Source organism: Chiloscyllium plagiosum, unplaced genomic scaffold, assembly GCF_037043375.1.
Source record: "Chiloscyllium plagiosum isolate Xiang-an unplaced genomic scaffold, Cpla_swu_hap1 HiC_scaffold_35, whole genome shotgun sequence".
NCBI classification, from domain to species: Eukaryota; Metazoa; Chordata; class Chondrichthyes; order Orectolobiformes; family Hemiscylliidae; genus Chiloscyllium; species Chiloscyllium plagiosum.
This window is the reverse complement of record NW_028270173.1, coordinates 68,495,976-68,568,064: the sequence shown is the minus strand read 5'-3', so window position 1 is coordinate 68,568,064 and position 72,089 is coordinate 68,495,976. Positions and strand designations below refer to the sequence as shown.

General features: G+C 43.7%; 1 long non-coding RNA gene across 6 annotated transcripts; it reads right to left on the bottom strand.

The window, feature by feature from the left end:
• Window positions 1-26,694: 26,694 nt before the first annotated feature.
• Window positions 26,695-61,828, bottom strand: LOC122541286 (uncharacterized). Of its 6 annotated transcripts, none has more exons than XR_015753148.1 (5): window positions 61,633-61,828; window positions 53,010-53,181; window positions 48,766-48,941; window positions 39,630-39,681; window positions 26,695-28,628 (listed from the first exon to the last, which is right to left on the bottom strand). It is a non-coding gene; the product is annotated as an uncharacterized LOC122541286 (long non-coding RNA). The 6 variants fall into 6 exon arrangements; XR_015753149.1 differs by having other exon boundaries at window positions 48,766-48,850; XR_015753150.1 differs by lacking the exon at window positions 39,630-39,681 and having other exon boundaries at window positions 48,766-48,850.
• Window positions 61,829-72,089: the final 10,261 nt, after the last annotated feature.

The following is a 72,089-nucleotide window of genomic DNA, read 5'->3' as shown; positions in this document are numbered from 1 at the left end:
TTTTTGCAATCACCTACCGTGGGGAACAAGGGAACAACATTTGCTATCCTCCAATCTTCTTGCACTATTCTTGTAGACAATGGCAACATAAAGATCAAAGCCAAAGGCTCTGCAGTCTCCTCCGTGGCTTCCCAGAGAATACTAGGATAATCCCATCTAGCCCAGTGGACTTATCCATTTTCACACATTCCGGAATTGCTAATAGCTCCTCTTCATGAACCTCAATCCTACCGGTCTATTCGCTTGTATGTTGGTATTCTCCATGGCAACATTGGTTTTTTTTTCCAGTATGAATACTGATGAAAAATATACATTTAGAGCATCTCCACATCCCCAGGCTCCACACGCAACTTCGCACTCCTGTCCTTGACTGGTCCGAATTGCACGCTAGACATTCTTTTATTCCTGACATGCCATTAGAAAGCTTTACAGTTCTCCTTATTTCCACCTGCCTTCTTCTATCTACGTGTCCTCCCCTGGCTCTTCTCATCTCCCTCTTTCTATCCTTCCTGGCTAACTTGTAACTCTCAAGCACCCGAACTGACCTTTCACATCTCATCCACACATTAGCCTCCTTCTTTCTCTTGACAAGCGATTTAACTTCTTTAGTAAATAACACCTCCCTCCCTTGTCCACTTCCTCCCTCCCTGCCTGACAGGTATGCACTTATCAAGGTCACGTAATAGCTGTTCCTTGAACAAGCTCCATATTTCAATTGTGGCCTTCCCCTGCAGCTTCCTTCCTCATCTTATGCATCCTAATGTTTGCCTAGTCGTATCATAATTGCCTTTCCCCGGCTATAATTGCTGCCGTCTGGTGCATATCTATCCCTTCCCATTGCTAAATTGCATGTAACCAAATTGTGATCACTATCACTAAAGTGCTCAGCTACCTCCAAGTCTAACACCTGGCCTTGTTCAGAATAGATTATTAAATCCAATGTGGCCTCACCTCTTGTGGCCGATCTACATAATGCCCTCCATTCTTGAGGCAATAGCGAACGACACGACATCAGCCTTTGAACAACTAGGTGCAGATGTCACAGCCATTTGCACAGTTACCCTTCCAACCAGAGTAGCCCTAGATTATCTATACGCTGATAAAGGGGGCAGATGGACCATTATTAGCTCCAATTGCTGCACCAATATTCCTGATCCCAGCGAGAACATTACAAACCTCACCAATCACATTCGAAGGGCAGCCTCCAATCCTGGTGACACCAGCTCCCGTTTGGTTCTGTGGGGTTGGATGAATAGTCAGTCGGATCCTTTGGCTGCGCCCTCCTACCAAGGCTTTATCGTCCTTGTTGTTACTTTGATTACTTTACCGGTTCTTATTACCACCCTTAGCAATGCTGTATGTGTATCAGCTCACTGCTGTTACCCTCCATCCCATAATCCACCCAGTTGGCCAAAATCACTGTTGATCATACCTCCTTCAATGGAACCCCTACCATGAGGCAGAATTCCCGAGTGAGATTGTCACTGAGTTTGAAACCACCGACTCTGAGGGGAACCCATCTGATTCTGAACAACCACCACCACCGCATAACACCACCGCACCCTCCCCCACCCTCCTGTTTTTGCTGAGACTCCGAACCGACTCTTTTGATCCCATGTAAACAAAGGGAGGGATTGTGGAAGTAATCTTGTGGCACTCGAAGCCATATTCATTTCGACTTCAAACTTAGAGTCATAGAGTCACCCAGATGTACAGCATGGAAACAGACCCTTCAGTCCAACTTGTCCATGCTGACCAGGTATCCTCATCCCATTTGCTAACACTGGGCCCATATCCCTCTAAACCCTTCCTATTCATATACCATCCAGATACCTTTTAAATGTTGCATATGTCCCAGCCTCCACCATTTTCTCTGGCAGATCATTTCATACACGCACCACCCTCTGCACGAAAAAATTGACCGAAGGTTTCTTTTATGTCTTTCCCTTCTCACCCTAAACGTATGCCCTCTACTTCTGGTCCCCTACCCCAGGGAAAAGATTTTGTCTATTTATCCTATTCAAACTCCTTATGATTTTATAAACTTCTGTCAGGTCACCCTTCAGCCTCCGATGCTCCAGGGAAAACAGCTCCAGTCTATTCAGCCTCTCTATACAGTTCACGATTTCCAACCCTGGCAACATCCTTGTAAATCTTTTCTGTACTATTTCAAGTTTCACATCATCTTTCCATTAGGCAAGAGACCAGAATTGCAGCAATATTCCCAAAGTGGCCTAACCAATGTCCTGTACAGCCACAACTTGACCCCACAATTCCTATCCTGAATATTCTGAGCAATGAACGAAAGTATACCAAACACCTTTTTCACTATCCTATCTACTTGTGATTCCACTTTCAAGGAGCTATAAACCTGCACTCCAAGATTTTTTTGTTCAAAAACACTCCCTAGGACCTAATCATTCAGTGTATAAGTTGTGCTAAGATTTGCTTTCCCAAAACGCAGCACCTCACATTTATCTAAATTAAACTCCATCTGCCACTCCTTAGCTCATTGATCCATCTGATCAAGATCCTGTCGTAATCTGAGGGAACCTTCTTCGCTGTCCACTACACTTACTAACTATATCTCTTATGCTCACACCCAATTCATTTATATAAATGATGAAAAGTAGTGGACCCAGCACCAATCCTTGTGGCATTGCACTTGTCACAGGCCTCCAGTCTGAAAAACAAAACTCTCCACAACCACCCTCTGTCTTCTACCTTTGAACCAGTTCTATATCCAAATGGCTAGCTTTCCCTGTATTCCATGAGATCTAACCTTGTTCACCAATGTCCCATGGGGTACTTTGTCAAACGTCTTTAGGAAGTCCAAATAGATCTTGTCCACTGCTCTGCCCTCATCAATCCTCTTTGTTTCTTCTTCAAAAACTCAATCAAGTTTGTGAGACATAAGTTCCCACCCACAAAGCCATGCTGACTATCCCTAATCAGTCCTTGCCTTTCCAAATATGTGTAAATCCTGCCACTCAGGATTCCCTCCAACAATGTGTCCACCACTGATATCAGGCTCACGGATCTATGGTTTCCTGCCTTTTCCTTACCACCTTTCTTAAACAGTGGCACCACGTTAGCCAACTCCAGTCTTCTGGCACCTCACTTGTGGCTGCTGATGATACAAATATCTCAGCAGGAGGTCCAGCAATCGCTTCTCCAGCTTCAAACAGAGTTCTAGGGTACATCTGATCAAGTCCTGGGTATTTATCCACCTTGATGTGTTTCAAGACGTCCAACACTTCCTCCTTTGTAATATGGACACTTTTTAAGATGACACAGTCTATTTCCCAACATTCTATATCCTCCATGTCGTTCTCCACAGTAAATATTGATGCAAAATATTCATTTAGTATCTCCCCATCTTCTGCTACTACACAAAGGCTGCCTTGCTGATCTTTGAGAGGCCTTATTCTCTCCCTAGTTGCCCATTTGTCGTTATTGCATTTGTGCAAACCCTTTAGATTCTCCTTAATTCTATTTGCAAAGCTATCTCATGTCCATTTTTCTCTCCGGATTTCCCTCTTAAGTATACTCCTACTGATTTTATAGTATTCTAAGAATTCACTCGATCTCTCCTGTGTATGCAGGACATATGCTTCCTTCTTTTTCTTAACCAAACCCTGGATTTCTCGAGTCATCCAGCATTCCACACACTGCTAGCCTTTCCTTTCACTCTAACAGGAATATACTGTCTCTGCACTGTCATTATCTCATTAAGTCACCCCTTAACCTGTGAACATCTGCCCCCAAACAGCCTTAGAAAATTATTGCATAATACAAGTAAAATTGGCGATCCACCATTTTAGAACTTCAAGTTCTATCCTTTCACATCACTATTTTAAAACTAATAGAATTATGGTAGCTGGCCCCAAAGTGTTCCTCCATTGACACCTCAGTCACCTGCTCTGCCTCATTTCCCAAGAGTAGATCAAATTTTGCACCTTCTCTAGTAGGTACATCCTCACACTGAATCAGAAAGTTTTCTTGTACATACTGAACAAATTTCGCTCCTTTCCAAACCCTTAACACTATGGCAGTCTCATACTGTTTGGAAAGTTAAAATCCCCGACCATAACCAAACTATTATTCTATTGGATAACCGAAATCTCCTTACAAATGTGTTTCTCAATTTTGCTCTGACTATTAGGGGGACTATAATACAATCCCAGTAAGGTGATCATCCTTTTCTTATTTCTCAGTTCCACGCAAGCAACATCTCTGGATGTAGTTCTGGGAATATCTGCCATCAGTACAGCTGTAATACTATCCCTTACCAAAAATTCCACTCCGCCTCTTCTCTTGCCTCACTTTCCGTCATTCTTATAGCCTTTGTGTCATGGAACATTAAGCTGCCAGTCCTGTCCATCCTTGAGCCATGTTTCTGTAATTGCTATGATATCTCGCTCCTGTGTTCCTAACCATGCCCTGAAATCATCTGCCTTCCCTGTTAGGCCGCATGCATTGAAATAAATGCAGTTTAATTTATTAGTCCAACTTTGTTCTCTGCTTTGTCCCTGCCTGCCCTGACTGTTTGGGGCTCGCTTCCTTTCTCAACTGTAACAATCTCAGACTATTTCTTCAGTATCTACATGGTCCCACCCCCATCAACCTTACAAGGTTAAATCCTCCCAAGCAGCTGTGGGAAACCTCCCTGTCAGTATATTAGTCCCCTTCCAATTCAGGTGCAATCCATCCTTCTTGTGCAGGACACTTCTACTCAGAAGACATTCCAATAATCTAAAAACTTGAATCTTTCTCCCATGCACCAGCTCCTCAGCCACACATTAACCTGCTCTACACTCCAATTCCTATCATCATTAGCTTGTAGCAATAGAAGTATTCCAGATATTACTACCCTCGAGGACCTCCTTCTTAAATTCCTGGCTAACTTTGGATATTCCCCCTTCAGAATCTCATCATTTTCCCATCCTATGTCATTTGTTCCAATGTATACAATGACCCTCTCCCCATGAGAACATTCTGCACCCTCTCTGAAACATCCTTGACCCTCGCACCAGGGAGACAACACACCATTCTAATATTTTGCTGCTGGCCACACAAACATCTGTCGGTACGTCTTCCTCGAGAGTCTCCTAACACAATCGATCTCTTGTGTTAAGGACCACGACGTACCCCTCATTACATTAGAGCCTGTCTCAATACCAGAAACTGGGTCGTGCCACGGCCGCCTAAGAATCCATTCCTCCAAACATTTTCCAAAACAACATTATTGTTTGAGATGGGGAGAGCCACAGAAGTCTTCTGCACTACCTGCCTACCTCTCTTTTCTTTCCTGAAGTTAACCCATCTCTCTGGCTATATCTGAGACATCCCCCCTTCATATAACTACCATCCATTACACCCCCATTCTCCTGTAAAGTCCTCATTATTTTTAACTGCTGCTTCAACTAATGTATTCGATCTGATAGGATTTATAACCAAAGATATTCATTAACAATTTAATTCTCAGTAAAAATATAAAATCTCTTAAAACTCCCACTTCTACAGACCCAGAAAATATCACCGCCTTATTGTTCTACAAAACACTGCTCCAGGCTAAATTCATACTTATGGCTTATATTTTAAAGTTTAACCAAGAGTCAGATCTCAATAAAACACATAATCAAGAACTCACTGTACTCACTCTTGTAGATCTACAGCAAGTCTATACTTAAAACTATTCATTTATCTGTTTCTGTGCTGTGACCTCTCTCATGCAGGTTCCTCTGAGATCAGTTGTGAATTTCACTGTTTGTTAAGTTTCCCTGGACTCATTCTGATGTCCAGCGATACATGAATTCAAACGGCAAAGGCAGTAGGTGGCTTTAAAAAAAACATGACTCAGAGAAATTTATAACGAACAGTATGATAATGATTATGTGTGACTGTCTGACCCAACCTTGGAAAGAAAGACATTAAGTTTTTTTACCCCTAGGAAAGCAAGCCTTATTGAAAGTTAAGCTTTCTGCATCAAACATAAAACGTTTTATTTATGGAATCTCGTTAACTACACATTATTTGCGCAAACCTAAAACAATAGACCTTTAAATGTAAATATTTGACAAGACCGCCCATGATCCAATGAAAGTGCAAGTAGGCCATCTGGTGGCTGTTCTGTAGTATTGTGCCAGCTGAAATACTGTATAAACCCTTGTAGCTGATTGTATTTCGGAGCAGTTCATTGACTGCGTCCCATGATATAGATATCGTGAATAAATTTAGCCAATACTGAAGGTTTGTTTCCGAGATTTTCTTCAACAGTCATCAAGTAAAAGTTTTTCTTTCTCCTTCCTCATTGTTTGATGTACTTATCTGACAACAATATTTGATTTGTATAGGTCACCCAGACTGGCCTGTATCTCAACTTTCTCCAGTCTGCTTCAGTTAATGAATATTTTGCTTGTCTATGCTGAGTGCGAGATGCTGAACTCCATCTGCTGTTTTTTTGTTTACTCACCTAAACTATATGTCCCTGATGGAGACTCTTACTGTTCGACTCATTAATTTCCTTCTTGACTCTGCATTAGTGTGAGTACAGTTTGTGAATATGAACGTAACAGCACTGATCTCTCGTTACAGTTTAATGACCTGCAAATGACCGATTTTCCTCAACCTGTTTCTCATCATGACTTAATTCTCGGTCTAAACTAGTACTTCACCCCATCACCATGTGCTGTGAGAACGGGCTATAACATTATTTCTGGAATATTATAAACTGTTATTTAGAAATTCAAATACATTACATCTGCTGGCCACCCTTTATCCATCCTGCTTGATTATTCTCCCCTCGGTTATGGACTGATTGGTCATCATGTTTTGCTTTTCATAAAACACTGCTGGCTTTGCTTCATTTCTAAATAGCTTGCAACAACCTCCTTAAAAAGGCAATGCAGCAATGTTTTCCCTGATGATAACTGTTAGACTGATACAGACATTATTTCCTTTTTCAGTTTTCCATTCCTGGGCTGATGAGGAGAGTCCTTCTTGGTAATCTCAGACAGTGAGAGGGATTGAACCTCAGTCAGTGACAGGGATTGAACCCACGCTGTTGGCATCACTGTGCATCATAAACCAGCTGACCAGCTAATCAACCCTCTCTCAGAAGGTTCAGGTCAGAACAAAATCAGAAGCGGGCAGTCCTATCCATCTGGGAAATAGAGGTGAAGCTGTGCAATTCAGAGGGCTGAACTACTGTTCAGGATTAAAACAGCGATGCTGCTGAATGAAAAAAACGTTGTTATGATGCTAGCTCCTGGCAGGCAAAACAGTGAATGGTTTTACTGGACTCAGGGTAAACACCATGTCGAATATTTCACCCTGAGAAATGAGCAGGCGTACAGCTTGAAATTATGTATTTCCAGAACGTTTAATTTTCATAAGTGCAATCCTCAACCACATCAGAATAGGCTGTTCTGAGTGAGAAACCATGCTGATATTTACCCAGTTTGGGAAGAATGTTTTGGTTTAACTTCTTTTAAATCAATGTCAACATCAAATGGAAAGGAGATTTCATCATCTTCTTCATCTCTTCCCTGAATTTGGTTTCTGTAGATACATAAATTCATCGGTTTGTACAGGAACTCAAATACATGAGAATGTATCCAGACTCAGTGGCAATATATGTTGGAGCTGTGTCCCCCCTCGGTAATACGCTGTTGTGGTGAGTTTGCTGGTTAAAAAGGTAATGAACTGCTGTTAGCCACAATAGGACAATGTTGCCTGAAACACTGAACACTAACACAATGGATTTCCTTGTGCTTTTCACCTATGGGTCGATTCTATTCTCATTGCTGAGACCCTGTAGTCCCCCACGGACTTTACTGGTCACTAAAATAAGCTGGACTGTAATATCAAACAGAAAAGCAGCCATGAAACTAAAATACTTTTCAGCCAAGAGTAGGTCTCATCTGCAGGCGATGTATAAAAGGCCAGTGTGGAGCGACGGACTCAGGCAACGTTGGAAATTATTTGACTGGAGTCATATGCAAAGAAATCAGGTCAGACAGCGTGGTTGAAATCATAGTGGCAGTTCTCACTGTGCAGTAGTTTGATTTAAACTTCTGACAACAGATCATTACAAAATGGGCAATTGTAAAGAAGACGGTAAACCACACAGACATGTCCAATGTAGCAGGATTAATGAGAGAATGAACTTACAAACAGCAGTATGGGATAGAAATCAATGTGGAACGTGATAACTCAAAATGTGATAGACAATGACATTGAAAAATATCATCAGGAAATGTGCCGTTGCCATGTCATTCATGTAAGCCAAGATACATTCAGAAAGTCCACAATTTCCACTGGAGGGAATGACAATGATCAGGACGTTTTGCTGTAAGAGGGAGAGAGAAGAGATTAGAAGGATGTCTTCCATAAAGAAATATTACAGGAAATGCTTGGGTCATAGTCGGAGGTGATTTTGCATCAAGTTTTCCAAAGATTTGTTTTTATAATGTAGATGAATGGACTGAAAATTTGTTGCAGAATTGCTGTTGTGGAATCATACTAATTAAAACAAATCTTCAATAAATTATTCTTTAATATTATTATTTAGTCCAAGAATGACAGTGTAATATAATGGTACTGATGATTGTTTTGTCCCTCACAGTGCAATGTGTAATGTCATCAGCAATGATGGTAACACTTACCTAAGATTATACCTGGTTGGCCCCTACTCAACTTCTTGGCTATGCATGAAGTCCAGCATTAATGTTAAGTTGACTCTAATAGAGCACAGAAAGTACTCTAAGATGGTGTAAAGGATAAATTGTCTTCATGATGCAGAAGAATGGTGGTGCATGCACATGCATACACTCGCGTGCACACACACTTGTACACACAGGCAAGCGCATGTGTAGACACTTGTGCACGCACACACACACAGTTTTGAAGGAACTTTGACAGCAAAAGATTATTTGGATTTCTGCAATCCCTGTGTGTCAGATTAACACAGGAAATTCATTCAGCCGGGTAAGGCTCAAGATTCCCCTCACAGATAATGGAAACTGTTAATGTGGACGTTTCCAACCAGGAATCTAACAAAGCCGAATGGAGAGAATCAATAAGGATATTTGCAGTGAATTTAGAGAATGCTTCCATCCTGTTTGGTATACTGGGAAGGTGATATCACAGAATCATTGATTAATACCGTACAGGAGACGCCATTCTAACCATCAAATGTCTGCCACCAAAACCACACGCATGCCTACACTAATCCCACTTTCTAAAACGAGGCCGAGAGCCTTGAATATACCCTGTGACCATCCAGGTGCTTTTTAAAGATTGGGAAGTTTCCCATCTCAATTATCCTCTCACGCAGTGAATTCCAGGTTCCCAGTACTCTCTGTTGGGAAACTAATCCTCAAATTCACTTTTAAAATTTCTGCCTTTTACTTTAAAAGTGTGCCCTTGTTATTGACCCTGCAGTCAAGATATTTGACCATTTGGTAGAACAGATGAAATGGTGTGAACGTGTAACAGTGTGTCTCTGCACAAGGGTGTGTGGCAGTGTGTAAGAGCATGTGACTATATCTGTGTGAGTGGCTGAGTGTGCAAGGACATGAATGTGCATGGTGTGTGTGCGGCCATGCCTGCAGTGCACAGTGTGATTTAATGAAAATTTCTGAATAAGAGGGAGTGGGTGTGACTGTGAGGCAGTTTGCTGCAACATGTGACAGACTGAGTGCGGGAAATGATGTTTGAGAGAGTTTATGGGTGTGTCAGAGTTGGTGACCATGTGTGAAACAGTGAGAGCAGTGGGTGTTTGGTATTGAGTGTGAGAGACTGTGAGAGTGTGTGTGAGTGTACAGGGGTCTGTATGTTTTGTGAATTATTATTAGGGCAGGGATATATTGGGGTTTGTAAACAGTTACACTATGGGGTCATCGACACTCAGACTTTGCACTCAGATGGACAGATGCAGGCACCCACATGGGCCCCAGCTATGCCTGCCTCTTCGTCAGGTATGTGGAACAGTCCATCTTCCGCAGCTACACTGGCACCACCGATAACTGTATCGGCGCTACCTCATGCTCCCACGAGGAGGTTGAACAGTTCATCCACTTTACTAACACCTTCCACCCCGACCTCAAATTTACCTGGACCGTCTCAGACTGCTCCTTCCCCTTCCTAGACCTCTCCATTTCTATCTCGTGCGAACGACTCAACACGGACATTTAATATAAACCGACCGACTCCCACAGCTACTTGGATTACACCTCCTCCCACCCTGCCCTCTGTAAAAACGCCATCCCATAATCCCAATTCCTTCGCCTCCACCGCATCTGCTCCCAGGAGGACCAATTCCTATACTGAACAACCCAGATGGCCTCCTTCTTCAAAGACCGCAATTTCCCCTCGGACGTGCTTGACGATGCTATCCACCGCAACTCCTCCGCCCTTGAACCCCGCCCCTCCAATCACCACCAGGACAGAACCCCACTGGTCCTCACCTACCATCCCGCCAACCTCCAGATACATCATACCACCAAGGATATATTTTCCTCCCCTCCCCTATCAGCGTTCCGGAAAGACTACTCCATCCGCGACTCCCTCGTCAGATCCACACCCCCCACCCCCAACCAACCTCCACTCCCGGCACCTTCCCCTGCAACTGCAAGAAATGCAAAACTTGCAGCCACACCTCCCCTCTCACTTCCCTCCAAGGCCCCATGGGATCCTTCTATATCTGTCACAAATTCACCTGCACCTCCACACACATCATTTACTGCATCCGTTGCACCCGATGTGGCCTCCTATACATTGGGGTGACAGGCTGCCTACTTGCGGAATGTTTCAGAGAACACCTCTGGGACACCCGCACCAACCAACCTAACCGCCCCGTGGCTGAATACTTTAACTCGCCCTCCCACTCCGCCAATGACCTGCAGGTCCTTGGCCTCCTCCGTCCCCAGACCATGGCACCATGATGCCTGGAAAAAGAGCGCCTCATCTTCCGCCTGGGAACCCTCCAACCACAAGGGATGAATACAGATTTCTCCAGCTGATTTTAAAACGATGCCCCCAGTCTGAACTCACCCACAAGGAGAAAAATCCATTGCCCATCAACCATGTCAAGATCATTATAGCCATTATGTACTTTGATCAGGTCACCCCTAACTCGTCTGAACTCTAGCAGAAACACGCCCAGTCTGTCCACCTATCCCCAAAGCACACGTCACTCATTCAAAGTGTTAATCGAGTAAGATCATGAGAGGCATGGATAAAGTTGATAGCCAACCGCTTTCCCCCAAGGTAGGGAAGTCTAAAACTAAAGGGCATGGAGAAGTTGGGCCTAAGGGCCTGTTTCCATGCTATCAACCTCCATGACTCTCTGACTCTGTGAGGAGCCGATGGCTCAACCTAATTGCATTGCCAATCAGTGGGCCCAGTGTCACCAAATCCCCTGCAGCATCAAGCCTATGCCTCAACCGACCATGGGACGGGCTGAAAATGATCACGGCATGAGTCAGCTCCATACATTCGCCTCATCGTCTGCTTTGGTGGGAACCAAACCCAGTTTCCTCACAGGACCCTCTGCCCTTCAAAGGCCAGCACAGCAACATCCACATGGCCACATGGTGAGGGAGAGATGGAGGGAGCTCTACACTTCCCTAACCCTGTGCTGTACCTGTCTTGGGAGAGCTGAAACTGGCTGATAATATGTGGGACACATTGTTAGGGTCATGTACAGGGAGCTCTACACTGCATCTGTGTTGTTCCTGGCCTTGGAGAGCTTGAGGCTGAAACTGGCTGGGAACATGTGGGACACACTGTGAGGGTCATGTACAGGGAGCTCTACAATGTATCTGACCCTGTGAGTCCCTGCAATGGGAGTGCACAATACTGACATTGGGTACAAAGTGGGAGAGGCTGAATAAGCTGGAGCGACAGAGGCTGAAGGGTGACCTTATGGAGGTTTAGAACACCATGGCGGGAATGGGGAGGGTGAATAGCCAAGGTCTTCTCCCCAGGATAGGATAGCAGAAAAACTAGAGGTGAAACAGGATTTAGATGACGGGGAAAGATTGCAAAGGGAGCTTGTGAGATCCTCTCTTCTGGAATAACGTTTAATAAAACACTTTATTGAATGCCTTCTGAAAACCCAATTATCCAACATTCACTAATTCCCCTTTATCAACTCTGCTTTTTATGTCCTTAAAGAGCTGGATCAAAGTTGTCGAACATGATTTTGAAAATGTTAATCTTTTCTCAATGTTCAGCTCTGCCTTCCTCAAGAATGAATTCTCACATCAGCAACAGATTTAGGTGAACTGGCCTACAGTTTCCTGTTTTCCTGGAGCCATTCTGGATTCGAGTCAATTCTGGAATATTTTAGCCAATGCCTGGACTGTCTCTGCAGCCACTCCTTTTAAACCCTTCAATACAGATGATCAGACCCTGGTGAGATGTCTGTCTTTCATCCAATTAGTTGACCAAATACTTTGTCCCTCGTGACAGAGACTTAACAGATCTTTCCTCTCCTTAGCACCTTCCTTAACTATAATAGAGGCACTGTGTCATACAGCATGGAAAGATGCTTCTGTCCAACCAGTCCATGCTGAACATCATCCCAAACTAAACTAATCACACCTGTCTGCTCCTGGCTCATATTCCTCCAAACCTTTCCAAGTCATCTGCTAACCTAAGTGTCTTTTAAACATTTGCATCCACAACTTCCTCAGGAATTTCATTCCACAGACACAGTACCCTCTGTAGAAAAATAAATACTCTTAAGTTTTTTTTAAGCTTTCATCTTAAAAGTATGTCCCCTAGCTTTGTAATCCCTCATCATTGGAAAACGACATCTACCAGTAACTCATCTATCTCCCTCATGGCTCCATAAAGTCACCTCTCAATCGCCTACGTTCCTGTGAAAAAAGTCTCTGCTGATCCAATATTTCTAACTCAGAGATTTCATACCCTGCAACATCCTGGTAAGTCCCTTGTGAACACTCTCTGACTCGATAATATCCTTCCGATAGCAAAGCGATGAGAACTGGACACAGTACTCGAGAGGTCTCCTCACCAATGTCCTGTACAACATCAACATGACTTGCCAACCCATATACTCAGAGGACTGAGCAGCAAAAGCAAGCCTACTAAATGACTTTTTAACAACCCTCTTCGGTATGTTTATCACTTCCTTCAGGGTGAAGACTGATGCAAATTATCGTTTGTTTTATTTGTCATTTCCCTGTCTCTCATTATTAAATCCTCATTTCCGACCTTCAAACAGCCCATAATTCCTAAGTTATTGTACTATTTATAAAAAAAACTGTTCAAAACTCTTGCTATATGTTTTTACCGAATTCTTTTCATAATTAATTTCTTCTTCTTTATCAGCTTTTCAGCCTTCTTGTACTGGTTCCTTGTTTTAAAAAGACGTTTCCAATCCTCTTACCAATCATGGGTTTTTACTGCATTATGTGCTTTTATTTGGGATTGGATATTATTTCATTTACCACAGGAGGCTTATCCTTGTCATTGAATGTTCCTTTTTGACTGAAATCAAGTTTTACTGAGCACTATGAAATATTTGCAAAAATGCCTGCCCCTGCTGCTCCACCGTCTTCTCTCTTCCTAATATCCCAGCATGCTTTAGACAGCTCTTATTGTGATTCGTCTTGTCATTGCCTTCATTAAAGTTGCGGACAACTCTGATTCCTGATGAAGGGCTTATGCCCGCTCAGATACTGCCTGACCTGCTGTGCTTTTCCAGCACCACACCCTTCAACGCGGGTTTGAGACCCAACTTGCTCAACAACAAACATTATTTTAAAATTCTTATGTAATGGAGATTTGTAGAGATTTATAAAACCACGAGGGCAAGGGGCTGGTTTCCGGTGAATAGGTCAGGTATTTATCCTAAGGTGCGGGAGTCCAGAACTAGAGGGCATAGGTCTTGGGTGAGAGAAAAAAGATATAAAAGGGACATAAGGGCCAACTTTTTCATATAGAGTATGGTGCGTGTATGGAATGATCTGCCAGAGGAAGTGATGGAGGATGGTAAAATTGCAGCATTTAAAAGGCATCTAGAAGGGTATATGAATAGGAAGCATTTAGAGGGATATGGGCCAAGTACTGGCAAGTGGTAAAAGATTGGGTTGGGACATCTGGTTGGCATGAGCAAGTTGTACTGAAAGGTCTGTTTCCGGACTGGACATCTCTATGATTCTGTGGCTGTATATGGAACTGAGATGTTTTTTCCAAAACAGGGTGGTGAATGGTTTGATGTGTAATTGTTAACTGGTGGTTTTCCATCTATCTGATGTGCTTGCATTCTAAACTACCATGCCATGGTTTGGAAGCTGCTCTGTAAGGAACCTTGGTGAGTTTCTGCAGTGCATCTGGACATTGGACACACTGATGCTACTGAATGTAGGTGATGGAGGCAGGGAATATTTGTTGCTGTGGTGCTGAACAAGCTGCACTGCAAGTTTATTCTCCCTAAATATGGAGACGACAACCGATCCAGATGTGGTCTCAATGTTTTTTGGCAAAATTATTTTTGTTAAGTCCATTTAATAAAAATGCAGAAAACTGTGGATCTGCTCAGTGGGTCAGAGAGAATAGATACAGACAAACAGACAAACACTTCAAGCTAATAACGTTTCATCCCAACTGAAGGAAGTAGGAAATGCAACAGTATTTCAACCAAAAGTTTGGGAGGGTGGCATTGTGTTCAAAAGTGAAAGTCCGTGAGGGTGTAGTGCACGAGGCAGAATGTGTTACGATGCAAATGTTTATGACTGACTGCATAGTCAAGATGCAACAAGGGGAAATAATAAAGGAATATATTTTAAATAACGGCAAAAAATGAATGTAAGAGTGAAATAATATCGAAGCTGGAGCTCTGGTCTAACATAATCTATTTTACACGTTGATACACGAAACTGACCTCTTTCGAAGTGGAGGTTTTGTTCCTTGATCTTTGCTGTTGTTGAGACAATTTAATCCTTGGAGTCTGTTCTGTTGCTCACTCATGATGGGATTTATTGGCAGCCCTCTCCATATGCTCCAATTCTAGTCATCGTCATCACTCTTCACATCCACATTTATCTAAACGCTAATCATCTCAGCTTGAAAATAAAACAATGGATCAAGCAGGATTGGCCATGTATAGAAGTAAGAGCGAAAGGTCCAGCATTATGTGTGTGCAGAATAGTTCCTTATTTTCAATGTTGGAGTCTCTGGATTTAACGTACTTGTGCGTATTAGCCCTAAATCCATAAACAGACTCTTCGACTAGTTTTATCTGTTCCACAAAACATTGAGAAAAAAATTAATTAAATCCCTTCATAAACCACAGGAAACAGTTCACTGAAGAGGCAGTAGCATTTTATCACAGAGACTGAGCTCTCGTTTAATTACTGGTTTCACAGATGTGTCTGACTGTCAGAATGTTGATGAGAATTAAAGTGAATGGAAGGAATGATGTTAAATCGTTTTCAAAATATTTAAAACTGTCCCGCCGAATGTTATAGCAATAACAGAACCGTGGAGGATTATTTCTGATCTTTCCAGGTTTATATCGAAAGTATTTGGGAATGTTATTTAAATAAAAGAAAATGCAGATTATTGCGAGAATCCTCATGGCAGTTTTCTCTGTGAAATACTGAGATTTCATCTGATGAAAGCAAATGGGAACAAATCGATCAAAAGAGAAACCGGCAGTGAATCAGAAAGAACAATTAACATCAAGTAGCACAGTAGCATAGAGTCAGCACAGAAACAGATCCTTCGGTCCAGGTCGTCTATGCCAATCAGATAACCTAACCTAATCTAATCCCATTTGCCAGTACTAGTCCCATATCCCTCGAAACACTTCCTATTCATATAACCATTCAGATGCATTTTAAACGCAGTAATTTTACCTGCCTCCACCATTTCCTCTGGCAGCTCATTTCATAAATGCATAACCCTCTGCATGAAAACGTTGCCCCTAACATCCTTTCTATATCTTTCCCCTCTCACTCTGAAAATTTGCCCTCTAATTCTGGACTCCCATAACTGAGGGAAAGGACGGGAAGATGTGCACGAAACTCTGTGGACAATAATAAGACTGAAATTGATCAAGTATAACAAAATAAACAATGAACAATAGATCAGATGCTGTCATGGCCACCAGATAGCCAGTGCTGCATGTAGAAAGACCACACTTGCCCTGATCTATGATTAGAATCTCCACGAGACTAATTGTAAGAGAGAAAGGGAAAAAAAACGACTTAGCGTTACTGATCAAACGTTCTCTATGCCTGACCCCAGACTATAAGTCATGACACAAAGATAATTTGTGTTCCATGTCATCTGAAGTTTAATGGAACTGAACTATAGCGGGCAACCTCTCCTTAAATGAATCATCTGTACTTTTAAAAGACAGAGGGATGAACATGAGCAGCAGATTGCTCACAGAAACACGGTCATGTAATCAATGTTTTCTTGGTGAGGTTGGCAGAAATTGATTTTACCTTCTTTGTGGGTTACTCTGATTGGCTGGATTTTCCCTTCAGGCATGGTGGCACAGTGGTTAGCACTGCTGCTGCAAAGCCCCTTCGGCCCAACAAGTCCACACCGACCCTCCGAAGCGTAACCCACCCGGACTCATTCCACAACATTTACCCCTTCACCTAACACTATATGGCCAATTTAGGATGGTCAATTCACCTAACCTGCCTATTTTTGGGCTATGGGAGGAAACCGGAAACACACGCAGACACTGGGAGAATGTGCAAACTCCACACGGTCAGTTGCCTGAGGTGGGAATTGAACCCAAGTCTCTGGCGCTGTGAGGCAGCAGTGCTAACCACTGTACCACCGTGGGGAAGATTCTATTGGCTGTGTCCAATCCAGTTCGACGCTGTTGTAACTCCTCCAGCAGGGGCTGGGGAACGGTGTCATACTTCTCCAGATATTCCCCCAGAGTCTGCCAGAGTTCCTCACTCACATTGAATACGTCCCTTTTATGTTTCTTAATGAGCTGGACTTGGCCTGTGATAGCAGGCATGTGGGCCCTAATGCTGAGTGTGCTGTTGGTGGTATGTTGAGCTGTGCCATACTGATAAGGGCAAGTGAGGTTGCGAGGCCATACTGCCCTTCCCCTGTTGGCTATCTGGGTTTATGTCGGTGTCCAGATTACAAGCTTCTCCAGTTCAATTCCGGATGGTGTTTGTCCTGCAGCCACACAGGGCATGTTCACTAAAGTAAACTGGGTACAGGCATGGTGCCACAGTGTTGTTTTGTTAATTTTCATCTAAAGTGGCCCCTATGAGCCTTCCATCTTTCTCTACTATGTACGATAGGGCATCGTAATATAATATCCATAGGTCCTCGTGAATAGTGCTTATGTTTTCTACTTCGAACACCTGAGTTGGGGAGAGCACCAATCTGGCAGTTGTGTTCCTGCTCAATGTCCCATCACAGGTTCCAATTTGTGGTGGATGGCATCATGTAAAGCTTTCCCAATTGGCTAGTCTGTTTTATGGTCCGGGGTAGCTTCTGGACGCACTGGTTGGGGTATCTCTGCAGTTGGTTTCAGGCCATTCCGTATTTCATACAGATCGAACTTCCCTCCTGTGAGTTTCTCGGGGCATTTCTGCGTGAGTCCCAATTCCTTTTCTGAGCCGCTTGCTCAACATCCTATCTCTGGACACCCATTGCTTGACAATCTCCACCAAATCAGGCTAACCGTGAAGGTTTGTAGCTCAGTGCCGGTCACTGTAGCTGTGGCTGTGTTGGCCGAGCTGTGAAGTTGGTTTGCAGACATTTCGTCCCCTGTCTTGGTGACATCTTCAGTGCTTTAGAGCCTCCAGTGAAGCGCTGCTGTACTGTGTCTTCTGGAGTTTATTTGGTTTCATTCCTGTTGCTTCCAATTGCTGGTTCAGATAGCTAGTTGTAGTACTGGAACCAGCAAATGAAGATGTAGGAACAGAACAAAATAAACTCCAGAAGACACAGCACAGCAGCGTTTGACAGGAGGCTCCAAAGCACTGAAGATGTCACCTCGAGAGGGGACGAATCGTCTGCAAATCAACTTCCCAGCTCAGCCATCATACCCACAACTGCCACAATCCCCCAATCACCCGTTATTTCAATTTTCAGGTAACAATCACCTGACCTTCAATTTGTGTTTTTATATACTGCCCACTGATTGGTGCATCCAAACATTATACTCCTATTGGAGTGTACCCGTAATGCGCCATCGTCACATTCGCCTACATCCACTGGGCCCAACTATAAATATCCTGGAGATATCCAGTGGGCCAGACCATAAATATCCTGGGAACATCCAGTGGGCGCAACCATAAATATCCTGCGGACATCGAGTGGGTCAAGCCATAAATATCCCCAGGATATTCAATGGGCCAAACCATAGATATCCTGAGGACATCCAGTGAGCCAAGCAATAAATATGCTGAGGACATCCAGTGGGCCAAGCCATAAATATCCTGGGGACATCCAGTGGGCCCAGCAATAAATATCCTGAGGACATCCAGTGGGCCAAGCCATAAATATCCCCAGGATATTCAATGGGCCAAACCATAGATATCCTGAGGACATCTAATGAGCCAAACCATAAATATCCGAGGGACATCCAGTGGGCCAAGCCATAAATATCTGGGAACATCCAGTGGGCCACGCCATAAATATCCTGTGGACATCCAGTGGGCCAAACCATAAATATCCTGGGGACATCCAATGGGCCAAGCCATAAATATCCTGGGGACATCCAGTGGGTCAAGCCATGAAAATCCTGAAGACATCCAGTGGGCCAAGCCATAAATATCCTGGGGACATCCAATGGGGTCAACCATAAATATCCTTGGGACATGTCGCAAGGATTGTTGTTGTGTCCTGCACCTGGTTCCCAATGATGACAATGATCACAATGAGGTATATCATGAGTGCGTTTCGTGCAGTCATGGCGCTCCTAGGGAGAGACCAATGTTGCTTCTGTTGTTATCCTTGTTTAATCGCTGAATAGTTTTGATATAGTACTCTATCGTATACACAATAACCCTCCCCCAAATTTTGTTTTTAAGGAAACAAAAACAAGCTGAAAACTTGTAATGTGAACCCCAGGTGTAATGTTCAGTCGGGTTTTCAGAGCCAGGTCGGCTCTAATTTTGGTTTCTAGTGGTCGGCTTGAGGACTGTTTCAATGATCCGAGCATGCTGTGGTTCGCGAAGTATGAAACAGGGTGGTCCTCACAGTCCCAAGGAACCGGGTTCAATTCCAGCCTTGGGCAACGTTCTGTGTGGACTTTGTACATTCTCCCTGTGTTGACACCTCTTCCAAATCAGGATGTGAGGTGCTTGCATGTCTGGTGCACACCTTGATGGTCCCGTTTATCCTGGGGATGACATTAGGTTGTCACATTCAAACCGAAATCTGGGTGGGTATTTTAGGGTCTGCGGCAACCAGGTTGTTTGCAGACTCTCTGTGAGTAGCTACAGTGTTAAAAAGTGCAAAGTCTGATGAAGGGCTTACACTCCTCGGATGCTGCCTGACCTGCTGTGCTTTCAGTGTCACACGTTTTGATTCTAACTCTCCAGCATCTGCAGTTCTCACATTCTCCTGTTGGTAGCTGCAGCCTGTCTGCACTCCACATCATGTGGGTCAGTTATTTTGTTCAAGGCTAGTTCCCATTTCCCAGTATGCTTTAATCATTGTCGATCCTTTGTAACTCCATGATAAGCTCATTATTTTCCATCATAATATCGTTATTTTCCTTTATAAATTCATTATTTTGAGTGGGCCGTCCGGCCACAATATGGAATACATCTCAAGCACAGTTACATGATTCAAAGTGATTGAAGTAATAAAATAATAACTAATACATTGATATACCAAGATTTGTGTTTGTGTATCAGTCTGCGAATGTACATTGGCTTACATCAATCATCTTGTGTGATTCTTTGACACCCCTATAAATTTCAGAGTTATGTTTTGGTCTTAAATCTACTGGTATAACTTTATTTTTGTTGAACTTACCCGCTAGTAATTTCCCTTTGCTCCCTTTCGGAGTTTATATTTAATTAATATTTTCTGTTGGGCTTTCTATAGTTTTAGGATTTTTTGTCATGGTAAGAATCTTTCTTTTACTGTTCCTTGCCCTATATGCTTAGTGACACCAATAGGGCTCCCGATCTGGAAATATGACGATTTATGTTGGCTAATGTCTGCACTGTGCCTCTGGGAGCTCACTTCTAAAATCCTCCATCTGATTTGTCCTTATTTTCTCTTCAAGATCCAACTCAAATTCACCAGGTAATCTCTGAGATTCATCATATTTGGCTGCGACAAAATTTGAGGTTTGACCATTGTTGTCTTTGTCTTGATCCATATTTACACTCAACATAACAGTGTTAATGTCGCTGGCTGAAAAACACTCCATCCGGAATAAGGTGGATGAACTTGCAGCATGGCTTGTTACCTGGGACTTCGATGTTGTGGCCATTTCGTAGACATGGATAGAGCAGGGGCAGGAATAATTGTTGCAGGTTCTGGGATTTAAATGTTTCAGTAAGAACAGGGTAGGTGGTGAAAGATGGGGAAGCATTGTTAGTCATCAGCAGAAAGGACGTTTGATGACTCATCTACTGGGGTAGTATGAGCTGAGGTTCGAAACAGTAAAGGAGAGTTTCTGTAGGGAGTTTCCGATAAGCCTTCGAAAGTTCCAGAGATGTAGTGGGAAGGATAGCAAAGATAATTCTGGATAAGAGCGAGAGCAACAGGGTAATTGATATGGAGAACTTCAACTTCCCAAATATTGACTGGAAATACGATAGTTAGGGTACTCTAAATGGGTCAGTTTTTGTCCAATGAGTGCATGTGTGATTTCCTGACACAGCATGCAGACAGACAAAGAAGGGGTGAGGCCACATTGGATTTGTACTGGGTAATGATCCGGCCAGGTATTAGATTTGCAGGTTGATGAGCACTTAAGTGACAGTGACTAATATTCAATTACGTTTACTTTAGCGATGGAAAGGGATAGGTATATGCTGCAGCGCAAGAATTATGGCTGGGAGAAAGGCAATTATGATGTGATCAGGCAAGATTTAGGTTGCTTAGGATGGAGAAGGAATCTGCAGGAGATGGGCACAACTGAAATGTAGAGCTTATTCAAGGAATATCTACTGTAGGTCCTTGATAAGTATGGACCTGTCAGGCAGGGAGGAGGTGGATGCGCCAGGGAGCCGTGGTTTACAAAAGAAGTTGAAGCTCTTGTCAAGAGGAGGAAGGAGGCTTATGCTAGGATGAGACGTGAAGACTCAGTTGGGCACTTGAGAGTTATGTTAGTCAGAAAAGACTGAAAGAACACGTTATGAAGAGCCAGGACGGGACATGATGAGTCGACAGCAGGTAGGATCAAGGAAAACCTGAAAGCTTTTTAGAGGGATATCAGTAAGATTAGGGCCAATCAAGGACAGTAGTGGGAAGTTGTGCGTGGAGTTTGAGGAAATAAGCGAGAAGCTAAATGAATATATTTTGTCAGTATTCACATTGGAAAAAGACAATGATGTCAAGGGGAATGCTGAGATACAGGCTCCTAGACTAGGTGTGATTGAAGTTCACAAGGAGGATGTGTTAGCAATTCTGGAAAGTGTGAACAGGTAAGCCTCTTGGTCCAGATGGGACTAATCCTAGGATTCTCTGGGAAGCCAGAGAGGAGATTGCAGAGCCTTTGGCTTTGATCTTTATTTCATTATTGTTTACAGGTTTGGTGCCAGATAGCAAATGTTGTCCCCTTGTTCAAGAAGGGGAGTAGGTACAGCTCTGGTAATAAACACACCAGTGGGCCTTACTTTTGTCGTGGATACAGTGTTGGAAAGGATTATAAGAAAGAGTTTTTATAAGCATGTGGAGAGGAACAACTTGATTAAGGACAGTCAGCATTGTTTTGTGAAGGGTAAGTCCTGCCTCACAAACCTTACTGAGTTATTTGAGAAGGTGACCAAACGGATGGATGGGGTGAAGCGGTTGATGTAGTGTATATGGATTTCATTAAGGCATTTGATAAAGTTCCCCACAGTATGCTATTAGAAATACAGAGGCTTGGCATTCTGGGTGATTTAGTGGTTTGGATCAGACATTGGCGAGCTGAAAGTAGACAGAGGGTGGTGGTTGATGGGAAACTATCATCCTGCAGTTTAGTTACTAGTGGTGTACCGCAAGGATCAGTTTTAGAGCCACTGCTGTTTGTCATCTTTATAAATGAACTGGATGAGAGCGTAGAAGGATGGGTCAGTAAATTTGCAGATGACACTACAGTCGGTGGAGTTGTGGACAGTGCAGAAGGATGTTGCTAGTGACAGAGGAACATAGATAAGCTGCAGAGTTTGGCTGAGAGGAGGAAAATGGAGTTTAATGTGGAAAAATTGGAGGCGATTCACTTTGAAAGGGGGAACAGGAATGCAGTTTACTGGGCTAGTGGTAAGATTCGTGGTAGTGTAGATGAACAGAGAGATATTGATATCCATGGACATAGATCCCTGAAAATTGCCACCCAGTTAGATAGGGTTGTTAAGAAGGTGTACAGTGTTTTAGATTCTATTGGTAAGGGGATTGAGTCTCAGACCCAAGACATCATGTTGCAGCTGTACAAAACTCTGGTGCGGCCGCACTTGGATGATTTTATAGAGTTCTGGTCGCTGTATTATAGGAAGGACATAGAAACCTTGGAAATGGTACAGAGGCGATATACCTGCATGCTGTCTGATATGGAAGGAAGGTCTCATGGGGACAGGCTGAGGGATTTGAGGCTGTTTGCATTCGTGAGACACATGTAAGCTGATCAGAGGATTAGATAGGGTGGACAGTGAAAGCCTTTTTCCTCGAATGGTGATCATTAGCACAAGGGGACATAGCTTTAAGTTGAGGGGTGAATGATATAAGACAGATGTCTGACGTAGTCTCTTTACTCAGAGAGTATTAAGGGCGTGGAACGCCCTGAGTGCAATACTAGTAGACTCGCCTAACTTTAAGGGTACTTAAATGGTCATTGGTTAAAACATATGGATGAAAATGGAATAGTACAGGTTAGATGGGCTTCAGTCTTGTTTCACAGGTTGGCAGGACATCGAGTGCCGAAGGGCCTCTACTGTACTGTAATTTTCCATGTTCTGATACTTGAGGGTCATAAATCATGTGGATCACAAATTTGATAGAACTGGATGCTGTCTGGTATGGAAGGAAGGACGGGCACAAATAAGTGTGGGAAAAGGTTAGCGTACAATTTTGTTGGGGGGGGGGAGCCATAAACTTGATGAGTGGCAACAGTTTGAATGGGGGGGAGGCAGGGCATTTCTAGGCTGGGGTGGCAGGGGGGGAGGGTGTGAAGAGTGCGCAATGTGGGAGTAAAAGGGCAGAGAGAGCAAAGAGAGACAGAAGACAATGATAAAAGGAAAGAGTGAGCGAGAAATTGAGAGGTTTCCAATAAGAAAAAGAACAGCAAAAGAGAGCAAAGAGGAGAGAATAGCAGAAAGGGATAGAAACACATACACACAGAAGGAGAGAGACAAAGGGAGAGACTGCCAGTGAGGGGGATAGGGGAGAACAAGAGGGAGTGAGAGAGAAAGATAGAGAGAGAAATGACACACGATAATAGTTCAGAAGTATCTGAATATGAGTCAATTCAATCGCTGGATTCCTGGCTGATTTCGAAGCCAATTTGATATTTCTGTTCCAAATACGAAATACAGGTTTAAATGTTCTAGTTTATCATTGAGTGTAATATTATTTTTTTCTCGCTTTCATCTGTCGAAAAGGGGGATGCAGACACTTGAAGTTGGGTCTGACAACGACATTAACTTGAATCCATTGTGAACAATGAAACATCCAGTTTGCTTCTGATCGAGATGATTTCTTTAATAAAGAACTCTCTCTGTATAAAATAGTCTTAAATGACTTTGGAACGTGTTTATGTGAAAAATTGGAATTCAGAAACAAGGGTTTCGGAAACACATTCACCTTCCCAACACCCCCACCCCCCCCCCCCCCCCACCCCACCTCACCTCAGTAAGCATAGGAAAAATAGGAAAAGCAGTGGAAAGGAAAAATGTAAAAAGCTACAAAAAGCCTCAATCCCAGCCTCTCTTCAACAGGTTTATATATGATGCGAGAAGGAGTTGTAGATTTGGGGAGCTTTGAAGTGGTCAAATCCTGATATCTGGAGGAGATGTAACCAAGGAGACGAGGAAAGGAATTACAGGGACTCTGACCCAAACCTTTCATTCCTCTCGGTCCACAGGGGAGGTGCCAGACGACTGGAGGGCAGCTGATGCCTTTCCATTTCTCAAGAAGGATGGTAGAGATAGACGAACAATACACAGCAACGAGTGTCACATCATTGATAGGGAACGTTTTGGAGAAATTTCAGAAGGACAGAATTAATCATCATTTGGAGAGGCAAGGTTTGATCATGTACAGTCAGCACAGATTTATCAGAGGGGGTCATGCCTCATAAATCTGGTAGTGTTTTATGAGGGGGTCAGCAGTTCTGTAGGTGAGGGTAGGAAAATTAACGTTTATGTGGATTCCAGCAAAGCCTTTGACAAGGCTCTACATGGGAGATTGACAACAAAAAATAAAAGCACATGACATCAAGAGTTACTTGGCATGTCTACTCCAAAATTGGCTCAGTCAGGAGAGGCAGAGGGGGTTGCTAGAAGGTAGTTTGTGTAATTGGAGGCTGTTCATGAAATTGGGGGCCGTTTGTGTAATTGGGCAAGTTTGTGTGGTTGTGGGCTGTTTGTGTGATTGTGGGATGGTTGTGTAATTGGAGGCTGGTGTCCAGTAGAATACCATAGGGATCAGTGCTGGGTCCTTTACTGATTATAAGTTTGGTAAATGATATCAATGAGTGCATGTTCGTGTGTGTCAATGTGTGTGTGTGAGGCAGGTTGGGGATGCTAAGTATATTTACTGGTGTCACAAATAGTGTCCTCGTGGTAGGACATGAGGAAAATGGTCCTTGGTTCGAGATAGAAGTAGACAGATTGGTCAGATCAGCGGCAGATGAAGTATAACCCTGATAAATGTGAGGTGATGCACTTTGTCAGAGTTAACAAGACAAGGCAGGAGTCCGTGAATGGCAGGAAGCTCAAACCCAGCAGTTGTTTCCGCTCAGTCGAAGGGTCAATAACAAGTATCAGCTTCAGCCTCTGTATCAGATTGCTCACTGACAGACAAGATTTCCAAATGACTTGTAAAATTGAATTAACAAGAAATGCAACGCTATAACAGTGTGCAGTACAATAGCTCTCAAAACGCTCTACAATATGAGGTATTGAATGGCTGAACAGCCTCAGTAAAATAAAGGTTATCACTGAAAAAAAAATCAAAAGATAGTTTGATGTTGATGTGAAATAATGTAAATATTGTTATTTGAAAACAAGTTGCAATCCATATTTGAAACCTAATAGGATTAGACTCATTCAGTCATTGGGGTATTCAAGCATCTCAATCATTAAAATAAACCTGTTGACATAACCGTTTGTTCAAAATGATTAAAAATAATTGAAGGATTAGTCACAGTTTCCCAGTAGAGATACGAGCAGACAATATAAATAAAGTTTCTTGAACTGTCAGATATCCAATTCCGGGAGAATTCTCCAATTCCGGCAGATTTACAGCAGCAGGAAGGGAGAGGTTATTTGACAAAATGCATCTTCTAAGGGAAAGCATTGAAAAAGTGTACGACACCATCCTCGCCATTGTTGGTATTCCTGGTAAGTCCCGTAACAGCTTAACTTGGATAAAGCTCTGCACTTAATCATAATTATTTCCAATGTATGACAGATTTTTTTTTTCCATTTAGCAAGTCAAATCCCGATAGGCATATGATCTTGCCCTCATTTACTGAGTTTAAATGAATAGTTTGTCGGTTAGGAGGTTCCTCAATAATGTGCACCGTTGTCTGTTTCTCTATACTGTGCAGTATGGGTTTGCCCTAAGGTCACATTGATGGGGTTTGTCTAAGCACCGGCTCTGGCTGGTCTAGAAAATGTTTATCAAGACCACTCTCTCTCTCTCTGTGGGAGATCAAAGCCTGTTATTGGTCAGGTTGGTTTTGAAACAACCCACCTCTGAGTGATACCTGGTGTTTCCCATTCCTTGATGTGAAGGGATTGTGTTGGTGGGTCATGATCAGGCAGCTCGCTCCAAATGGGAACCCAGAGACAACGGGTCGGCAATTGATGGGATGAATAGGCTCTTATGGAGTGATAAGTGAGGGTCATCACAAATACTGCCAACCATCTTGTGTGTTTTTATCGGTCAGTGGATGTGTTGGGATATGATAATTGTGAGGACAGATCACTGGGAGAACTGTTGAGCACAGGGCTCCAATTATTAGGCGTAATGTTGAATTATTTGATTGTGAAAGAGGTGTATGTACTGTGTCATTTAAAAAAAGATACACAGTGCTTTGTTGCAGGATCTAATAGGACAAACACTGAGATCTGGAGTGTTGTGGCAGCAGCTCTCCCACAGAGGATCAAACAACTTTATCCAACAGGATATTTCCCATCTTGCCCTTTGTTGATGTTATCCTTTGATATTCCCCGAACAATAATGGTTTATGTGAAGGTGCTCCCACATGCCTTCATTTGGGATTATTTTGTCTTTGGCTATCCATTTAGATATGTATTTATTACTCTCTGATGCCTAACTGTGGTACAATTCAAGTCTTCTCCATGGAGAGTTTTGGGTAAAATATGGGGATGCCTAGCCCCAGCATGTGCTCTGACTCTGGGAGGGTGATCTCCATTCACAAGGAAAGGGTCCAGAAGAAGAGCTTGGGAATGTGAGCCTGAACATCAGACAGAAAGCCTTGCTTAATCCAAAATACAGAGTCTGATTTCTAAACCAAAAAGTTGCATTGAACAATGCTGCATGGATTCAGCTTTTATTTCGTTGGGAGCTGTGGTATACAGTCTTGGACAGGTGGGTGTTGAAGTTCGTATAGTTGCGGTGGGAATCCAACTGGTTGTATGGTGATTGGATTCACTGGCTTCTCTGTACCCAGCTATTGGATTCACTCCTGAATATCTTCATAGTTCAGAATGTCAGGATTTACAATGCTGCACGATATAGGGATTATCTCGATGATTTGTTCGTCCATTCTTGTACACTGTGGAGTGATTCGATGGTCTTTTATATTGTGTGGATATGTAGTGCCCTAAGTAATCTGAGTTATGGAGACTCTGAAATCGAATACAGAAATACTGCAATCAGTGTCCATGTCCGGTGTCTGCCGTTCTTGGTTTTGTAGATCCCAGATGTCTTTGTTTGGATACTGTCGTCTTATGGGAAGTCTGAGTAACCTATAAAACAGGTAAAATCATCCACTACTGTTCCCCTCCCAAAACAATTGAGAACATGACTATGCTTCTGTGAGAAATCCTTTGCTCATGATCTTTACTATGTCTTCGAAGAGTGCAAATGATTTATTTCAGAGATATTTTGTTGCTGTGGTTCAGATTTTCTGAACTTCATATGGATGGAACAACAATTATGTCTGTGCCATTACTTACAACCACAGCTCAGGCACGGAGAATGTTTGATCAGTATCTTCAACTTTTCCTTTTTCCCTCTTACAGTTAGCCTCGTGGTGATTATAATCTTAGCACGGGACAAATGTGGTCTTTCTACATGCAGCACTTGTTATCTGGTGGCCATGGCAGCATCTGATCTAATCTTCGTTGTTTTTTACATCCTACTTCGCCGATTTCCTTACTATTATTATCCACCATGTTTCCTGGATATCACTCCTGTCTGTAGTGTTATCTATGCCCTCGTTCGCTTGACCATTGATTGTTCTGTCTGGTTCACTGCTGCTTTTACTTTTGATCGATTTGTTGCCATTTGTTTTCATCAGATGAAATGTCAGTATTGTACTGAGAAAACTGCAATCAGGGTTCTATTAACAATCTGCATTGTATTTTCTTTAAAGAACATTCCCAACTACTTTCGATTTAGACCTGGAAAGGTCAGCAATGATATTCCATGGTACTGTGATACCAGCGATAGTTATTATTCTGACCGCCGTTGGGCAAGTTTTAAATATTTTGAACAATTTTTAACACCATTTTTCCCGTTCATTTTTATTCTCTTTCTCAACATTCTGACTGTCGGACACATCTTCGAGGCCATTAATGTGCGTATGGCACTGAGGGGTCAGAGAAAAATCGAAGCTGACCCAGAAGTAGAGAGCAGAAAGAAATCTGTGATTTTACTCTTTGCCATATCTGTCAGTTTCATGCTTCTCTGGCTTGTGTATATTTTAGACTTCTTTAATGTCAGTTATTCTTTGGATTCTGCTGCTTCGAGTGTCTTTGTACAGATAGGATATATGCTGCGGAACTTAAGTTGCTGCACAAATGCAGTTATTTACGTCGTGACGCAGAAGAACTTCAGAGACCATTTAAAATATGCAGTGAAATATCCAGTTATTCAAATAATTCATTTGATGAATAAATCCAAGTAACTGAGAGCCAATATTAGCTGCAGCAGATCATGTAACGAGGAGTCCCCGTGAAGAATGCACTGAAAGGAGAATGAGGAGCAACACTCTTTTTCTAAGGAGCAAGGACAGACTATATCTGTGGAACAAAATGAAAGAGACTTGAGGGGAAAAGCCAGTATAAAGCAACAGTTAGGAGAAAGCCGAACAACAAAAGCAAAATCAAAAGGGCAAAAGATACAATCATTCCAAGAAATCAGTTCTCAGTGAGTGAACCCGGTGCGAACATAAATGCCCTGGAGGAAAGTTTAGTGCAGGCCAGAGTGGGAAAAGCAGCGACAGGATTCTGTCCCTTCTTCATCACTGAATTCTTTGATCCACACATCTGGGTAAAGTTTTAAAAAGTAAGTTTCTCTTACAAAGAATAAATAATATCTTCTAAATATTATGTCTTCTGGCTAAAAATATGTTTTGAGCAATTCTTTTTCGTTCAATTCCTGGTTTCATTCAATTTCATTATTCCTTCCTTTCCATAAACCGCTGATGGGTTGGTGGTGAATCCAAGCCCAACCACAGGGACTCCTGGATCTCTCTCTCTCCACCTTCCAACGGCCCAGCTCCCCGTCTGATTTAAGATGCTCCTTCAAATCTGCCTCTTTATATCAGTTACTGTCACCTGCTCTAATATTAGCTTTGGTGGGTCAATATCAACTCTGGTTAATTTGTCATGATAAAGGTCTTTTTCTAAATGTGTTTGGGGATTATGTTGTGTAAAGGTGGACCAGTGATGGTGCTATCGTGGTGAGTACAGCTGCCTTTCAAACTGGTGACCTGGTCTGACTCCTGACAATCGCAAGATGAGATTTTTTACAATGATCAATAGGAAAATCCAAAGACAAAAGGAATTTGATCTATTTGAAAACATGTATGGCTTTCATTAGAAGACAATAAAATTAAAGCTAGGATGAGACAGAGACAGTCTGAATGAAACTATTTACCTGCTGTTTCTCTCACACCTCCTCCCTCCCTCCTTCCCTCCCTTTCTAATCCCACAGAGATTACTCTGGTTGTGCTTCATCCCTGGGTTGTCCCCCGGGTAGAGAGAGCTGGATGCTGACTGCATGAGCTAGGACTTGGGTGGATACGGCGTCTATAAGTGATAGACCTGGGTGTATTTGAAACAGGTTCTGGCAGTCACTGTGCACTGAGCAGGGAGTGAGTATCTATGTGGTTCTGTCTGTCTGTGTGTATGTGTGTGGTATGTGGTTGAATCTCAATCCCAGTTTGAGCCTTTAATACTCCCATTCCCTTCCTGAACCAGCCCCTCCTAAAGCAAGCCTCCGTAGCAGGGTATGACCCCAAAGAGTGAGAGACCATCGAGAGAGCTGGGACCAACCAGAACAGGGAGAAACGCCTCTTTACTTTCGCCGTGTATTTCCTTATCTCCTTTTTGTACTTGTTTGATATATCCTCTTCTCTCTCTCTGTCTGTCTGTCTCTGACTCTGTCTCTCTCACTTTTTACATTACTCTCTTTCTCTGTCTCAATCTCTTTCTCTTTCTCTCTCTCTTACTGACAGCCTCTCCTTTTATCTATTACTTTCTTATCTGTCCTTCTTCCTTTTGTATGGGTTGTTCCCAACTTTCTTGCTTTCTTTCTTTTTTTCCTCTCAATTTCTTTCTTGCTTTTTTCCCCTTCCTACTCTATTTCTGTCTTGCAATCCAGAAACAGCATTCCTCTTCCAGTTTAGCAACTTTTCCCTCCATGGTTCGTGTCCAATTGCCCTGCCCTCTGCAGCTTCATCTCCCTGAATGTCCTTCCTTACACACCTACTACATCAAATCTAATAGCTCCTCTATATCTCCATCCATCTACATCGCCCTTCCCCACGCAGTATTCCAGGTCCTGGCATGGAGGGAGAAATGAGCATGTGCAAAAACTAACCTCTCTTTTGACTGACTACTGCAATTCATAGTGTCAGTATCATATAGCATAGAAGCAGTCCCTTCACTCCAACCAGTCCTTGCAGACTATGCTCCAAAGCTAAACTGGTTTTATCTGCCTGAGCTTGGCGCTACACTTCAAGACATTATCTATTTACAAAGTTATCCAAATGTCTTTTAAATGTTGCAACTGTATCTGTATCCATCACTTTCTCTCAAAGTTTATTCCACACATGAACCATCCTCTGTGTAAAAACATTACATTGCATATTCTTTTCTCCTCTCACCCGAAAATAACACCCACTAGTTTTGAACTCCCTCACCCTATGGAAAAGACCCCTGTCATTCACCTAATCTATGCCCCTCATAATTTTATAAACCTTAATTTGGTCAACATTCAAACTCTTAAACTCCAGTCTTTCCAGGCTACTTTTGTGCCTCAAAACCTCCATGCCTGACAGCATGGAGTCATCGACTCATAGAGATATACAACATGGAGACAGACTCTTCAGTTCAATGCATCCATTCCAACCAGCTAAACAATAGACAATAGGTGCAGGAGTAGGCCATTCTGCCCTTGGAACCTGCACAACCATTCATATTATCATGGCTGATCATCCTCAATCAGTATCAAGGGTTATGCCCATAATCCTTGATTCCACTATCCTTGAGAGCTCTATCCAACTCTTTCTTAAACGAATCCAGAGACTGGGCCTCCACTGCCTTCTGGGGCAGAGCAATTTCCTCAAATTTGGAGACCAGAACTGCACACAATATTCCAGATGTGGTCTCACTAGGGCCCTGTCTAGCTGCAGAAGAACCTCTTTGCTTCTATACTCAATCCCTCTTGTTATGAAGGACAGCATGCTATTAGCTTTCTTCACTACCTGCTGTAGCTGCATGTTTGACTTCATTGACTGGTGTACAAGAACACCCAGATCTCTTTGTACTGCCCCTTTACCTAACTTGACTCCATTTAGGTAGTAATCTGTCTTCCTGTTCTTGCCACCAAAGTGGATAACCATACATTTATCCACATTAAACTACATCTGCTGTGCATCTGTCCACTCACCTAACCTGTCCAGGTCACCCTGTAATCTCCTAACATCCTCCTCACATTTCACCCTGCCACCCAGCTTTGTATCATCAGCAAATTTGCTAATGTTACTATTAATGCCATCTTCTATATCATTAATATATATTGTTAAAAGCTGCGGTCCCAGCACTGATCCCTGCGTACCCCACTGGTCACTGTCTGCCATTCCGAAAGGGAGCCGTTTATCACTACTCTTTGTTTCCTGTTCGCCAACCAATTTTCAATCCAAGTCAATACTTTGCCCCCAATACCACGCACCCTAATTTTGCTCACTAACCTCCTATGTGAGACCTTATCAAAGGCTTTCTGATGTAGTGTACCTGGACTTTCAGAAAGCCTTGGCCATCTTCAGAGTTACATCGTCAAAAAGTTCCAGAAGATTAGTCAAGCATGATTTCCCCTTCATAAATCCACGCTGACTCTGACCTATCCTGTTGCTGCTATCCAGATGTGTAGTAATTTTATTCTTTATAATTGACTCCATCATCTTTCCCACCACTGAGGTCAGAGTAACTGGTCTATAATTTCCTGCTTTCTCTCTCCCACCTTTCTTACAAAGTGGTACAACATTAGCCAGCCTCCAATTCGCAGGAACTATTGAACTCTGGAAAATAATCACCAACGCATCCACGATTTCTAGAGTCACCTCTTTCAGTACCCTGGGATGTAAACCATCAGGCCCCAGAGACTTCTCAGCCTTCAGACATAACAGTCGCTCCAACACCAATTCCTGGCAAATATAAATTCCCTTCAGTTCAGGTCCTTCAGCCACAGTTACCTCTGGGAGGTAACTGTGCTTGTGTCTTCTCCAGTGAACCCAGATCTGAAGTACCAATTCAACCCTTCTGCCATTTCCTTGTTCCCCGTAATATATTCCCCTGTTTCATTCTTCATGGCCCCAATTTTAGTCTTAACCAATTTTTTTTCCCTTTCACAGACCTAAAAAAAAGATTTTACTATCCTCCTTTATACTTTTGGTCAGTTTACCTTCGTGCCTCATTTTTTCTCTGCGTATTTCCTCCTTAGTAATCCTGTGTTGTTCTTTAAAAGCTTCCGAGTCCTCCGTTTTGCCACTCAACTTTGCTGTGTTATACTTTTTTTCTTTTGATTTTATATGTTGCTTAACTTCTCTAGTCAGCCACGGCCACCCCTGCCTCTTCATAGGATCTTTCTTCATTTTTGGAATGAACTGACCCTGCATCTTCTGCATTATACCCAGAAATATCTGCCATTTTTCCTCCACTGTCATCCCTGCCAAGGTATTGCACCATTGAACTTTGGCCAGCTCCTCCCTCATAGCTCTATAGTTCCCTTTATTCAACAGAAATATTGTCACTACCGATTGTACCCTCTCCCTTTCAAATTGCAGATTGAAGCTTATTGTATTATGGTCACTACCTCCTAATGGCTCCTTCACTTCGAGGTCCATGATCAATTCTGGTTCGTTGCACAATACCAGATCCAGAATTGCCTTCTCCCTGGTTGGTTCCAGCACCAGCTGTTCTAAGAATCCATCTCGGAGGCATTCCACAAAGTCTCTTTCTTGAGGTCCAATACCATCCTGATTCTCCCAGTCTACCTGCATGTTTAAATTCCCCATATAACAGCTGTAGTAACATCGTTGTGACAGGCCAATTTCAGCTCCTTATTCAACTTACTTCCAACATCCAGACTGCTGTTTGGGGGCCTGTAGATAACTCCCAAGATTGTCTTTCTACCCTTAGAATTTCTTAACTCTACCCATACTGACTCTACATCCCCTGATTCTAGGTCCCCCCCCCCGCGCAAGGGACTGAATATCATCCCTTACCAACAGGACCATCCCACCCCCTCTGCCCGTCAGTCTCTCCTTGCGATTGCACGTATAGCCTTGAATATTCATTTCCCAGGGCCTGCCCACTTGAAGTCACGTCTCAGTTATCCCCACAATATCGTAGCTGCCAATTTCCAAAAGAGCCTCAAGCTCATCCATCTTATTTCTAATACTTCGTGCATTCATATCTAGTATTTATAATTTATTACTGCCCTCACCCTTCCTATCAACCCCTATTTCACTCAACCTTACTGCATGATCCCTTTTTGAGTTTTCTGCTTCATTGATACCGTTGTCTTTCTTGACTTCCCTTGTTCTAACTTTCCCTTCAATTTCCTTCTTAAACATCCAGTTTGTCCCTTCCCCCCCCCACGCCCCGCTATTTAGTTTAAACGCAGCTGTGTTGCAGTAGGAAACCTGCCTACCAGAATGCTGGTCCCCAACCTATTAAGGTGCGAACCGTCTCTTTTGTATAATTTATGCTTACCACAAAACATTTCCCAGTGATCCAAGAATTTAAATCCTTGCTTCCTGCAACAGTTCCCCTGCCACACATTCAATTCCATTATCTCCCTGTTCCTGGCCACTCCAGCCTGAGGCCAGGAGATAACCACTCTGGACGTCCTGCTTTTCAGCCTTCTTCCTAGTTCTCCGAAGTCCTGCTGTAGTATGTTCCTCCTTTTCTTCCTGACATCATTTGTGCCGACATGTACCACCACCTCTGGCTCTTCACCTTCGCCCTTGAGGATTTCCTGCACTCTGTCTGCGATGTCCTTAGTCCTGGCAGCAGGAAGGCAACACACCATCTTTAAATCCCGCCTGTTGCCTCAGTAACTCCGTTCAGTTCCTCTCACTATGGAGTCCCCTATCACTGCGGCTCTGTGCGATGTCTGACTCGTCGGCTCTGCCTCCACGCCAACATTTGATTGACAGACCTGACCGCCTCGCGGACTGGCCGTGTCATCTATCTCTACTGTTTCCAAAAGATTCAACTTGTTCCTGACAGGTACTTCCTCCGCGGTCTCTTGCACCTGTCTCCTCTCTGCCTTCCTCATCATCTTCTCTCTTCTGCTCTCTTCTGGTATGATCGGTGTAATAACCTCGCTGAAGGTCCTGTCCAGAAAGATCTCGTTCTCTCGGATGAGCCTAAGATCCTCGAGTTCTTTCTTCAGTGCTGCGATATGCTTTGTCAGTAGCTGAACGTGCACACACTTTCCACAGATATACGAGCCAGATACACCAGAGTCGTTGACCTCCCACATCATGCATGTATCACACTGAGCCAGTCGGGCAGTCATGTCTTCACTCTCTTCAACTGTGGCGTAATCACTGCACTCAACCTTCTTGTCGATGACTCCTGAGCTAAAGATTTTCTACTCTCAACAGGAACTTTCCTGGACCCTTTTTTTGGGGCAAGTCTGTGGACTTTAAAGTTAGGTTAGAGGGGGACGGTGGGAGGGAGATCCTACTTGTACTTGGGGTCTAGAGCACACCCACTCAAATAACAATCACTTACCTTCCCAACCGACTCTGCGCTCCGACTTCACTTCCGCCCAGCTCCTGTCGCTCTCTGCTGCAAAAGTTATCCTCATCTAGTCAAGTTCCGTTTGCTACCATTTGGCAATTATCCCTCGAAACCCTTCCTATTCATATACCCATCCAGATGCTGACAATTGTACCAGCCTCCATCACTTCCTCTAGCAGCTTATTCCATACACGCACCGAGTGAAAACTTTGCCCCTTGGTCCCTTTTATATCTTTCCCCTTTCACCCTGAAACTATGCCCTCTAGTTCTGGTTTTCCCCACCCCAGGGAATATACTTTGTCTGATTATCCTATCCATGCCCATCATGGTTTTATAAATCTCTCTAAGATGACCCCTCAGCCTCCAATGCTTGAGAGAAAACAGCCCCAGCCTATTTGTCTCTCCCAACAACTCAAATCCTTCAACCCTGGCAATATCCTTGTAAGTATTATCTGAACCCTTTCAAATTTCACAGCATCCTTCCGATAGGATGACCAGGATTGCCTTTTTACCTGTGACTCTACTTTCAAGGAACGATGAACCTGCACTTCAAGGTCTCTTTGTTCAGCAACACTCCCTAGGACCTTACCATTAAAGGTATAAGTCCTGCTCTGATTTGTTTTTTTCAAAACGTAGCACCTCACATTTATCCAAATTAAACTCCATCTGCCATTCCCAGTCCATTGGCCCAACTGATCAAGATCCCATTGTACTCTGAGGTAAACTTCTTCGCTGTCCACCACACCTCGAATCTTGGGTTCGTCTGCAAACTTACTAACTATACCTCCCATGCTCGCATCCAAATCATTTATGTAAATGACGAAAAGCAATGAACCCAGCACCGATCCTTGTGGCACACCACTGGTCACAGGCCTCCAGTCTGAAAAACAACCCTCCACAACCACAAGTCTTTAACTTTCGAGCTAGTTCTGTATCCAAATGGCTAGTTCCTCTGTATTCCATGATATCGTACCTTGCTAACCAGCCTCCCATTAGGAGCCTTGTTGAACGTCTTTCTGAACTCCTGATAGATCACTTTCACTGCTCTGCCCTCATCAATCCTCTTTGTTACTTCTTCAAATTACTCAATCAAGTTTGTGAGACATGATTTCCCACGCACAAAGCCATGTTGACAATTCCTAATCTGTCCTTGCCTTTCCAAATACAGGTACATCCTGTCCTTCAGGATTCCCTCCAACAACTTGCCCACTACCAATTTCTTAAATAGTGGAACCACTGTAGCCAACCTCCAGTGTTTTGGCACCTCACCTGTGACTATCAATGATACAAATATCTCAGCAAGAAGCACAGCAATCACGTCCCTACCTTCCCATAGAGTTCAAGGATACAGCTGATCAGGGCCTGGGGATTTATCCATTTTTATGTGATTCAAGACATCCAGCACTCCCTCCTCTGTATTATGGACATTTTTCAACATGTCACCATCTATTTCTCTCAATTCTATAACTTCCATGTCCCACAGTAAATACTGATGCTAAATGCTCGTTTAGTATCTCCCCCATCTCATGCAGCTCCACACAAAGACCGCCTTGCTGATCTTTGAGAGACCCTATTCTCTACCTGGTTACCCGTTTGTCCTTCATGTATTTGTAAAAACCTTTTGGATTTTCCTTAACTGTATTTGCCAAAGCTATCTCATGTCCCCGTTTTGCCCTCCTGATTTCCCTCTTAAGTATACTCCTACTGCCTTTATACTCTTCTCAGAATTCACTTGATCTATCCTGTGAATTGATAGATTCATATGCTTTATTCTTTTTCTTAACCAAACCCTCAATTTCTCTCATCATCCAACATTCCCAACATGTACCAGCCTTTCCGTTCATCCGAACATGAATATCCTGTCTGTGGACTCTTGTTATCTCTTTTATGAAGTCTTCCCATTTTCAAGCCGCCCCTTGACGTGCAAATATCTGCCCCCAATTAACTTTTGAAAGTTCTTGCCTAATACCGGCAAAATTGGCCTTTCTCCAATTTAGTATTTCAACTTTTAAATCTGGTCTATCCTTTTCCATCACTATTTTAAAACTAATAGAATTATGTTCACTGGCCCAAAGTGCTCCCCCACTGCCACCTCAGTCACCTGCCTATCCTTATTTACCTAGAGCCGGTCAAGTTTTGCACCTTCTCTAGTCGGAACATTCACATTCCGAATCAGAAAATTTTCTTGTACCCACTTAACAATTTCCTCTCCATCTAAACCCTTAACACTATGGCAGTCCCAATCTTTATTTGGAAAGTTAAAATCCCCCACTGTAACCACCCTATTATTCTTATAGATATCAGATCTCCTTTCAAGTTTGTTTCTCAATTTCTCTCTGACTGTTTGGGGCTCTATAATGCAATCCAAATAAGATGATCGTCACTTTTCTTATTTCTCAGTTCCACCAAAAAAAAAGCTTCCCTAGATGTATTTCTGGGGATATCCTCCCTCAGTTCAGCTGTAACACTAACCCTTATCAAAAACCCCATTCCGCCTCCTCTGTTGCTCCGTCCCCTTTCTGTCCTTCCTACAGCCTATGTACCTGGAACCTGAAGCTGCCAGTCCTGTCCCTCCCTGTGCCATGTTTCTGTAATTGCAATGATATCCCTCTCACATTTTCTTAACCATGCCCTGAGTTCTTCTGCTTTCTCTGTTAGGCGTCTTGCATTGAAATAAATGCAGTTTAATTTTTTAGTCCTACCTTATTATCGGCTTTGTTCACTTCTGTTCTCAACTGTACGAGTCTCAGATTGATCTCTTTCCTCACTACCTCCCTGGTACCACCTCCCTGATACCACTACCTCCCTGGTACCACCTCCCTGGTACCACTACCTCCCTGGTACCACTACCTCCCTGGTACCACAACCTCCCTGGTACCACAACCTCCCTGGTACCACTACCTCCCTGGTACCACCTCCCTGGTACCACTACCTCCCTGGTACCACTACCTCCCTGGTACCACCTCCCTGGTACCACTACCTCCCTGGTACCACCTCCCCCAATCTTACAATTTTAAATCCTCCTGAGCAGCTCCAGCAAATTTCCCTGCCAGTATATTAGTCTCCTTCCAATTTAGTTGCAATCCGTCCTTCTTGTACAGGTCACTTCTACCCCATAAGAGATTCCAATGTTCCAAAAATGTGAATCCTTCTCCCATGCACCAGCTCCTCTGCTATGCACTCGTCTGTTCTATCCTTCTATTCCTCCCCTCACTAGCTCATAACACCGGTAGTATATCAGATATTACTACCCTCGAGGACCTCCTTTTTAAATTCCTGCCTAACTTTCGATAGTCTTCCTTCAGAATCTCATCGTTTTCGCTTCATATGTTGTGGGTTCCAATGTGTACAAGTGACCTCTGGCTGGCCCCTCCAAATACATTCCCCACCCCACCCCCCCCCCACCCCACCTCTGCACCTTTTCTCAGACATCCTTGATCCTGACACCAGGGAAGCAGCTCACCGCTCTGAATTTTTCGCTGTTGGCCACAGAAATGTTTGTCTGTGCCTCAGACTAGAAAGTCCCCTATCACAATTGAACTCTCGGAAACCTAAGTACCCGTCATTGCATTTGAGCCGGTCTCCGTACTGGAAACTTGACTGTTCGTGCTGCTTTCCCCTGAGAATCCATCACCCCAACGTCTTCAACTTTCTGTTCATCCACTTAAGTTATTATCATCCCTAGAATTTTTAAATTCCTCCAGTAAAATAATAACTTTTACAGCGTCATTATCTATTTTAAGATCTGCCAAAATTGTGATGTTTAATTCTTTCAAACTCATATAAGTCAAACCTGGTTCCTTCTTTATGTTTCAGGACTGCTGTCTATATGCTTCTGGTACCAATTCATAGGCACACAAAATAGCCTGTTTGATATTTGCTTAATCTCTTGACTCCTCATCTGACAGTGCTACAAATACCTCACCATCTCTGCCTTATAGCTGAGTCTGATCTAGTATTACCTATAAGTTCTCAGTCCACTCTATCTGCCTCACCATTTTTTTCAAAGGAAATAACAAAAAAAGCTTTGACATCTTTTTCATCGAAATGTGGCAACGTTTTAACATATTTGTATACATCTCTGCCTTCTCCCTTCACCTCCATCCTGTTAATTTGACTTTCTTGACTATTTCGCAACTTAGGAAGTGCAAACTTTCTCTCTGTCTCTTTCTCTCTCTCTCTCTCCTCTTTCTCTCTGTTCTCCTCTGCTAAGAAACTTCTCTCCCTTTCTTTTTCCTCTGAATCAAACTGCTTCATGTCCAACTGAATTTTATCCAGGTCCAATGATTTTAATGGCCTTTCCAGCAGATTTAAATGTCAAGTTATTTCAGTAACAACCTCAACTTTTGTTTTTCAGAGACACAGGCAAATCCACGGACTGTTTGTCTGACAATTGCATCAGCTTTTCCTCGCTCACCTTTTGTCAAACTCCCAAAGTCACTTCTTTCAACGCCTGGAAAACATATAGAAACTGAAAGTGCACTTTCTCTCACTTTTAATCTGTCCAACTAAAAGTAGTGGAAATTAAACAGATTTCTTTCACCTGAAGTTTATTTAATGATCGAGAACACTAATCCCCAAGAGCATTTTAATCTGATGGGACATTTTGCAACCCAAATCTGTCCAAATCCCAGACCTGATCCATCCTGATTCATCTAAACCTGTCCAAATCCCTGACGAGCCCCCAATCTGTTATGATGTGGAGTTCAAAACCCCTCATATAATTAAGAATAAAACACCCAGAAAAAACTCGCCTCAACTCACCTCGTAATCTGCTATTAGTGTGCGAGGGAAGAGAATCCCTGATTTTCACCGTCTAAGGAAAAAAGAACAACTTATTTTTCTAACTCTAATAAATACATAAATCAAAACTAACTATTAAAAAATCCGAGCTCCCTTACCTTATCGAGCCCCTATCTGCCCCAACTCTTTAAGGAGGCTGCTCCAATAACTCAATTCTTAAATATCAAATCAATATATCCTTCACAGTCCGTAAGTCTCTTCTGTTGTCTTCCCTCTGACCTTCCCATTCTGCTGTCTTCCTGCCGACCTTCTGAACTTTTCCCTTCCCTCTGACCTTCCCATTCTGTTGCCTTCCTGCCAGCCTTCTGAACCTCTCCTTTCCCTCTGATATTCCTATTCTGCTGTCTTCCTGCCGGCCTTCTGAAGCTCTCCCTTCCCTCTGACCTTCCCATTTTGCTGTCTTCCTAATAGCCTTTTGAACCTCTCCCTTCCCTCTGACATTCCCACTCTGCTGCCTTCCTGCTGGCCTTCTGAACCTCTCCCTACCCTCTGACCTTCACATTCTGCTGTCTTCTTCCTGGATTGTCTTCTTACTCCTTACTGCTTTTACGGGAAAATGTTCCTTTGATAGATTGTGCCTTCGGGGATTTTCTTTTAGACCAAGGTGTTTATTTCTTCAGATGGCACTTCCACTGAATAATTTTTAAAAGTTTTATTCCATCAACATCGTACCCTCTCATTGGTCTGATATTGTCAACACACTAAATTCAACTCAATTGAGTTTTGGTATCCTAGGCATAATTTAATCTAATTGGTTAAATTCGAATTGGTGACACAACAGCAACCAAAACGCAGGGATCGATTTACTAGACAATTATCACACGTATCTATTTTGGCAGAGCCTGTCTCTGAGCTGTTCTGTATTCTAGCAGCTGTTACTGCACCTTAAATTCACAAAATACTTTCTATTTTAAAGTGACCATACACTGTTGGAATTCATAACAGTATCTAAGATTTGTACCAAGATACTAATACCGAAGATGGCACCATAAGATGTGACATTATAAAACTTTTCATTGTACTCCTGTACTTTTGTACTTGAGTACATGTGACAATAAATGATAATCTAATACTAATTCTAGAAGATAAGTTGGGAGGAGGGTGTAAGGAGTAAACAAGAGGTAGCGATAGAGCCCAAAGAGAGAGAAGAACAGTTGGACAGGGAAGAGTGGATAAGAGTCTGGCTAGGAGGGTGAATAGCTGTATTTGGAGACTGTAAGTAGTTAACAATGTGTAGCATGTAATAGCCGATTATGTGATAAGGTTTTGGGTGGGCGTTGGAGGCAAGGATAGGACAGGGTCCAGGCCCTAAAGTTATTGAACCCAATATTGAGTCCAGAAAGCTGCAGGGTCCCCAAACAGGAGATGTGGTGTTTTCCTTTCAGCCTGCACTGAGCTTCCTTGGAGCACTGCAGCAAGCCTGCGACAGAGCTGTTGGCCAGGGAACAGAGCGATGTGTTAAAGTGGCAGGCAACTGGAAGCTCAGTGTCTTTTATTGCGAACAGAAAGTGGATGTTCTGCGAAGATGTCACCCAGACGTCTTCGTTTCCCCAGTGTAGAGGAGACTGCATGTGAGTAGACAAGATTGAGTGAAGTGCAGGTAAAGTGCTCCTTCACCTGGAAGGTGTGTTTGGGCCCTTGGATACTGAGGAGAGTGTAGCTAAATGAGCAGGTGTTACATCTTCTGAGGTTGCAGGGGAAGGTGCCGTGAGGCTGCTGGGGGTTGGGGTATAGAAATGAAGGGAGAGTGGATGAGGGTTTCCTGAAGTGAATGGTCCCTGTAGAAGGCTTAAAAGGGAAGGAAGAAGATTATGTGCCTGGTGGTAGCATTTCACTGGAGATGGTGGCTAATGATCCCCTGGACGTGGTTGCTGGTGGGATGGTATGTAAGGACAATGGGAAACCTACCGAAGTGCAGGGGATAGGTTCAACCCGGCTGATGGCCCTGTAAACAATGGAGCTGGGAATCCTCGGTTGAGGAAGAAGGTGAACATTTCAGAGGCTCACTTATTGAACCTAGTCTCATTGGAGCAAATGTGATAGAGACAGAGGAAGTGCATGAATGGAATAGAGTCTGTGCAGGAAACAGGGTGTGAGTTTGAATAGTCCAGGTAACTGTGAGAGTTGGTGGGGTTATATTAGACATTGGTGGCCAGTCTGACTCAAGAAATAGAAACAGAGATGTCAAGGGATGGAAGAGAGATGCCAGAGAGTCGTAGTGTATATGTTTTGTGAGGGACAGAGTAGGGGAGGAGGAAACATGAGAATGATAAATTTACAGACAACACAAATATTGACCTGGTCATTAGTAGTGAATAAAAAAATCTGAGGTTACAGGTAGCAATAGGCAGATTGGTCTGATGGGCAGATAAGTGATGGATGATATTTAACACTGATAAACAAGAGGTGATATGTTTTGGCAGAATTACCAGACAAAGAAGTATTCAATTAGGAAAAAGTGAGGACTGCAGATGCTGGAGATCAGAGTTGAGAGTGTGGTGCTGGAATAGTACACCACAAAACATACACAGCCTGACTCTCTGACTAGTCAGGTAAGCCAGGCAGCATCCAAGTAACCGGAGAATCAATGTTTCAGGCACAAGGAAGCTCAGAGAAACAGCGAGCTCTTGAGCTACTTGTTAACAGATCCCTGAAGGCACCAGGACAGGTTCATAGAATCTGTATCAAGGCATACAGGACACAATCATTTAAAAGTCAAGGGAGCAATTATAAGAGCAGGGAGGTCCTGTTGCAGCTGTACAGGCCGTTGGTTAGGCCACAATTGGAGTATTGTCGTTCGGGTCACAGCACCATAGGGGGGATGGGATCGCACTAGAGGGAATGTAAAGGAGAATGGTGCTGGGGCTGAAGCAATTTAGCTGTGAAGGGGAGGCTGTATAACCTTAAGCTGCTTTCGTTAGAGCAGAGATCGGGGCATGTAAAACTAAGAGGGATATGAACAGGGCGAATAGAAAGCAGCTGTTTCCCTTAGTCGAAAGGGCAATAACAATGTAGTATAAGGACAAATGTTCGGCACAACATCGTGGGCCGAAGGGCCTGTTCTGTGCTGTAATGTTCTATGTTCGATGTATAACTTGAAGGTGAAAGGCTGAGGGTATAGAGGGGACATGCCACCCAAAGGATGATAGAGGCTGAAACAGCAGTGCCCAGGGACGGTAAATGAGGGAGAAATCCTCAAGGGCTTTATGAAGTCCTTGGATGAGGCACTGCAATAACATTGTTGTTGACTAAGTGCTGAGGCAGTGTCATTTTCGGGGGACAAACTTAATTGTGCGCTGAGCCATCTCTGTCCTGTATGATGGCATCATTGTACGATTTTAAACGTAAAGGTCTAGTTTATTTTCGCTTTTTCTTTTGAGAAAATGTAACGCAGTGAGAGTTCCAGCTGTTGGTGTTATCAGTGTCAGATTGAGATTCAGTACTAGAGTTCTCATTCACAGATAGAATTTTCCAAGTAAGTTGTATAACTGAATAAACAAGGAAAACAGTGGGATAACAGTGTGCAGGAGAACAGCTCTCAAAGTGATCTATAGGATGAGGTACTGAATGACTGAATGACCTCAGTAAAATGAAGGTCATCGCTAAAAAGAATGTCAAAAGGTATTTAGATATTTTGGGCGGCACGGTGGCACAGTGGTTAGCACTGCTGCCTCACAGCGCCACAGACCCGGGTTCATTTCCCGCCTGAGGCAACTGACTGTGTGGAATTTGTACATTCTCCCACTGTCTGCGTGCGTTTCCTCCGGGTGCTCCGGTTTCCTCCCACAGTCGAAAAATGTGCAGGTTAGGTGAATTGGCCATGGTAAATTGCCCACAGTGTTAGGTGAAGGGGTAAACGTAGGGGTGGGTTGCGCTTCGGCGGGTCAGTGTGGACTTGTTGGGCTGAAGGGCCTGATTCCACAAAATCTAATCTGAGTAATCTAATCTAATCTAAGTGAAATAATACAAATCTTGTTGGTGAATATGAATTAAAGCTAACATTTGAGACCCAATAAGATCAGATTAACCCAGTTCTTGGGGTATTCAAATACAGAAGTAAATCTCAGTGATGTCACATCATTTAAAAAAAAACCTTTTGGTGTAATTGGTTTGTTGAAAATGATATGAAAAAAAATGACGATGTAATCAAAGTTTCCCAGTGGAGATACGACACAATACAAGATAAAGCCCCTGGAACTGGGTAGGCTCCAACTCAGAGATAATTCTCCAATTCTAACAGATTGCCAGCAGCAAGAACGGAGAGCTTGTTTCATAAACATCAACTTGGGATTTAAAATAAATCTGTTGGACTATAACTTGGTGTAGTGTGAATTTTCGCACCCCAAACACACATCATGGCAACTCTGTTTGAAAGAAAGCCATAATGTTGTCAATCCTCCAGTCTCCTAACACCTCCGCCCAGTCCAGGGGAGACGGTAATGGTGGGGACGGAGGGGGTTTGGTAGTGGTTGTGGTGGAGATGGAGTGAAAAGATGCGGTATGGTGTTCTTGATAATGAGTAGCATTACGGCTACACTTGGGGAGGTTATCACTGGAAATATGTCCAGGGAAGTTATTTGGGTGGAACTGAGAAGTAAGAAAGGGATGCTTTCCCTTATTGCGATTGTACTATCGAACCCCCATGAATAAAGTACAGATTTGAGGCGGCCCAAGGAATCCTTTGTGGACTCAAACTGTAAGGCTCTCTTGATTCATCCCGGTGATCGTACTTTTTGGTAGCCTGGAATAAAATTCGTCTTACAGACAGTCTACTTTAATTTTAGCCATCCCCTTTTCTTATTAATGGCATCACTGTTGCAACATAACACTGACACCAATAAGCTAAACTAACTGGGTTCTAATAACCCAGAAGAGTAGGACATCAGCTCTTCAAGAGCCCTGGCAAGCTACTTTGAACTATTACAAACAGGTTCACTTTATACAAAAGTATACAAAAGCACTGCATGTTCTGAACTAGATAGATAACAGTGAAAGGGCAATAATTCAGGAGAGAAGTTAATTGATACAGTTTCGTTTCGAAGTCAGAATCAACACTTATTAATTTCACAAAGGAACAGCTGTGAATGTTATCACTCTGTGTCCTGTTTATACAGATTGACTGCTATTAAGGCAAATGTTCTTCATTGCCTTACCCTCCCTGCCTGTCTATTTTCTAGTGTGCAGCAAACGTATTCTAAAACATTTGAACTGAAATGTAATTTTGAATTCAAAGACAGGTTTTTAGGCTTTAGACTTTCTTAATCCCTCCTTTTGTCATTTAATGAAAATTACATGGCTTGTACAAGTATAATTAGACCATTTAATTGATTTGTCTCCTCGACAAGTGAAGTACTTCCTCTGGCGAGTCATCATTCGGAGGAGCATAGTTTGAAAGATACTGGATTTCAGTATTAAATGTCAGGCATGGAGGTACAGAGGTAGCGAAGGGTCACTTAACCAGATTCCTCTATAGCTTAGATGAAAAACAATATACAGTCAATTGCATGCAGAAGCGGATGGCAATGTATATTCCTAGGATGAGACCAAGGACCATCAGTGTGTCCTACACGATCCATCCGCACATAGACCATTGCCAGCAAGTAACAGTTCATCCATCTGAATTGGACGATGGTGCGGTAGGTATCTTCACTGAATCTTGACCCGTTTTGTTGTTAACATTTGTATCGTCCAAAATGTCTTTCGAGAACTCATTGATATGGCACAACATTTCAGGCCACTTTAACAAGGAGGTAATCTAGCACGAACCAATTCTGAATCATCACCATTCGGGTCTCCTGTAACTCTTCGTTCACCAGCTTCAAAGCGTGGGCAGTTGAGTTGAAAAGTTTTTCGAAATCATACGCTATTTCAACACCCAACTCAGGAATAAGACCTCACAGCAACTTGTACCACCAGATTTGTTGCTGGAAGCAGTTGTGTAAGACCCGTTTTGTTTTTTCTCTACTTTTTGTTCTGTACTGATTCAAATGTTGGTGGACGTTCCATTCATCATCTACTTCAGGTACTTCATGGTGGATGGTGAACAGTGGTACGGTGTGTACTAGGGCACAATGTCTGTACCAGTCATTGGTTAACTATGGGTAAGCTTTGTTTTTGCAAGGCTAAAAGGAGTTCCAAAGGTGCACTTCTGTGAGTGAATGACTAGTCCACTCAAATCGAGAGCTGAATCTTGTAAACAGTGGGTGCTAGCAATCATCTAGTGTCCAAGTGTATTAAATCGAATGGGCTTTTCCATCAAAAATGAGGGATTGCATAAGTGGGTGTGTCCTACTCATACCACTGCACATCAGAATGACGGAAGAGTGAGCAGATGACACATGGATCAGGGGTTTAGCTTGAATAAAGAAACTATTAATAACAGAAAGAGAATTGACAGGGCATAGTATTTTTGGTCTTTCTTCATCTTTCCAGCTTATCTTGTTCATTACAGCAGCTACTGAATACAGGAATCGTGTAAAGGTATTTCTATCGGTGGCAGACGGTCGGATAGGAGAGGATTGCATCGAAAATATACAGGTGGCCAATCTCCTGGCAATTGGTGCCTTAGAGTTTGATGATTTCGGTACTATGTGTTCAATGCTGCAATCTATATGGTTTATTTAGAGAGAGGACAGACAAGCATTTCAAAGTATCAGTTGTCCATTGACAGAGCAGGTGAGGTTACAGAATTGTCATCTCACAATGGCTTGCATAGAAATGATGCGAGGATGATAATAAGGTCAAGAGTGATGTTTGGATACACAATTTGAGTAGTTTAAATGAGTTTCAGCTGGGCAACTGCATTCATGACTTCCAATGGTATTAGTACAGGTTTCTAGATTAGAGTGGTGCTGGAAAAGCACAGCAGGTCAGGCAGCGTCCGAGGAGCAGGAAAATCGACGTTTCAGGCAAAAGCCCTTCATCAGGAATAGAGGCAGGGTGTTTGCAGAGTGCAGAGATAAATGAGAGGGGAGGTGGGGTGGGGAGGAAGTAGCATAAAGTGCAATAGTTGAATGGGGTAGGGATGGAGGTGATAGGTCAGAAAGGAGGGTGGGAATAGGTGTATCCCAGGTAGCTGTGGGAGTCGGTGGGTTTGTAAAAAATGTCAGTATCAAGTCGCTCATCATTAATGGAGATGGAGAGGTATTCACCTTAGGAGATCTCCCACCCACAGCTTCCAACCTCATAGTCCAGGAACCCCGTACCGCCCGATTCTACCTCCTTCCCAAGATCCACAAGCCTGACCACACTGGCCGACACATTGTCTCAGCATGCTCCTGCCCCACTGAACTCATCTCTACCGATCTCGACACTGTCCTATCACCCTGAGTCCAGGAACTCCCCACATACATTCGAGACACCACACACGCCCTCCACCTCCTCCAAGACGTCCGTTTCGCTGGCCCCCAACGCCTCATCTTCACCATGATATCAAATCCGTCTACACCACCATCCACCAAGACCAGGGCCTCCAAGCCCTACGTTTCTTCCTCTCCCAACATCCCACCAGTACCCTTCCACTGACACTCTCATTCGTTTGGCTGAACTGGTCCTCACCCTTTACAATTTCTCCTTCGAAGTCTCCCACTTCTTCCAGACCAAAGGGATAGCCATGGGTACCCGTATGGGCCCCAGCTGTGCCTGCACGTTTGTTGGCGACGAAGAACACTCCTTCTTCCGTATTTACACCGGCACCACTCCCCACCTCTTCCTCTGCTACACTAATGACTGCGAGGAGGTTGAGCAATTCATCAACTTCACCAACACATTCCAACCTGGCCTTAAATTCACCTGGATCATTTCTGACACCTTCCTGGACCTCTCCAGCTCCGTTAATATCGACCAACTTGACACTGACAATTTTTACAACCCACCGACTCCCACAGCTACCTGGATTAAATATCTTCCCACTCAACCTCCTTAAAAAATCCCACACCGTATTCCCAATTCCTCCACCTCCCCCGTATCTGCTCCCAGGAGGACCAGTTCCATCACAGAAACCACTAATGTCTTCCTTCTTTAGGAACAACAATTTCCGTTCCCACGTGGTTAAAGATGCCCTCCAACGCATCACGTTCACATCCTGCACCTCCGCCCTCAAACCACACCCCTACAACGGTAACAAGGGCAGAACCCTCCTGGTACTCATCTTCCACCCTACCGACCTTCGAATAAACCACATCATCCGATGACATTTTCCCCACCTCCAAACGGACCCCACCACCAGAGATGTATTTTCCTCCCCACCCTTTTCCACTTTCTGCAAAAAAAGTTCCCTCCGTGACGAACTGGTCAGGTCCTCGCCCTCCAACAACCGACCCTCCCGTCCTGGCACCTTCCCCTGCCACCTCAAGAATTGCCAAACCTGCGCCCACACCTCCTCCCGCACCTCCATCCAAGGCCCTAAAAGAGCCTTCCACATCCATCAAAGTTTTACCTGCACATCCACCACTCTCATTTATTGTCTCCGTTGCTCCCAATGTGGTCTCCACTACGATGGAAGGAGACTGGACGCCTCCTAGCACAGCGCTTTCGGGAACATCTCTGGGAGACCCGCACCAATCGACCCCACCGCAATGTGACCCAACATTTCAACTCCCCCTCACACTCTAATTCTCCTTTCTCTTACAGTGTTGTCTCCACGATGACTGCATGGATTTTTCCCGAGCTACCCTTTTCCACTTTGATATGACCTCTTTCTGCTTACTTTCCTTTTTCATTTTTTTCTCAAATGCCTTGTTCAATTTTAATGAGTAGAGTTAAATCACATGTGCCTCTTAGAGGCCAATCCTTATTCTGTTGAGCAGCTGCAGCCGATATTCTGCTGCATTGTTTCTCATAGTTAGGATACAGACTTATTATTTCTGTTGGGGGACATTTGCCTTCTGTCTTATCTAAGGTTACACCCTTATTTATCCTAATTGCGTTGAAATCTTCAAACAACTATTGATCTACAGGGGCTCCAACCCAATAAAATTCTGTTTTAAGTACCGATTTAAACTATCTCATTTAGGGTTCTGTCAGGGTACCGTGAGACTGTAATGGGGGAAGCAGCACACAAAGATGCAGATCGAGAGCAATCAAGGTATAATCTTACCTTGTGGGCCGATTGGTCTCAAGTCCAACCCTTAGGTGAAGGTCCTCTTTTCCAGTTTCACTCAAACGTATCCCTTGTTGGAACCCTGCTCGTAGCACCAAATTGATAAAGAACAGATTTGAGACGGCCCAGGGAATGCATTGTTGAATCAACCTGTTAGCCTCTCTTGATTCGTCCTGGAGATCATATTTTTTGGTAGACTGGAATAAATATACTTCTTACATACAGTTTAGTTTAATGTTAGTCATCCCCTTTATTTAGTAATAACATTGCTGTTAGAACATAACACTGATAATTATAAGCTAAACTAACTGGGTTCTAATAACCCAGGATAGTAGGCCATCAGCTCTTCAACAGCTCTGGCAAGCTACTCTGCTCAACTATCACAAACAGGCAAGATTAGAAAAAAAAAGCACTGCATGTTCTGAACTACACAGATAACAGTGAACGACAATAATTCGGGAGAGACGTTAATTGATATCAAGTTTCGAAATTAGGTCAGAATCAAACACTTATAATTTCACAAAGGGTTTTCCCCATGAATGTTATCACTCGGTATCCTGTTCATACAGAATAACTGATGTTCAAGCAAGTGTTCTTAATCACCGTAACCTCCCTGCCTTTCTATTTTCAGTGTGCAGCAAATGTGTTCTGTAATTGAATATTACATTTTAGTCTAAATGTTTAAGGACACGTTTTAAGTCTATGGACAGTAGTCTTCACAGTAGTCAATGGAAAAAGGAGAAACAAGTTTGTACGGTGATGATTTGAAGATTACAAATGCTATTCCCTTGTTCAAGTCAGTATTAGAAGTAATACTGGGAATTACAGACCACTATTACTCTGTGGTGGGCAAATTATTGAAGAGGATTCTGAGACAGGATTTATGATTACTTTGATTACCATAGTTTGATTACAGATAGTCAGCATTGTTTTGTGAGGGGCAAGTCATGCGTCAAAAGCCTCATGGAATCTTAGAAAATGTCATGCGTCAAAAGCCTCATGGAATCTTAGAAAATGTGACAAAACATATTGATAAAGGTAGACCAGTGAATGCGGTGTTTATGGATTTTAGCAAGCCATTTGATAAGGTTCCCCATGGTCGGTTCATTCAGAAAGTAAGGGATACCGGGAAACCTGGCTGTCTGGTTACAGAATTGGCAGGCCCATTAGAAGACAAAGGCTCATGGAAGATGGAAAGTAATTAGCGGAGCTCGGTGACCAGTGGACTCGCAGAGATTTTTGTGGGACCTCTGCTCTTCGTGACTTTTGTGAATGATTGGATGATTAAATGGAAGGGTGGGTTTGTTGATGGCATGAAGGTTGGTGGAGTGATGGTTAGTGAGGAGGGCTGTTGTAGGTTTCAACAGGACATTGACAGGATTCAGAACTGGGCTGGTAAGTGGCAGATGGAGTTGAACCTGGAGAAGTGTGAAGTGATTAGTTTTGAAGGCCGAATTTAAATGTAGAAAACATGGTCAAAGTAAGGATTCTTGGCAGTGTGGAGGAATAGCGCGATCTTGGAGACCATATCCATAGATCCCTCAAAGTTGCTACCCAAATTGATATGATTGTTAAGAAGGCAAATGCTGTGGTCGGTTTCACTCGCAAGGGAATTGAGTTTAAGTCGCGAGGTTATTGCTGCAGCTCTATATTCCTGGTTAGATCACACTGGAATATTGTATTCAGTTCTGGCCGCCTCATTATAGAAAGGACGTGGAAGTTTCAGAGAGGGTACAGAGGAGATTTACCAGGATGCTCCTGGTCTGGAGGGCGTGGCTTATTAAGAATGGTGGAGAGAGTTAAGGCTTTTCTCTAATTGTAGCGAAAAAGAGTGAGAGGTGCCTTGATGGAAGTATACAAAATGATGAGGCATAGAGAGTGAATAGTCAGACTTCTCCCAGGGCAGAAATGGCTTTGACGAGGGGACATAATTTTTAGGGTGATTGGAGAAAGTTTTGTTGTGGGTGGGGGGGGGGGGGGGGGGAATGGGCGGGGAAATGGATGTCAGAGCCAGATACATTAGGGACATTTATGCAACTTGTGGATAGGCTTATGGATGATAAGTGAGGAAAATGAAGAGGGTGTAGGTTAGTTTTATCTCAGAATTGGATAAAAGGTGCGAGGGCCGAAGGGCTCTACTGTTCCAAATTCTGTCTCCGTTACCTGTTAAAAATAATATGGTGGTTGTAGTGGGGATTTTACCTTTCCAAACGTAGACTGAGACTGCTGAAATATTAAGGGTTTAGATGGAAAGCAATTTGTTAAGAATGTGCAAGAATTTGTTTTTGATTCCGTATGCAGATGTATCGAGAGCAGGTGAGGTTTTGCAACTTCTCTTGGGAAAGAAGGCAGGGCAAATGACAGTTGTCAGTGGGGAAGAACTTTGGGGCAAGTAACCATAATTCTATTCATATTAAAGTAATGATGGGAACGGATGGATCAGATCTAAAAGTTACAGTTCTAAATTGGAGGAAGGTCAATTATAAAGGTATTAGGCAAGAACCTGCAAAAATGGATGGAGGGAGTAGATGCATGCATATAAAATGACAGCTAGAAAATAGGAAGCCTTCAGAAATTACATAATGAGTCCAGACACAATGCATTCATTTTATGGTGAAAGGCAAGGTACGTATAGGAAATGCTGAATGACCAGAGAAATTGAGGTTTTGGTTCAGAAAAAGGAAGAATGTTTCAGGTGTAGAGAGCAGTGATCGAGTGACTCCCGAGAAAAGTATACTTGAGGAAAATAACGGGGGGGGGGGGGGGGGGTGTAAAAGGGGATAGAAGATAGCTTTGGCAGATAGGGTTCAGGAGAATCCCAAGGAATTTATAAATACATACAGGACAAAAGGGCAACCAGGGAGAGAATAGGCTGCCTTTCTGATCTGCGAGGTGCCCTTTGTGTGGCATTGCAGGACGTGGGTGGGATATGCAATGAGTATTTTGCATCAGTGTTTACTGTGGGGATGGACATGGAAGATATAGAATGTTGGGAAATAGATAGTGACACCTTGAAAAATGTCCATATTAGAGAGGATGAGCTGGATGTCCTAACACACATGAGGGTGGATAAATTCCCAGTAGCTGATCAGGTGTATCCTAGAAGTCTGTGGGAAGCTAAGGAAGTGATTGGTGCGGCCCTTGCTGAGATATTTGGATCGTCAGTAGGCACAATGAGGTCCTGGAAGACTGGAGGTGGCTAATGTGCTGCTCTTATGTCAGAAAACGCCAGAAAAGTATAGACCAGTGAAACTGACATCAGTGGTGGGTAAGTTGTTGGAGGGAACCTGAGGAACAGGATCTGAAGAAGTAATGAAGAGGGCAGAGTGGTGGACATGATCTATCCGGACTTCAGTAAGGCATTCGACAAGCTTCCTCATTATAGATCGGTTAGCAAGACTCAATTACATATTATATTGGGAGAACTCGCATTTTGGATACGGCCCTGGTTAGATTGTATTCAGTTCTGGCCGCCTCATTATAGAAAGGACGTGGAAGTTTCAGAGAGGGTACAGAGGAGATTTACCAGGATGCTCCTGGTCTGGAGGGCGTGGCTTATTAAGAATGGTGGAGAGAGTTAAGGCTTTTCTCTAATTGTAGCGAAAAAGAGTGAGAGGTGCCTTGATGGAAGTATACAAAATGATGAGGCATAGAGAGTGAATAGTCAGACTTCTCCCAGGGCAGAAATGGCTTTGACGAGGGGACGTAATTTTTAGGGTGATTGGAGAAAGTTTTGCTCGAAGGTAGAAGACAGGGTGGTGGAGGGTTGCTTTACAGACTTGAGGCCTGTGACCAGTGGAGTGCTACAAGGATTGGTGCTGAATCCACGGTCTTTTCACTATTTATATAAATGATTTAGATGTGAACATAGAAGGTGTAGTTAGTAAGTTTGCAGATAACATGAAATTTGGAGACGTACTGGACAGCAAAGAAGATTACATCTGATTACAACAGGTTGGAAGAGATTACATCCATGAAAGGAGTGATATTTGATGATATTGGCTGTATTTCCAGGAACGAGAAGTGCAGGTGTAGTCAATGGACAGGAGGTTGGCTTGTGTGATGGTCTGGGCCTTGTCCAGGGTGGAGAAGTTTCAGTCCGGGGTGGAGAAGTTGCCGCACTAAGCTGTGATGATCCCAGATGGAATGTTTGCTGTGGTACATGTGAAAAGGTTGGTGAGAGTCCTTATGGACATGCTGAAGTTCCCAAGCAACCTGAGAAAGAAATGGCATTATTGTACCTCCTTGATCCTCACATTTCCGTCAGTGATCCAGGACAGATTGTTGGTTATCGCCACTCCCAGGAACTTGATGCTCTCGATCATATCCACCTCAGCTTCTGTTTTGATTTCAAGCACTCACATTTCTTTTACTAAGCGCTACTTTCCCAGTTCCACAAAGGAGTCCTCACACCTGTCATTATGAAAAATAAGGAACAATTTGAATGATATATTTTTCATAGAATGACATACTTTTTTAGTAACAGGGCAAGTCAATAATCCATGACATCCTTTCAGCTTGGGTTTTTTCTGTTCATAAAGTCATACACTAATATAGCACGGAAACAGGCCCTTCGGCCTGTTCCATGCTGATCATGCGCTAGTTCCAATTGCCCACATTTAGTTCAACTCCTTCTGAACCCTTCTCATCCCTGTACATTTACAAATGAATTTTAAATGTTGTTATTGTACCTCCCTCAACCATTTTTTTCTGTCAACTCATTCCATTCACTTTCTGTGTGAAGACGTTGCCCCTCATGTCCTTCCTACATCTTTCCCTTCTCACCCTCAACCGATACTCTCTCACTTAAAATTCTCGAAACCTGGGTAAAAAGGCTATAAGCATTCATCCTATGTCTACCCCTCATGATTTTATACACATCAATCGGTCAGTCCCCATTCTTCGACATTCCAAGGAATAAAGTCCTAGCTTGGAAAAGCTCTCCCTCTAACTCAGGCCTATTAATCCTGGTAACATCTTCGTCAATCATCTTTGCACTATTTCCTGTATTAGCTATGTCTTTTCTATAACATGCTGCCCAAAACTGAACACAATACTCCAAGTGCGACAACACCAATGATTTATATAGCTATAACTTCTGCACTCGTTGCCTTGACTGATGTAGACCAGTATGCTAAACGCCTTCTTCACCAATCTGACTACCTGTTCAAAGGACGATGTAATTGTACTCCTGAGTCCCTTTGTTCCATAACACTCCTCAGGACCTTAGCATTTATGGTATAAGTCTTACCTGGATTTTACTTTCCAAAGTTTAAAACCTCACATTTATCTGTATTGAAGAGACAATCCTCTGCCCAATTCCCTGTAAAAAATAACCTTGCTTGTTATCAATACCTCCGAATCTTGTGTCATCTGCAAATTTACTCATCATGCCTTGGACATGCACATTTGTGCAAATTACAAATACCAAAGGTCCCAGCACCGGACCCTGTGGCTCACCAATAGCCACAGGACACCAGTCCAAGAAACGACCTTCCACAATTACCCTCTTTGATACCATTGAGTCAACTTTGAGTCCAATTAACTCGGACTCCCTGTATGCCATGTGACCTTACATTCACGACTAGCCTGCCATTTGGCACCTTGTCAAAGGCCTTACTAAAGTCCATTTGGACAACATCCACTGCTCTACCCTCATTTATCCTCTTGGTGGTCAATTTAAAATTGCAACCTTGCAATTGCCAGGAATCGAACCCGGCTCAACTGGTGCAGTTGAGACTGGTGCTGAGACCGATACATTTGAGAACAGAAGCGAGTCAAACAGTCAGGGCAGGCATTGACAAGGTAGGACTAATAAATTAAACTGCATTTATTTCAACGCAAGGGGCCTAACAGGGAACGCAGATGAACTCAGGGCATGGTTAGGAACATGGGACTGGGATATCATAGCAATTACAGAAACATGGCTCAGGGATGGGCAGGTCTGGCAACTTAATGTTCCAGGATATAAATGCCGCAGGAAGGATAGAACGGGAGGCAAGAGAGGAGGGGGAGTGGCAGTTTTGATAAGGGATAGCATTACAGCTGTGCTGAGGGAGGATATTCCCGGAAATACATCCAGGGAAGTTATTTGGGTGGAACTGAGAAATAAGAAAGGGATGACAATCTTATTGGGATTGTATTATAGTCCCCCTAATAGTCAGAGGGAAATTGAGAAACAAACTTGCAAGGATGTCTCAGCTATCCGAAAGAATAATAGGCTGGTTATGTTAGGGGAAAGTGAGGACGGCAGATGTTGGAAATCAGAGCTGAAAAATGTGTTGCTGGAAAAGCGCAGCAGGTCAGACAGCATCCAAGGAGCAGATGCGGCGGAGGCCAAGGAATTGGAAATATGGGATGGCGTTTTTCCAAGGGACAGGGTGGGAGGAGGTGTAATCTAGGTAGCTGTGGGAGTCGGTCGGTTTATAGTAAATGTCCGTGTTGGGTCGGTCGCCCGAGATAGAAATGGAGAGGTCTAGGAAGGGGAGGGAGGAGTCTGAGACAGTCCAGGTAAATTTGAGGTCAGGGTGGAAGCTGTTAGTAAAGTGGATGAACTGTTCAACCTCCTCGTGGGAGCACAACGTAGTGCCGATACAGTCATCGATGTAGTGGAGGAAAAGGTCGGGGATGGTGCCAGTGTAGCTGCGGAAGATGGACTGTTCCACATATCCAACAAAGAGGCAGGCATAGCTGGGGCCCATGTGGGTGCCCATGGCTACTCCTTTGGTTTGGAGGAAGTGGGAGGATTGGAAAGAGAAGTTGTTCAGAGTGAGGACCAGTTCAGTCAGTCGAAGGAGGGTGTCAGTGGAAGGGTACTGGTTGGTTCTGCGGGAAAGGAAGAAGCGGAGGGCATTGAGGCCTTCGTGATGGGGGGATGGAGGTGTATAGGGATTGGACTTTCATGGTGAAGATAAGGCATTGGGGACTGGGGAATCGAAAATCATGGAGGAGGTGGAGGGCGTGGGTGGTGTCCCGAACGTAAGTGGAGAGTTCTTAGACTAAGGGGACAGGACAGTGTCGAGGTATGCAGAGATGAGTTCTGTGGGGCAGGAGCAGGCTGAGGCAATGGGTCGGCCGGGGCTGTCAGGTTTGTGGATTTTGGGCAGGAGGTAGAAACGGGCGGTGCGGGGTTGTGAGAATATGAGGTTGGAGGCAGTGGACGGGAGATTTCCCCTCCCCTCACCTTATCCCAACCCTCAACGCCTTCTTGATATACAATCTTCTTCCCGACCCCCTCTCCTGCCTATCACCCTCACCTTAACGTCCTTCCACCTATCGCATTCCCAACGCCCCTCCCCAAGTCCCTCCTCCCTACCTTTTATCTTAGTCTGCTTGGCACACCTTCCTCATTCCTGAAGAAGGGCTTATACCCGAAACGTCGATTCTCCTGATCTTTGGATGCTGCCTGACCTGCTGCGCTTTTCCAGCAACACATTTTTCAGCTCTGGTTATGTTCGGGGATGTTAACTTTGCGAACATAGACTGGGACTGCCATAGTGTTAAGGGTTTAGATGGAGAAGGATTTGTTAAGTAGGTGCAAGACAATTTTCTGATTCAGTATGTGTATATATCTACGAGAGAAGGTGCAAAACTTGACCTATATTTGGGAAATAAAGCACAGGTGTCAGTGGGGGAGCAATTTGGCGCCAGCGACCATAATTCTATTAGATTTAAAATAATGATGTAAAAGGATAGACAAGATCGAAAAGTAGAAGTTCTAAGTTGGAGAAAGACCAATTTTGACGGTATGAGGCAAGAACTTTCGAAAGCTGATGGGGACAGATGTTCATAGGTAAAAATTAATGTGGAAAATGGGAAGCCTTCCAGAAATGAGACAACGAGAATCTTGAGAAAGTATATTCCTGTTAGGGTGAAAGGAAAGGCTGGTCAGTATATGGAATGCTGGATAACTGAAGAAATTGAGGGTTTCATTAAGAAATAGAATGAAGCATATGTAAGGTATATACAGGATAGATCGAGTGAATACTTAGAAGAGTATAAAGGAAGGAGCAGTAAATTTAATAGGGAACTCATGAGGGCAAAAATGGGACATGAAATAGCTTTGGAAAATAGAAATAAGGAGAATCGAAAGAGTTGAAAAAATACATTAAGGACAAAAGGGTAACAAGGGAGAGAATAGGACCCCTTCAAGATCAGCAAGACGGCCTTTGTGTGGAGCCGTAGAAAATGTACTTTGCATCAGTAGTTACTGTGGAAGTGGACTTGGAAGATATAGACTGTAGAGAAATCGATGGTGACATCTTGCAAAATGTCCATATTACAGAGGAAGAAGTGCTGGATGTCTTGAAAGGGGTAAAGATCGATAAAAACCCAGGACCCGATAAGGTGTACCCTGGATCCCTGTTGGAAGGTAGAGAAGTGATTGCTGGGCCTCTTGCTGAGATATTTGTTTCATTAGTAGTCACAGGTGAGGTGCCGGAAGACTGAAGGTTGGCTAACGTGGTGCCACGGTTTAAGAAGGGTGGTAAGGGCAGGCCAGAGAAATATAGACCAGTGTGCCTGACGTCGGTGGTGAGCAAGTTGTTGGAGGGAATCCTGAGGGACAGGATGTACATGTATTTGGAAAGGCGAGGACTGATTAGAAGTGGTCAACGTGGCTTTGTGCGTGGGAAATCATGTCTCACAAACTTGATAGAGATTTTTGAAGAAGTAAAAAGGAGGATTGATAAGGGCAGAGCGGTAGATATGATCTATATGGACTTCAGTAAGTCAGTCGACAATGTTCCCCATGGGAGACTGATTAGCAAGGTTAGATCTCACGGAATACAGGCAGAACTAGCCATTTGGATACAGAACTGGCTCAGGGTGGTGGTGGAGGCGTGTTTTTCAGAATGGAGGGTTGTGACCAGTGGAGTGCCATAAGCATCGATTCCAAAAAGTATCCTCTACTTTTTGTCATTTACATAAATGATTTGGATGCGAGCATAAGAGGTACAGTTAGCACGTTTGGAGATTGCACCAAAATTGGAGGTGCAGTAGACATCGAAGAGGGTTAACTCAGATTACAACAGCATCTTGACCTGATGGGTCAATGGACTGAGAAGTGGCAGATGGAGTTTAATTCAGATAAATGTGAGGTGTTGCATTTTGGGAAAGCAAATCTTAGCAGGACCTATACACTTAATGGTCCTAGGGAGTGTTGCTCAAAAAAGATACCTAGGAGTGCAATTTCATAGCTCCTTAAAGTTGGAGTCGCAGGGAGATACGATAGTGAAGAAGGCGTTTGATATACTCAATAATCTGATCAACAGAGAAGAGTACAGGTGTTGGGAGGTCATATTGTAGCTGTACAGGCCACTGTTGGAAAATAGCGTGCAATTTTGTTCTGCTTCGTATTGAAAAGATATTGTGAAACTTGAAAGGGAGCGTTGGTGGCTCAGGGTTGACCTTATAGATGTTTACAAAATAATGAGGGGCTTGGATAGGGTAAATAGGCAAAGTCTTTTCCCTGGGGTCGGGGAGTCCAGAACTAGAGGGCAGAGGTTTAGGGTGAGGGGGGAAGATATAAAGGAGACCCATGGGGCAACTTTTTCACACAGAGGATGGTATGTGTATAGAATGAGCTGCCAATGGAAGTGGTGGAGACTGGTAGAATTGCAACATTTAAGAGGCATTAGGATGGGTATATGAATAGGCAGGGTTTGGAGGGATATGGGCCGGGAACTGGCAGGTGGGACTAGATTGGGTAGGGATATCTGGTCGGCATGGACGGGTTGGACCGAACGTCTGTTTCCATGTTGTACATCTCTATGACTTTATCACTGCTCATTGGTAGACTTCTGAGTGTTCATTGATGAAGCAGGTGAAGATGGTTAGACCTAGAATGTTCCTGAGGTGATGTCCTGAAGATGAAATTGCTGAAATGATTATTGCTGCAAACAGCAGAGATATTTCTTTGGATTTTCGTTGACTGTGGATTTTCCTTGACCTCCTAGTGTCACACTTGGTCAAATGCTGCCTTGTTATTAAGTGGGGGTGCGTGTAGGTTCACCTCCCTTTTCCTCTGGAGTCCAACTTCTTTGAACTAAGGCTGTAATCAATGGCACTTGCGGTACCCAAGAGGTTATTGCTGACCAGGTATTGCATGATAGCCCTGTTAATGACTCCGTCCTTCCCATTTCAATGTTGAGAATGAACCGATGAGACATTAATTGACAACATCAGATTTGCCCTCAATTATCTGTGTAAAACGTGCTTCGGTAATTTTTCACATTCTCCACCCATGCCAGTGTTGTTGCTGTATCTGAACAATTTGACTTGGCTATTTCGATATTTAAGTTGTCAGGACCCACAAACTTTCCAGTATCCAGTGCCTCCTGTAATTCTGTAATATTAGGGAGAGTCAATTGAAATGGCTGGACACTGCAATTTGTGAACATGGGGCCCTCAGTACGAGGCTGAAATGGTTGTACGCATTGGTATTTTTGGTTGAACATTGTTGCAAATGCTTCAGTGCAATATTTTGCACAGATGTCCTGGACTCTCCCATAACTGAGGTTTTAATTGGTGGAGAGCAGTCTTCTCACCCCGTGGTTTAATTGACCACTATCTTTTATGAGTAAATTTGCCAGAGCTTGGATCTGCAAATCCACAGATGTGTGGCACAGTGGTTAGCACTGCTGACTCACAGCGCCAGGGTCCCAGGTTTGATTCCACCGTCGCATAACTGTCTGTGTGGTGTTTGCACATTCTCATCGTATCTGTGTGGGTTTGCTTCGGTTTCCTCCCACAGTATAAAGATGTACCCGTCAGGTGAATTGGTCATGTTCAATTGCCCATTGTGTTAGGTGCATTAGCCACAGGGAAAGTGTCTGGGTGCGTTACCCTTTGGAAGGTCGGTGTGGACTGGTTGGGCCGAAGGGCTTGTTTCCACACTGGGGAAAATCTAATCTAGATGTGATGCAAAAACAGAGATTACTGGTGGAACACAGCAGGTCTGGCAGCATCGGTGGGGAGAAAGCAGAATTTCATTGGTTTTGTGATCGCTGAGCTCTGTACGGCACTGATTGCAGACAGAAGTAATCTTGTTTTGTAGCTTCACCAGTTTGGAATCTCATATATTGGTATTCAGTGCTGTTGTACTCGTCGTTGAACCAGTCTGAAGACTTCCTATTCATATACTTACCCAGATGACTTTTCAATGTTGTAATTGTATCAGCTTCCACCATAGATCCATAGGGTCATACAACATGGAAACAGACCCTTCGATGCAAACAGTCCAAGCCTAACATCAGCCAAAACTAAATTGGTCCCACCCACCTGCTCCTGATCCATATGCCTGCAAACCCTTCCCATTTATGTATCCATCTACATATCTTTGCTCCACACATAGATCAACCCTTGGGCGGCACAGTGGTTAGCACTGCTGCCTCCCAACGCCAGAGACCCAGGTTCAATTCGCACCTCAGGCAACTGACTGTGTGGAGTTTGCACGTTCTCCCCGTGTTTGTGTGGGTTTCCTCCGGGTGCTCCGGTTTCCTCCCACAGTCCAAAGATGTGCAGGTCAGGTGAATTGGCCATGCCAAATTGCCTGTAGTGTTAGGTAAGGGGTAAATGTTGGGGTATGGGTGGGTTGCGCTTCGGCGGGGCGGTGTGGACTTGTTGGGCCGAAGGGCCTGTTTTCACACTGTAAGTAATCTAATCTAAAAAAACCTCTGCATGAAGGAATAGTCCCTCCGATCGTTTTGAAATCTTTCCCCTCTCAATTTAAATCCATGCCCTCTAGTTTTGGACCCTGGGGAAGACCTTGACTATTTACCATATCCATGTCCCTCAGGCCTTTGAGCCACAATAAATGTATCCCTCAGCCTCTGATGCCCTAGAGTAAAAAAGGCCTCAGGCTATCCAACCCCTTTCTCGAACTCAAACTTTCCAGTCAGATATTCCATGATTGTCTATGCAAGGTATAATTCTAATGCTGCAAATGGCCCACTGAAATTAATGGACACCTCGTCATAAGTTGGTCGATCTGTTTGAGCTCTGCCCCAATTCACACAGAGACAGTGCCACACCTCATAATACAGTGTCTTTGTAATGTGGTGCTGCTGCTGAGCCTGTCTTGGTGATGAACACTGAAGCTTCCCACACAGAGTCCGTTCTTGTTCTTTCCACTTTCAATGTTGTGTTCAAACAGGGAAATTCGACGGATGTGTTAATTGATAATCAGCAGAATGTTTCCGTGCCCGTGTTTAACTTGATACCATGAGGCCTCATATGGACAGGCACCAACACTGAGCACTTCCAGGGTACCACACCACCACCACCTTGACAGTATCCCATGGGGCTGCTCCCTCTGCTGCCTCTGTCCTGCCAGTCGGATAGGACCTGCCCTAAGATGATCATAGTCTTGTCTGGGAAATTGTCTGGAAAGCGGGATTGTGAGCGTGACTGTGTTCGATTGTTGCTGGATTAGTCTGTGATAAATATACTGCAGGTCAGTTTTAAATTTTATACAATAAAGAGTTAACCCCTCTTTAGTTCTTTGGATCTTCAGATAAAACCAAACTAAAATGCTTTTTCATTTGAATATTATTCAATTCAATAATCAGATTGCACACCTAACTGTTGCCAAATTTAGTAACTATAGCAACCAGCTGATTATTACTCCGTTCAGTAACCGCAGTAAACAGCTGATTCATGATCACAAGAATAAACACATGATCTTTGCAATGCCAAAAACATCAAAGATACGATTGACAAGACCTGAGTCTAAATATAGTCTTACTGGACCACACCAGCATCTCCAGTAAATAGTGACCAGCTCCTAAATATCTCCAGACAGCTCCCAGACTGGATCCGAACAGTTAGTCAAACATTTCTTCACAACAGACAATTTATACTCACCCTTGAACAAGGGGAAAGTGGATGGAGCAGATTGGCCAATGGACTAGTACAAGGGTCAGTGCAATTTTCACCATTTATAAAAATGAGCTGCCAAGTTCGTCCATGTTGATGGAGTTGCCAAGTTTCGTAAGTTCGTCCATGTTGTTGGCATCTGGTGTGCCACATAAGCTTCTTAATTCTCCACTTTGGAGAAGATCCTTACTGAAGGTGAAAGAAAAATGATGGATTACATGGCACCTTGCATTGAATCCCTCATCAACAATATCCAGTGCATGAGAGCTCCACAATCCCAGTGCCCAAACAGAATTGTGTATCTACATTGATGGCCAGCATGGTCCCAACTAACATTATTGTGTGTAACTCAAACTTGAAATGTTATGAAGATGTTTTCAATATTGTATTGATCATTAACAGAAAAATGTCATTATTGAAGATCATAAATCCTTTGATCATAGCCACTTGATTGTCCAATAAGCAAATCCACCCATTTATTTAGTTCAATTTTAAGAGTGAAACCCTATGAAAACATAGCGCACAAATAATGAGTCTGGTTATCACACACAGGATCAAATTATTACTTGTCCCAAGCACTTTGAAAATATCAAGTTATTTTTCTCTTAAATGCAAGTATTCCACACCTAATTGTTTCATAACAATAATTTAACTATGTTTCCAAATATTCGAGATATGAGGACATATTAAATTGGTTCGATCTGTCTCCCATGTGAGTAATCTGGGATATGAATCTCAATGTCTGTGTGATGCTGCGGACGTAGGCTGTGCCTCTGAAAGACTGACAGGTTGTTCCAAACAGCACATTGCTTCAGATCTTCACAACAAGCAAGGTACTGTCTGCACCCACCCAGCTGACACTCACAAAACCTAAAACCTAGTGTCCACCGTTAGTCATAATTCGACAACATCTTTCATGAATTCTAATCCATTCATGGGCATCGTTAGCTGGGCCAGCATTTATTGCTCAGCTCTAGTTGCTGTTGCGAATGTGTTGGTGAGCTAGAACATAGAACATAGAAGAACACAGAAGAATACAGCGCAGTACAGGCCCTTTGGCCCTCGATGTTGCCCCGATCCAAGCCCACCTAACCTATACTAGCCCACTATCCTCCATATGCCTATCCAATGCCCGTTTAAATGCCCATAAAGAGGGAGAGTCCACCACTGCTACTGGCAGGGCATTCCATGAACTCAGGACTCGCTGAGTAAAGAATCTACCCCTAACATCTATCTTATACCTACCACCCATTAATTTAAAGCTATGCCCCCTCGTTCAAGCTGTTTCTTGAACTTTTGCTGTCTGTGTGCCGTACATATATACGTACAATACCATTATGAAGGGTTGCAAAGCAGAGATACTGATATATTTCCATATCAATTTGACGATTGACTTGGAAGGGAATTCCAAGTATTTGATCCCATGTATTTGCTGCTCAAGTCCTTCTCAATGACTGTGGGTTTGGAAGGTTTTGTTTGAGGAACTTTGGTGAATTTCTTCAATGCATCGAGTAGTGGATACACATTGCTGCTACTGAGAGTCAGTGCTGGAAATAAGATGGTTGCGGTGGCCATCAAGTGAACTGTTTTTTTTTTCCTGATAGTGTCAAACTTCTTGAGTGTTATTACAGTCTCACTCATCTCGGCAAATGGGGAATGTTCCACCACACTCCTGGCTTGGATCTTCCAGACGGTGGACAGATGAAAGTCAGGAAGTGCATTATTCCCTGCAGTATTCCTAGCTTCTGCCCTGCCTTGTCACGGCTGTATTTAAATGGATAATTCAGTTCTGTTTCTGGTCAATGGTAATCCCAAGGTGGTGACATTTGAGGAATCAGCATTGGTTAACCCTATTGAATATCAAAGGAACATTATGTGATTCTCTGTTATGAGCGTTGATCATTGTCTGGCATTTATGTGTCACATTTGCCACTTTTCATCCCAAGCCTGCATATTGTCCAGGTCTCACTGCATTTGGAAAAGGAGTGTTTCAGTAACTGAGTAGTCCCAAATGCTGCTGGACACAGTGTAACCATTAGCTAATATCCCCATGTCTGACCCTATGATGGAGGGAAGTCCATTGATGAAATGACTGAAGATGGTCAGGCCTAAGACACTCCTTTGAGGAACTCCTGCAGAGATGCCCTGCAGCTGTGAAGTCTGACCTCAAAGAACCACAACTGTCTTATTTGCTGCCAGGGATGACTCCACCCAGTGGCAGTGTTTCCCCCGATTTACATTGCCTCCAGTTTTTCTCAGGGTCCTTGAAGCCACACCAGGCCAAACACAGCCTTGATGTTAAGTACAGGCAGACCCACCCCACCTCTGGAATTCAACTCTTTATGTCCATGTTTGGACTAAGGCTGGAGTGAGTGGCATAATTGACCAGGTTGTTGGTATGTAGGTGCTGTTTCATAGCCCTGTTGATGAAGCTTGCCTTCACATTTTCATGATTAATGGGTTGGGAATTCGGCGGGTTGGCTTTGTCCTGTTATTTACACACAGCACATAGCCGGGCACATTTCCACTCTTTCAGTTAGATGCCTGTCCTGTAGCTCAGCAGGAACTGCTTGTCCGGGTCACAGCATATTGTGGAGCACATGTCATCTGTCCTATTGCTGGGATGTTGTCAAGGCCCTAGCCTTTACCCTCTCGAGGAGACAAAGATGGATCAGCCCATCAGCATTTCTGTTTGAGGAGTTTAGTGAATGGGTTTAGCCTTATGTTTGCATTGATTTACTGGGCTCTCCCATTGTTGATTATTGTAGATATATGTGGAGCCCCCTCCTGCAATGAGTTGTTAATTGTTCACTGTCATTCGTGACTGGAAGTGAAATGACTGCAGGGCTTATATCTAATATGTTGCTTGTAGAATTCCTGAGTTCTACCTGTCACATCCTACTCATGCATGTGGCCAATGTGTTGGTAAAGACCACGGCTTGGATGGCATTGTGAAGCAAGCAGAGAATGGTGACAGAATTTTGTGGGCATCCACATTTGAGGAAGATATCCCATAATCCCTCACGGTCCACAGAGTCAAAGGCTCGAAGATTGAAAAAGGCCATGTCCAGAAGTTTCTGCTGTTCCCTGCACTCTGCTTGGATATGTCACACACTGACAATCCTGGCCATTCTACCACTTGAATTGCAGAAGCTGCACTGAGTCTCGGGAGGAGCTCTTCAGCCACTGAGAGGGGGGGGGGGAGTGAGGAGGATTCTCACGATGACCTTTCCCATGGTGGACAGTGGGGAAATCTCTCTGTACAGTCGGACCTATCACCTTTCTTGACGATGTTCACAGTATTGGCGTCCCTTAGATCTCCCAGCATGCTCCCATCATTCCAGACAAGGATGGTGAGGTGGATTCATATCAAGAATGACTGTCCACCATATTTTAGTCCTTCACTGGGGATTCCATCTGTGCCGGTGTTGTTCCGTTGTTCTGTTGTTGGAAGTGTTTTTGCCGTAAGGATGGGTTAGAGGTTCACTGAGATGGCGATGGATACCGTGTGTCAGGAATACTTGTGCTGAAGGCTGTGATTGGTGGAGGAGGCCCTCATAGTGCTCTCTCCAGCGAATGCTGACTGCCTCTCGGTCTTTGATAAGGGACTCTCTATGTTTCGTTCTCAGTGGGGTCACACCCTGGGTACTCGGTCTTTAGATGGCTTTGATTGCACTGAAGAAGCCGCACACATTGTGGCTGTCAGTGAGTTAGTGAATCTCCAGCTGATTCTCTCCACCCAACATTAATTCTTTAGGCTATGGCTTCTTTGTTACACCTTGGCATTCAATTGCGTCTCCACTTGTTTCCTTTAGCTGGAGTTATGGTGGAGCTGCCAGTTCAGGAATACCTCACGTTTGCAGTCTCGGAGATCCTGGATCTACAACTTATTCTCACAGACCCTGGGGTTTCCTGGTCGAGAGGCCAAGAGTATCCACATAGCTGCTGACTGATTACATTAGATTAGGTTACTTACAGTGTGGAAACAGGCCGTTCGGCCCAACAGGTCCACACCGATGCTCCGAAAAGCAACCCACCCAGACCCATTCCCCTACATTTCCCCCTTCACCTAAGACTAGGGGCAATTTAGCATGGCCAATTCACCTAATCTGCACATTTTTCGACTGTGGGAGGAAACCGGAGCACCCGGAGGAAACCCACGCAGACACGGGGAGAATGTGCAAACTCCACACAGACAGTTGTCTGAGGCAGGAATTGAACCCTGCTATCTGGCACTGTGAGACAGCAGCGCTAACCACTGTGCCACCGTGCTGCCCACTGGGAGGGGTTTCGGGCAGATCAGATGCTGTGGGCACTCTGTGACTCAGGTATCTTGGTCATCATCAAGTCGGTTGTGAGGCACTGCTTGAGAATCACTTCCTTCAGCGGGTTAGCGATAGTTTGAGGCTGGTGTGGAATGAGTCTTTTGTCTCCTCCATTGTGTCTGGATTCAGAGCAGAGGCACTGATGGCTCTGATGTACTTCGTCTGGCCCAGGGTTTGTCAGCGGGTCATGAAGAGGTCATTTACCACACAGGGGGATTTTTTGGGCCGTCTGACTAGTTTGTTTGTTCTGGTGAACCCGATCCCCTGGAGACAGTGTACTGCATTTGCTTTTCCCGAAGACGGTGTACCCGCCATCTTGTCCTTTAAGTTGTCTTTCTACTGCCAATCATATCCCACTCATGGTGGTGATGTCAATGTTGTAATGCTGGGTGATGGCAACAGTGTATCATTCAGGTTTATTGTTGTTGGTGTCATCCATCAAATTCTTGATGTTCCAGCTGCAGATTCATTTGAGGATGGGACAAGGTTGGGATGGAAGCTGCCTGTTCCAACCACCACACTGTCCCAACGGAGGGAGGTCTGGAGCCAATGGCAGGGAAAGCCCAAGAGAACTGAAGACCCGACTCTGCTTTAGGACGCTGTTGGGTTTCTTTGAATAAGGACTAGACTAGACAGTGTTTCTGTTACTATCGGAAATTTGTTTGGGGGAACAAGTACCTTGTGATGACGCTAACCAGCCAATTTTTCCGTTTTGCTGAAATGCTACCTTCTGAGTTCAAGGGCAAATCTACTTGGCTTTTTCAGGGAGTGTCTGAAAACGCTTCTCAACACTCTAATTTCTGAGCATGTTGAGTCTGCCCAGACCATGCAATGAATTATATGTATCATGAATAATGTCTGTAAGATCTAAAACACAAAATTCAAGTTGACATCAACACTCCATATGTGGTATTTTATGTTTTACTCCAAGAACACAGAAGTCCATTGGACAACATTGCTTTGATTTACCTCAGAAAGACACCAACTGCTGATTTTGTTTTTTGTACGTGTGTGTATGTGTCTGAATCTATAAAGAGATATCTATTCATGCTTCTTTATTACTGATGTTTATGTTAATCAAGGATTGCATCTTCATTAAATAAGTTGTGTTTGATTACAAATGAGTTGTGTTTATTAAAAAAAAGTCTGGTTTATACATCTTATTTTTTGTTTCAGCCTGACACAGATCAGATGTTTAATTCAGCAAACGTACAGTTTCCCAATTTTGCACCCCTGCCATGGCCCCTATCTAATGACCCTTCCTTGTGCTTCTGTAAAAAACTGAACTACATCCCCCATAGTTCCTCCATTACGCACCCACCCTATATCAAAGTTACTGAGTCTCCATACATGCTTCTCCCCGTTGGAGAGTTCCAGTAGACCAGAGGTGGACAAAGAAATTAAAGAATCTGCCCAGAATATTGCTCCAAAGCAAAGTGAGAACCTGCAGGAGATGTTGTATTGCACAGTGAGCACAACTGATAGAAAGAATGGATGCGGTTCCAATCAAGGAGCTGCTTTGTCCTGGAGAGTGTCAGTTCTCTTCAGTGTTGTTGGAGGTGCACTCATCGAAGTAAATGATGAGTATTCCACCATGCTCCCACCATGTAGGTGATGGACAGGTTCTGGGAGATGGGGGTGTCAGGAGGTGAGTTACTTTCTTCAGGATTCCGAGCATCTGAACTGCTCTTGGAGCCATACTATTTGTATCACTGCACCTGTTCAGTTTCTAGTCAATGGTAACTGTCAGATTGTTGATAATAAGGAATTTAATATCGACAATGCCATTGAAACACAGTGATCAAGAGTTAGATTCTCTCTTGCTAGACATGGACATTGTACTTGTGTGGCGTGAACATTATTTGCCATTTATCAGCCTAAGCTTGGATATTGTGCAGGTCTTGCACCATTTGGACATGGAGTGCCTCAGGAATTGAGGGGTCCTTGACAGTAGAGTCGCAGGTAGAAAGGATAGTGAAGAAGGCCTTTGGTATGCTTTCATTTACTGGTCAGAGCATTGAGTGTAGGAGTTAGGAGGTCATCTTCTGGCTCTATAGGACATTGGTTAGGTCACTTTTGGAATATTGCGTGCAATTCTGGTCTCCTTCCTATCGGAAGAATGTTGTGAAACCTGAAAGGGTTCGACAAAAAGTTACAAGGATGTTGCCAGGTATGAGCTGAAGCTGAACGGGCTGGGGCTGCTTTCCCTGGTGTATGGGAAACTAAGGGATGAAGTTATAGAGGTTTATCAAATCATGAAAGACATGGGCAAGGTAAACAGACAAGGTCTTTCCCTGGGGTGAAAGAAGTGCAGGACTAGAGGGCATAGGTTTAGGGTGAGATGGGAAAGAAGGGTGTATACTTCAATGCAAGAAGTATGCGAAATAAGGTAGGTGAACTTGCAGCGTGGGTTGGTATCTGGGATTTCGATGTTGTGGCTATTACAGAGACATGGGTAGAACAGGGACAGGATTGTCTGTTGCAGGTTCCAGGGTTTAAATGTTTTAGTAGGGTCAGAGGTGGGGGTAAAAGAGGGGGAGGTGTGGCATTGCTTGTCAAAGATAGTATTACAGCTGTGGAAAGGACGATGGATGAAGACTCGGCATCTGAGGTAGTTTGGGCTGAGGTTAGGAATACGAAAGGTGAGGTCACCCTGTTAGGAGTTTTTTACAGGCCTCCTAATAGTCCTAGAAACGTAGAAGAAAGGATTGCAAGGATGATTCAGGAAAAGAGTGAAAGTAATAGGGTGGTTGTTATGGGGGACTTTAACTTTCCTGATATTGACTGGGAAAGCTATAGCTCGAGTTCGTTAGATGGGTCGGTGTTTGTCCAATGTGTGCAGGAGGGTTTCCTGACACAATATGTAGACAGGCCAACAAGAGGTGAGGCCATACTGGATTTGGTTCGGGGGTAATGAACCAGGCCAGGTGTTAGAATTAGAGGTAGGTGAGCACTTTGGGGATAGTGACCACAATTCGGTGACTTTTACTCTAGTGATGGAGAGGGATAAGTGTGCACTGCAGGGCAAGAGTTACAGCTGGGGGCAGGGAAATTATGATGCGGTGAGACATGACTAAGGATGCATGGCTTGGAAAAGTAGGCTTCAATGCAAGGGTGTAATTGATATGTGGAGCTTGTTCAAGGAGCAACTATAGAGTGTCCTTGATAAGTATGTGCCTGTCAGGCAGCGAGGAAAGGGTCGTGTGAGGGAGCCGTGGTTTAATAAGGAATTGGAATCCCTTGTTAAATGGAAGAGGGCGGCCTATGTAAAGATGAGGCGTGAAGGTTCAATTGGGGCGATTGAGTGTTATAAAGTAGCCAGGAAGGATCTGAAGAGAGAGTTAAGAGCAGCAAGGAGGGGACATGAAACGTACTTAGTTGGTAGGATTAGGGAAAGCCCTAAGGCTTTCTATAGGTATGTCAGGAATAAAAGAATGACTAGGGTAGGAATAGGTCCAGTCAAGGATAGTAGTGGGAATTTGCGTGTGGAGGCTGAAGAGATTGGGGAGACACTGAATGAATACTTTTCGTCAGTATTCACTCAGGAACAGGACATTGTTGCCGATGTGAATACTGAGTCACAATTAATTAGAATGGACGGCTTTGAGGTATGTAGAGAAGAGGTGTTGGAAATTCTGGAAAGGATGAAAATAGATAAGTCCCCTGGGCCTGATGGCATTTATCCTAGGATTCTCTGGGAAGCAAGGGAGGAGATTGCAGAGCCACTGGCCTTGATTTTTATGTCCTTGTTGTCTACAGGAGTAGTGCCAGAAGACTGGAGGGTAGCAAATGTGGTTCCCTTATTCAAGAAGGGGAGTAGGGATAACCCTAGTAATTATAGGCCAGTGAGTCTCACCTCTGTTGTGGGTAAAGTCTTAGAGAGAATTGTAAGGGATAGGATTTATGCACATCTGGATAGGAATAATGTGATCAAGGATAGTCAGCATGGTTTTGTGAAGGGCAGGTCGTGCCTCACAAACCTTATTGAATTCTTCGAGAAGGTGACTAAGGAGGTGGACTAGTGGAAAGCGGTAGATGTGGTGTATATGGATTTTAGTAAGGCGTTTGATAAGGTTCCCCATGGTAGACTACTGCAATAAAATACGGAGGTATGGCATTGAGGGTGAGTTGGAGGTTTGGATTAGGAATTGGCTGGCTGGAAGAAGACAGAGGGTAGTAGTTGATGGTAAAGGTTCATCTTGGAGTGCCGTTACCAGCGGTGTTCCTCAAGGATCTGTTTTGGGACCATTGCTGTTTGTCATTTTTATAAATGACCTGGAGGAGGGGCTAGAAGGTTGGGTGAGCAAGTTTGCGGATGATACAAAAGTCGGTGGAGTTGTTGACAGTGAGGAAGCATGTGTCAGGTTACAGCGGGATATAGATAAGCTTCAGAGCTGGGCAGAAAGGTGGCAAATGGAGTTCAATGTAGATAAGTATGAGGTGATTCACTTTGGTAATAGTAAATAAAAGATGAGGTACTGGGCTAATGGTCGGATACTTGGTAGTGTGGATGCGCAGAGGGATCTTGGTGTCCATGTACACAGATCTCTGAAAGTTGCCACCCAGGTAAATAGTGCGGTGGAGAAGGCATATGGCGTACTGGCTTTTATTGGTAGAGGAATTGAGTTCCGGAGTCCTGAGGTCATGTTGCAGTTGTATAAGACTCTGGTGCGGCCGCATCTGGAGTATTGTGTGCAGTTTTGGTCGCCATACTATAGGAAGGATGTGGAGGCACTGGAACGGGTGCAGAGGAGGTTAACCAAGATGTTGCCTGGTATGGAAGGAAGATCGTATGAGGAAAGGCTGAGGCACTTGGGGCTGTTTTCATTGGAGAAAAGAAGTTTTAGGGGTGACTTGATAGAGGTGTACAAGATGATTAGGGGTTTAGATAGGGTTGACCATAAGAACCTTTTTCCACGTATGGAGTTTTCTATTACGAGGGGGCATAGCTTTAAATTAAGGGGTGGTAGGTATAGGACAGATTTTAGTGGTAGATTCTTTACTCAGCGAGTTGTGAGTTCATGGAATGCCCTGCCAGTAGCAGTGGTGGACTCTCCCTCTTTATGGGCATTTAAGCGGGCATTGGATAGGCATATGGAGGATAGTGGGCTAGTGTAGGTTAGGTGGGCTTGGATCGGCGCAACATCGAGGGCCAAAGGGCCTGTACATTCTTCTATGTTCTATGTTGTCTATAAAAGGGACCAAAGGGGCAACCTTTTCATGCAGAGGTTGGTGCACGTATAGAATGAGCTGGCAGAAGTTGTGGTGGAGACTGGTACAATTACAACATTTAAAAGGCATCTGGATGGGTATGTGAATAGGAAGGGTTGAGAGGGATATGGGCCAAGTTCTACCAAATGGTACGTGATTGGGTTGGAATATCTGGCATGGACGGGTTGGACTAAAGGGTCTGTTTCCATGCTGTACATTTCTATACTTTATGATTCACAATTGTGCTGTATGTTTTAATCAGTTTTCATTAGAGAATTTCCGACTTGATGGAACAAAGGTGCTTCATGAAGCAACTGAAGATGGTTGGGCCAACGACACTACCCTGAGGAAGGGTAAGGCTCCTTGATGAAATATTCAGTCAAATGTGACTTTGTCTCAAGGTTAGTCACTCTCAACTCGTCTCTGGAATGCCTCTCTTTTCCCATGTCTCCACCAAAAGTTAATACGAGGTCAGAAGGCAACTGGCCCTGGCTGAAACCTTACTGATCGCCTTTGAACGTGTCCTAACTTTGCAAATATTGTTTAATACTGATCCTTTCCATCGCTTTGGTACTCCTGGAGAGTTAACAACTAAGGTTAGGTTGAGGTTTTCCTGCCTCTGATACTTAGAGTCATAGAGATGTACAGCACAGAAACAGACGCTGCAGTCCAAGTCGTCCATGCCGTCCAGATATCCCAACCTAATCCTGTCCCATTTGCCAGCACTTGGCCAGCATATTCTTCTAAACCCTTCCTATTCATATATCCATTCGGATGCCTGTTGAATGTACCAGCCTCCACCAGTACCTCTGGCAGATCATTCCATGCACCCACCACCCTCTGCGTGAAAATGTTGCCCCTTAGGTCTCTTTTAATTCTTTCCCCGCTCACCCTAAACCTATGTCCTCT